The 72,089-nt window shown below is 40.9% G+C and overlaps 2 protein-coding genes across 5 annotated transcripts; one reads left to right on the plus strand and one right to left on the minus strand.

The window, feature by feature from the left end:
• Window positions 1–16,449: 16,449 nt before the first annotated feature.
• On the minus strand, window positions 16,450–29,776 carry LOC121395185 (uncharacterized protein YBL113C-like). Its single transcript, XM_041568049.1, has 4 exons — window positions 29,645–29,776; window positions 22,770–24,566; window positions 22,283–22,368; window positions 16,450–17,631 (listed from the first exon to the last, which is right to left on the minus strand). Exons 1-4 carry the CDS (start codon window positions 29,703–29,705, stop codon window positions 17,524–17,526), a joined length of 2,052 nt encoding a protein of 683 aa, XP_041423983.1. The 5' UTR covers window positions 29,706–29,776; the 3' UTR covers window positions 16,450–17,523.
• A 7,369-nt stretch (window positions 29,777–37,145) lies between these two features.
• Window positions 37,146–59,013, plus strand: fucolectinloc100491211.S (fucolectin uncharacterized LOC100491211 S homeolog). 4 transcript variants are annotated; one of them, XM_018268536.2, is made up of 17 exons: window positions 37,146–37,233; window positions 39,160–39,230; window positions 41,283–41,559; window positions 42,469–42,623; window positions 42,775–43,051; window positions 44,122–44,276; window positions 45,656–45,944; window positions 47,023–47,177; window positions 47,775–48,063; window positions 49,142–49,296; window positions 49,894–50,182; window positions 51,351–51,505; window positions 51,790–52,078; window positions 52,316–52,470; window positions 54,910–55,198; window positions 56,467–56,621; window positions 58,837–59,013. In XM_018268536.2, exons 2-17 carry the CDS (start codon window positions 39,161–39,163, stop codon window positions 58,890–58,892), a joined length of 3,210 nt encoding a protein of 1,069 aa, XP_018124025.2. In that variant the 5' UTR covers window positions 37,146–37,233; window position 39,160; the 3' UTR covers window positions 58,893–59,013.
• The last annotated feature ends 13,076 nt before the right edge of the window (window positions 59,014–72,089 follow it).

A 72,089-nucleotide genomic window follows, 5' to 3' on the forward strand; every position in this document is an offset into this window, starting at 1 on the left:
CAGCCCAAAAAAAGTCTCCAAGAAGGGAAGAAGTCGGTTCTTTTAGGGACAGTCCATAGTTTGTTAAAAAAAAGGTGGTGGTTCTTCCTGTGCTGATCTTCCTGAGGTAAAGGGTTCCGGATGCTTCAGGCGATGGCTCTTTATGGAATCATCACATGGTCCTCTGCACGGCTCTTTGCAACTTGGTTCACCAAACAACAGGTCATTCTCGCCGTCACATAGAGGAGGAAAAGAAAGAGCAGCATCAGGACATACACTCCAACTTCTTTAAGCCATGATCCAATAGAAAACAACATATCACGAAGCCCCCTAAACCTTTAAAGGGGTTCCAACTCTCCTCTGCAATAGCGCGTGCTTGTCCCTGTAATGCTTTCACCTTGTCAAGATGGGCCTGAACCTTGTCCCCAGTATCTTCCACCCAGGTACAGCAATCCTCCCCGATGAACTCACAGAAACCCCCCTTTGATGCTAAAAGATAGTCGAGAGCCATTTTCTCCTGAAGCATAATGGTCTTCAGCTGTCGTTGTTCAGAAGAAATTTCTCTCATGGCTTCGACTGTCTCATTAAACATCTCGTCCATTATGATGGAAAAATTATTTAGCCGCTTCATAAGTTCTATACCCCATCCGGTCCATGCCGGAAACCATGCCCATGCACGGTCCCCTGCGGAGAATAGCTCTCTCCTGGTCCTTCTTCCCACACTCACCCTCCTCTGCACCATTAGGTCCTTGTGAACGTCGGCAATGTAGGAGGCAGGGACTAACCTGACTAAGGAGCATGACCCTCTAGTATTAGGGGGAACGACTCTATAGGCAGCCTGGCCGCACAAAAAGTAATAGGGCCCAGTTAATGAGACACAAATGTCATTGGGGTTACGGTTACGGGCATTGCGCAACAACTGGATGGATAATGGGATTGCTGCACCCTCCTGAATGTCACACCCTCCCCCCCAGCAGACATAATCATGTCTGGTGGTTAGGTTGTTACCGTCAGGGATTCTATGGTCGATCTGGATGGTTATCCCAGATGGGCATTCGGTCCTCCCCAGGGACTTGGCTCCAAAACCAGAGCTGATATTAAAACAAATCCCGGGCTGGCCTAATTGACCGGATACCCACACGGGTCTGCTAAGTCTAGTACAAGCCTCGGGGCTGACATCAAGACCATAGGTGACATTACCATCTAAGAATGTCTGATTAAATTCTATGGACAGATGGCGTTCCGCTGAACTACCTGAAGGACTAAACTTTCTCATGCCCACCCTGATGTCATAAAGGGCATGTACTGCCGCCATCGCCGGGATGCTCTGGCTCGGAGGGGGTTTGGAGCACACCCAGCAGTTGGACCTATTTGCTGTCTTTGCTAATTGTAAATGCATCTTGAACAGTAAATTCGGATGTGACTCCTCATAACAGTATCCAAAATACATTAAACAACAAGTGTATATAGAAACAATGCACCTGATCATTGCACTTGATAGTCCAGCAGCTTCTTGCAGTGGCTGGCGTGGATCCGCCCGTCACGGAGGTGGATGTTGTACTGCTTCTGTCTCGGGTTCCATGAGTTCAAGACAGTTGTGATTGTCTGTTGGTTCTGTCATGGTTGGGTTAGAGTCAGTCACAATCCCTTCGTCCCCCCCTCTTCTTCCGAGTCAGAATGGGTCGGGAGAAGAGATGCGGGATTGAGGATTGTACATCGTCTCAGTGTGAGGTTAGTAGGGGTAAGGAGAGTCACTTCAGATTTGGTCAGACGTGCTGCTGAAAGATGTTTGGTTTGGACTTGGTTGAGAATCTCTTGGGCAGAGTGTGGGATGAGAAAGGTTAGAGGGGAATCTAAAACTATGTCACCAACTTTCTGTAATAACACAGAAAGTATAGAGAGGACCCATTCTGAATGAAATATTAGGGATCCAATCTCTGCTGTAATTGATCAGACCTAGAAGGGCTCTCAACTGTCGGGCATTACGAGGTCGGGTGAAGTCTTTGAGAGTCTGTATCTGTTGTGTTGTCAGGTGTTGGGTCCCTTTTGAGATACAGAGGCCTAGAAAAATAACCTTCTCCTTACAAAACTGCAATTTTTCCTTGCTAGCCTTATTCCCAGTGGATGCCAGATGGTTCAGTAGCAAGATAGTGTGTCTATAGCATGAATCCTTGTCCGGCAACAAACTAATAGATCGCCCACATATTGTAACAGTGCGACCTCCGGATCCTCTGGCACCCACTGGTCTAATACCACCTTTAGCTTGCAACTATATTCCGATGGGTTAGTCATGGAAACGGGTCCATGTCAGCTGTCTACCCTGGAACGAAAAAGCAAAGATGTATTGACACTGTGGATCTAGTGGAACAGAAAAGAAGGCATTAGACAAGTTGATAACACTAAAGTACGAAGCTTTAGGAGGAATGGACGCAAGTAATGTGTAAGGATTAGGCACTAACGAGGCATCACTGACTATGATTTTGTTATCATGGACCAGTCGGTAAGTGACTTCCTGACCCTTGGCTGATTTTTTTGCCACTGGAAATAAAGGTGTATTACAGGGTGATTGTGTTGGGGTGAAGACCTCGATTTGGAGATATCTATCAATCTGGATCTTGAGACTGTCCATCTGCGCTATACTCAGAGGATACTGTGGCAATTTTGGTAGCACGCAACCGGGGGCAATCCGTATAGTGGCTGGAGGTACTGGCAGCAAGCCGACATCATATTTGTCAACCGCCCAAACCTTAGGGTCTATCTCAGCTAGTACATCCAGGGACAAATGTGTACCAGGTTCTCCAGTATACGGGACTGCCACCACTGCACACAGCAACTCGTCTGTGAGTGCACTAGTTACCACAACACCCTCTGGGGTATAAGTGATGTTGGCCTGAATCTCCGACAGAATGTCTGCTCCCAATAGGTTGATAGGGACATCATCTGAAACTAATAGAGATCTGACTGCTTCGGTGTGTTGACCTAACCTGCAGTACAATGGTTTCGTCTCCCTAAGAGTCACTGGATGACCTGTAAGCCCAATGGTGGGGGTTGTGTTGCCAGAGAGTGGACTCCTGCCTTTTGGATCTTGTGTTTTTAGAACAATCCTGGCTGTGCCGGTGTCGATGAGGCAGGACAGAGGATATGGCAATTCCTCAAGAAATAGATTGAAATGGGCCGACACCGGTTTGCCTTTCCCCTAGTGGGCGAAGCTATGGGACTGTGTAGCAGTTCCGAAGGTTTTAACTGTTTCAGGGTCTGGTATGAAATGGTAGGTTCCCGGGGGGCCCTCCGTACTACAGTAAGATTTCCCCGGGTTTGGGTTATGTGCATGAGGCCGGTCAGGAACAACTTTATAAGGACTAGGAGAATTTTGTTCTTTCTTGTCCTCATTTTCTGGACAGTGGCGCGCTAAATGTCCTTTTTGATAGCAATTAAAACAAGTTATATTAGTACGTTTGGTGAGTTTCTTTTTCCTAGTATAGGGAAGGTGGTCCTGGGCTATTAGCTCAAGAGCTGCCATGATTTTGGCCGACTTGGCCTCTTTTCTGGCATGCAGGTCCAGTTCTATGGCCTGGATTGTTGCCATAAGGGAGTGGAAACTCATAGAATGGGCCTCTGGTCGTGCAACCATTAGCCTATCTCTTAGCTTAGGCACCAATCCAGCCAGAAATGTAGCCTTTAACATTAGATGGATGGGCGATACTGACTGGGTGTTCTCTGGGGCATCTGGACCTGGCTCAAACCCTGTATCTGTTACCCCTTGTTTTAACCTCTGCCAATAGACAGAGGCGTCCTCATCTGGGCCCTGGATCGCTGTCATAAACTGGAATGGGGACACAACACTATACATAGTGGGCATTTTGTCTGTCAGTTGCTTACAGAATTCCTTGCCCCCCGTAGCGCCTGTAATCCCCCTCAGGGCCCTGTTGGAAGTCATCCCTTTCCAAGGCCTCTATGCATTCTAATTTGGATTTGTCTATTATAGAGATACCTCTGGCTTCACATAAGGTGACCAAATCGGATTTTCCAAGGCGGCAGTAATCCGTTTTGTCAGAGGCATCTTTTGCGGATTCTGGATGTGGGGATGGTGATGGAGACAGATGAGCTGAGGCTGTTGAGATGACCTGTGTTGCTAGCAAATTTAAACCTGTTTGCAGCTCTGTCTTGTCCTTATCATTATTGCTTTCTGCAGTTCTGGCTGGAAGGAAGTACATGATTATGTTTGACCTTACTGTCTGACTTTTGAATGCCCTGCTGCTAAGGCTTGGTGGATTCCTGTAACCACAAATTGGCCTTCTCTAAAGACCCATGTGTTTGGAGTCTGGAGTGGAACTCACGGACGAACTTTTCCCAGATCCAGACCTCAAACGTCCCCTCCTTAGGGATGGACCATTCTAAACCTGAAGACCATTTGTGCCAATCTTTGAGGGGCTTAACAGTCCCTCCTCCATATGTGGATTTCATGTGCTGCTGAGCCGTCCTGAACTCTAGATTTCCCTAGATTTCCCTACACCAATACTCGAGTCTCGAGCTTTTTCCAAGTAGATGCGTCCACCTACAGTGTCTACGTCCACCGCGCAGACCGCCGTCGATCCTTACCTGTTCGTCCTCTGAGTAGCTCTAGGGCTTCAAATACGAACCACGGACATTATCCACCGTAGCCCACTCAGAGAGAAGGATCAGCGGCCGAGGGATCCGGACAGGTACGAACCACGGACACCTTCCTTATCCCTCGTGCTAAATTGGCTCAAAATAGTGCCCTGACTGCAGGATAAGAGTCCCCAATGCCTGGAGTGTTGACAGCAAGTGAGAGGGAGCTACAGGAAGTGAGAACAAGGGAGATATAGTTGAACCTTCCTAGGGATTCCGGTACGAACCACGGACACCTGGTCACCCCAGTCAGGCCAATAGGTTTTGAGAGAAAGTGTCTAGAAAAACAGATAGAAACAGAGAAACCCCTCCCCAGTTCACCTCCCCAAGTTCCGTCCCCCAAGCTTCCGGTACGAACCGCGGACACCTGGTCACTCAGTGACGGAAAGTCAAGAAAGCGAACAAGAAAGGGAACAGTCCTCAATAATTTCCCCACAAACTCCACCCCCGGGCTTTGGTATGAACCACGGACACCTTCCACCCTTAGGATGGACCTCGAGGGGAAGAGAAAAGAGAACAAAGCTCACGCGACAATTGATGAACCCGAGTAGGCTTGGCCCTCTTTTTCTCCTCACAAAAAGCTAACCAGTTCACTGTTTTTTCGCCCTATACAGTCCGACTTCGCATGGTCGTAACTAACAGGAATTTCCTTCCTAACAGCAACTTTCATAAGCAGACAGCAGCTATCCTACACTAGCAGACTTCCAATGACAGAAAAGATGTCTTCCAACCAAACCTACAGAGAATGTGTTGGTTTGAGAATAGATTAAAACAGAAAAGAGGGCTAGCCAAAAGCAAGGTAAAGAGTTAGTGTGGTAGTTATAGACAGAGAGAGAGAGAGGGTAAGCAAAAGTGTTTTAAAAGAGAGAAATGGAGAAAAGTGAGAGAGATGGGGATAATAAAGGACGGGAGGAAGGATAAAGAGTGGAAAATAAAGAGAGAAAGAGCAGGAAAACAAGGAGTATAAAAAGAGAAACAGCTAGTTAACATATAGCCTTATGTTGTAAACCATGCAACACTCTACCTTCACTCACACAAAAGGACAATTACAATTACAACACCATGGTGATGGTCTCTTCCTTAGGAAAACCCCCTATCCTGGAGGAAGTAGGAGTCAATAGACTGCAGGGAACAGCAGAGAGGTATAACAAAAATGTAAAAAATGAGAGAGAGAGAAGAAAAAGAAAACTTTGCTGTTATGAAATGTAAAGATGAAAATCTATTATATACAATAGAACAACTGTTAGGGTTATATGCAGGGGATGTGCCTCCCACCAATAGCCCAATATACCTTTTCAAAAACTAAGACAACATGGCCGCTGGCACATGTGCTTAAAGACAAAGACAAAATGGCCACTGGCACATGTGCTTAAAGACAAAATGGCGTAGGCTCCCCCTGTTCAGCGCTCAGCAAGGGCTAGAAACTTGGTTTGTAATTCAGATTGGTCGGATTGTTACCCAACCTCCAATATTGAAACTTATAATAATAAAAGCAATACAATCCTCCCAAACAAAAGATTTTCTCAAGGATGAAACCTATAGAGTCGCAATTTTAAAACAAACACCACTTAGTAGACAGACAGAAAACAAACACAAATGAAAAAAAACAATGATTCTAAATCCCCTCTAGATACTGTTGGCCATATCTGCCTGCTACAAGATTATCCTACAACCACCCGACATACACAGAAACTCCCTCCACTGGTCTGAATCACTCACAGATCCTCCAGCAGCGGCAATAACAGTCCCTTATGGTTAAAAAATAAACGAATAAACCCCACAGCAGTTATGCAGATATGCCCCAACCAGTACCTGGGCAGTTAATACTGAAAAACACCACACATACACCCAAAAGGTTCTTTTGGTAGATTTTTACCTGATTCCAGCAGCCTAGAGACCACAAATCAATTTGCAGACAGCAAAAACTTTCTCAAATATGAGAGTATCAAAACAAAAAGGTCTTACCTCAATGCCGGCCTTTTTGCTGCCCGAAATAAAATATGGCTCCTTTTAATTCTGCTGAAATGAAGGGAAAAATTGAACCTCCTGCCATTGACTCGCCATCTGTTGTGGTAGACTACTGCTGTAGTAGAATTAAATGATCTTTTGCCTTAATGGACAATCGATCCGGAAACCTTGATGTATCGTGTGGTGATGTTGCGCAATCCCCCGGAAATAACGTCACAGCAGTCGTTCTTAGCTGGGGTCCAGTATTCTGCCTCCCTCTACAATGGCCAGTGGTTTATTATACACCAAGACAAAAGGTGGTCTTACAATATATCCAATCAATGAGCATGTTATGCTATGAATCAATTGGTGGAACCAGCACACAGACACATGTCCATAGAAGAGGGGGGGGAAAGGTAGACTGCCCTAGGCAAGACACCAGGACAAAAGGCACTTCCCCCGGTAATATACATATACACAGACACAGTGATCTTAGCATGGCTTGTACTGATCTTGTAAAAGTACACCTTTGTTCAGTGGTCCGTATTCCTCAATCCCAACCGGTGCCACACCCGGCATGCTGCAGTCATGCCTGATGAACACAAATCGGATGGGAATCGGAATGATCGGGCGACTGTGCAAATGTCGGTCGTTAAGACACTTTTCCCGCATCGGTGGCAGCCATATGGCGAAATATGAAAAATTTCCACGTCAGCTTCCAAAGACGTCTTGTGCATCTGAGACACAGGAGAAATAGAACTCAGATTCAGGACGAGTGGAACATTTATCAAGTGTGCCTAATGGTTTGTGGAAAGGAGAATAAGGAAGAAATCCCACTGCTTAACCAGATGGAAGGCTCAATGCTGGCCGAGCTGTGCCGATACAGTCATAACATGGAATGTATTTTACTAGTGATCTGGTTAAACATCTTAAACTATCCTACATAATAGCCCCATGGGGAATTGACACCACGCAAATGTGGTAACTACCCTCAAGTTATGGAGTTTGTTAATCAATCCCATGCTAGGTCTCATATGCCAACAACGGGGGGCAAAACTACAAAAATGACTGTATAGCACTCGTGTGAGGGATTGGTCCTTTGGGCCGTTGGGATTAGCCTTTGCAGGTCCAGGTAATTAATGTCTGCCCTAAGCAGGTGCTAACTACAAGGTTCCAAAGACCCTTGCCTCCCTTAGTGCTCCATGGATGATCTACAAGTAAGGGGTGTACATGGAGGACTCATACACCTACATGGTGCCCTTTTTATATGCTGAGTTGGCATAAAGAGACTTTTTGCACAAAGAGTTGCACTTTTTAGAGGCAGGAGCAACTCCCAAGGAGGTACATGTGTTTTAGGGATACATCATGGCATGGAATCATGGTGTATGGGGGGGGGTTTGTATTGTGCACCTTGCTCCCAATATCAAATAAGCCCTTTTGGCTCAGCTCAGTCTAGTTTTGGAATTGGAAAGAGGTTGAATTTGATGTCCCGACAGAGAATTGCCTTGGCAAGGAAATACTCATAGCAGAATGGAAATTGGTGTAAAACTGTATAACTATGTCCTTGTCTGAGAATGATCTTACCTGTAAAACAATGGCCGGTATATCTGACACTCTGTTTAGCACAAGGAGGGATAAGACTCAAGCAGTCATCATTAAATTTCACGTGTATGCAGATATGTAAAGGAAAATAAAGGACAGGCACATTTGTATGTAGACATTTGCTTGAAATATATAATCTGGGGAGGAAGAACTTTAACTGTACAACATGGTCAGACCTACCCTCATGTGTCCCCATTGTATTTCTTCCATTTTATTAGATGGGCGATACATTTGTCTCTTTTCTATACAAAGTTTATCATTGTTGCTGTATGTTGTAATATTTTATTTCCTACAGGTGTACTGTATCTCTTAGCGCCACTCGAAGGAGGCACCATGTTTTTAACGCTCAAGGTTTCAAGGTCCACCACCAATTCCAGATTTGTATTTGGGTTTCCAGATTTGCAGGTAGGTGCCCTTTAATGGGTTGTGACCCTGTCCTGTGCCAATAAAGGATGACAGTTATCTGTACAGTATATCATCTTCAAGAGTCGAATACCTGGAGATGGCAATTTTTATTTTTAATCTGCCATATTGTCAGTGGGACAGTCATATGTCCCAGGTCTGTAATGGGCACTGCTAGTTGAGTTGCTGCTTTTTAGTAAGTTTGGGCAAAAATGTCAAGCAAAATGTGCCACCAAAATGTCTATGAACTTCAGTGGGGCAAGGAGTGATGTGCCTGATATATAATCTCTGTTTAAACACAGCGTCAGAGTGGGGTGGCGAGGGTCTGCAGGGCTGCAACCTTATGGGCCCCCCTCAGAATCTCCACGCAGACACACACCCCAGGGCAACAGGTCCCCCAGTTTCCAGAGTCCAGGGGGATTTGGCTTGGGTCAAAGAGGCCCATGAGGGGACATGAGATATGGTTAAAAAAAATGCAGACATGCAATTCAGTCATCCATTGAAGCTGAAATGTTGTTCTCACTGAAATGCCTGAATTAACAGAAACAAACCATTACAATTCAGTAATGCATAAAAAGTCCATGTCACCATAACCTGCACTGCTTATTATATTCCCCTGAAACAGTTGATTGATGATAGGTACAACAGTTCACTGATGATATGCAGCACAGTTCATTGATGGTGGGCACATCAGTTTATTTATGGTAGACACGAGAGTTCATTGATTATATGCACCCTAGTTCATTGATGATAGGTACAACAGTGCATTAATGGTAGGTACAATAGTTCACTTATGATACGAAACACAGTTCATTGATGATAGGTACAACAGTTCACTGATTATATGCACCACAGTTCATTGATGGTAGGCACAGCAGTTTATTAATGGTGGACACCAGAGTTCACTGATGATATGCACCACAATTCATTGATAATATGTACAACAGTTCATTGATGGTAGATACAATAGTCCATTGATTACAGATACAACAGTTGACTGATGATATGCTCCGCAGTTCAATGATAGTAGGTACAACATTTCATTGATGTTAGACACAACAGTTCAAGATAAGAACAACAATTCATTGATGATAGATCACTGATGACACACATCACAGTTCATTGATGATAGATATAACAGATCATTGATGGTAGGCTCAACAGTCCATTGATAAAAGATATAACAATTTAATGACCTGCCCGCTTGATCCAATTCCCTCAAAACTTCTCCGCAATACCAATCCTTGTCTAATCAAAGCCTTAACTCACCTATTTAATATTTCGTCTCTACTGGACTGTTCCTTCTCAACTAAAACATGCTCTTGTCACACCCTCTCTTGATCCCTCCAATCTTGATAACCTCCGAACTATCTCTCTGCTACCTTTCATCTCTAAACTACTTGAGTGCCCAGTCTACAACTGACTAACCTCATTCCTCTCTGACAATAACCTGCTGGACCCCCTACAACCTGGTTTTAAGCCACAACACTCCACGGAAACTGCCCTGACTCGACTAACTAATGACCTTTTAACCGCTAAAGCCAACAATCATTTCTCACTACTAATACTGCTTGATCTCTCAGCTGCATTTGACATTGTAGATCACCCTCTCCTCCTCCAGTCCCTCCATTCGCTTGGCCTTCGTGACACAGCCCTGTCCTGGTTCTCTTCTTACATCACCAATCATTCCTTCAGTGTCTCCTACAATGGAGTAGCATCTTCTCTCCTACCTCTTTCTGTTTGGGTTCCTCAAGGCTCTGTCCTGGGACCATTACTATTCTCCCTCTATACTTCCTCCCTTAGCAAATTAATCAACTCGTATGGTTTCCACTATCACCTCTATGCTGACGATACTCAGATCTATCTCTCATCTCCTGATCTCAAACCAGAACTCCTAACTTGCGTCTCCTCCTGCCTGTCCGCTATCTCTACCTGGATGTCGCAACGCTACCTTAAATTAAACCTCTCTAAAACTGAAATGGTTCTCTTTCCTCCAACTAACACCAGTAACATCCCGGAAGTATCCATCATAGTTAACAATTCCACTATCATCCTCTCTCCCCAGGCCCGGTGCCTTGGGGTTATCCTAGATTCTGCCCTGTCATTCACTCCTCATATCCAGTCACTTATTAAATCATGTCACTTCTACCTAAGGAACATATCCAAAATATGATTATTTATCACCCAAGATGGTGCCAAAATTCTTATTCACTCTCTCATCATATCATGTCTAGACTACTGTAACTCTTTTAATTGGCCTCCCCCTCCAGAGACTGTCAGCTCTCCAGTCCATAATGAACACTGCTGCGAGGCTCATACACCTCAGCAACCGCTCCTCCTCTGCCTCGCCATTCTGTCAATCCCTGCACAGGCTTCCGTTACCTTTCAGAATCAAATTCAAATTAATGATACTGACATTCAAAGCACTTCATAACTCTGCCCCACCCTACATCTCTGAACTCATCTCTATATACTCACTCAACTGCTTACTACGCTCCTCTACTGACCTGCTACTCAACTCTTCTCTCATTACCTCCTCACATGCTCACATTCAAGACTTTGCAAGGGCTGCACCCCTCCTCTGGAACTCTCTCCCACGGTCTGACTTTTAAACATAAAGTGCCATCGCATGACATGCACATTTATACATTGTATATACCCCAGAGACTAATCTGATCTCTAACCCTAAATATTTACCAAAAAAATAAAGAGAAAACATTTGCACCAACAGCATTAAGAATAAGAGCTGAACCCGAAACCTCTCCGAGCACAATATTAATAAGTCTGTCAGGGATAATGGAAATATTATCTTCGCACTCTAACTTGTATACCATAGATTTTGCCATTGATTTTGATTGGTTTTGCCCTGGTGCTACAGCTGAAGGGACAGTAAATGGACTGTTGTCCCTCCCCCCACACTAAAAGGTACAACTGTATCTGAGTGTATCTGAGCGCACGGCCAAACACAGTCGCTCACTGATTGTACTAATACACACGGCTGTTGTACTGCACTCCAACTGCAGCAGCATTTTAAAGGGACACTGACATCAAACTGGCAAATTAAATACATGAACTTCAGAAAACATGGCTACTTGCGGATGATAATTTGCTAAACGAGCCCCTGTCTTAACAGCACAGAATGATTAATGGCTAAAAGAGCTTCATTGCAATTACTGTGTTTAGACACTAGATGGCAGTGACTGAAATACCCCACAGGATGGAATGTTCTGTACAGAGAGATCCCATAAAACTATGGCAGCATAGGTATTCCCTGTACTAAGCACAATTCAGCAGGAACAGTCCCTAAGTTTGCTCATAGTCTGTACAGAGAGATCCCATAAAACTATGGCAGCATAGGTATTCCCTGTACTAAGCACAATTCAGCAGGAACAGTCCCCTAAATTTGCTCATAGTCTGTACAGAGAGATCCCATAAAACTATGGCAGCATAGGTATTCCCCTGTACTAAGCACAATTCAGCAGGAACAGTCCCCTAAATTTGCTCATAGTCTGTACAGAGAGATCCCATAAAACTATGGCAGCATAGGTATCCCCTGTACTAAGCACAATTCAGCAGGAACAGTCCCCTAAGTTTGCTCAAAGTCTGTACAGAGAGATCTCATAAAACTATGGCAGCATAGGTATCCCCTGTACTAAGCACAATTCAGCAGGAACAGTCCCTAAGTTTGCTCAAAGTCTGTACAGAGAGATCCCATAAAACTATGGTACATAGGTATTCCCTGTACTAAGCACAATTCAGCAGGAACAGTCCCTAAGTTTGCTCATAGTCTGTACAGAGAGATCCCATAAAACTATGGCAGCATAGGTATTCCCTGTACTAAGCACAATTCAGCAGGAACAGTCCCTAAGTTTGCTCATAGTCTGTACAGAGAGATCCCATAAAACTATGGCAGCATAGGTATTCCCTGTACTAAGCACAATTCAGCAGGAACAGTCCCTAAGTTTGCTCATAGTCTGTACAGAGAGATCCCATAAAACTATGGCAGCATAGGTATTCCCCTGTACTAAGCACAATTCAGCAGGAACAGTCCCCTAAATTTGCTCATAGTCTGTACAGAGAGATCCCATAAAACTATGGCAGCATAGGTATTCCCCTGTACTAAGCACAATTCAGCAGGAACAGTCCCCTAAATTTGCTCATAGTCTGTACAGAGAGATCCCATAAAACTATGGCAGCATAGGTATCCCCTGTACTAAGCACAATTCAGCAGGAACAGTCCCCTAAGTTTGCTCAAAGTCTGTACAGAGAGATCTCATAAAACTATGGCAGCATAGGTATCCCCTGTACTAAGCACAATTCAGCAGGAACAGTCCCTAAGTTTGCTCAAAGTCTGTACAGAGAGATCCCATAAAACTATGGTACATAGGTATTCCCTGTACTAAGCACAATTCAGCAGGAACAGTCCCCTAACTTTGCTCATAGTCTGTACAGAGAGATCCCATAAAACTATGGCAGCTCTGTACTAAGCACAATTCAGCAGGAACAGTCCCTAAGTTTGCTCATAGTCTGTATAGAGAGATCCTATAATCATTTCTCACTTCCCTGATAGCTATGAGCATCGCCTGGCTGCAGCCGGGGAAAAATCAGACCCAAACCGCCAGCTGCTGATTATCAGACAATGACATTTTTGCTTTAATTAAAATTAAATATAAATATCTCCAGTGTAAAATGAAATCTCAGTTTGAATTTTCGCAGCCAGCACTGAGGGATTCTGCAGCCTAAAAACCCCCAAATAAAAGCCAGTGGCCAGGGAACAGACTTGTTGTGGTCTCGCCATTTTAACCTCTGTGGGGGGGGGCTGATTAAAAAGAAACGAGTGAATTCGGGACACTCGCACTTCGGCAGCCGCAGCCCACACACCATGTAACACAAGGGAGAATGTTCTGCAATTAGCAGAGTGACAAAAAGAATGGCAAATACATTTCTGAGCCTTCGGAGGTGTGCGGAGTTTAGATAAACAGTTTAATGGGGAGGCTGAAAGCACAGGGACTGATGAGCTTGCAATCTACAGTGCAACAGCGCCACCTACAGCTCATGCACAGAAACACCTGGGAATTGCTGGAAAGGTTGAAATAAACAGACTTCTGTTGTTATAGTGGAAAATATTTCACTCAGATTGGCCCAACTCTCTGTCTCACCCGGAATTCTCTATACAGACTTATCTGGGTAAAGACTCAAATTAACTATTTACTGATAAAGGGCTAAAATATCATGACCAAGAAAATGCCAGGATCTTGTTATTTTGCTTTATATCTGTAAAAAAGGAGAATCTTTGCTGGGGACTGAGAAAGTACAGAGAGGAGCGACTAAGCTCATAAAGGGAATGGAAGGGATCAGTTATGGGGAAAAACAAGTTGGGATTGGTTACATTGGAGAAGAGACAGTTAAGGGGATATGATCACTATATATAAGGGGGATATGATCACTATATATAAATATATAAGGGGATATGATCACTATATATAAATATATAAGGGGATATGATCACTATATATAAATATATAAGGGGGATATGATCACTATATATAAATATATAAGGGGATATGATCACTATATATAAATATATAAGGGAATATGATCACTATATATAAATATATAAGGGGATATGATCACTATATATAAATATATAAGGGGATATGATCACTATATATAAATATATAAGGGGGTATGATCACTATATATAAATATATAAGGGGTATGATCACTATATATAAATATATAAGTGGGATATGATCACTATATATAAATATATAAGGGGATATGATCACTATATATAAATATATAAGGGGATATGATCACTATATATAAATATATAAGGGGGATATGATCACTATATATAAATATATAAGTGGGATATGATCACTATATATAAATAAATAAGGGGATATGATCACTATATATAAATATATAAGGGATAATATGATCACTATATATAAATATATAAGGGGATATGATCACTATATATAAATATATAAGGAGATATGATCACTATATATAAATATATAAGGGGGATATGATCACTATATATAAATATATAAGGGGATATGATCACTATATATAAATATATAAGGGGATATGATCACTATATATAAATATATAAGGGGATATGATCACTATATATAAATATATAAGGGGATATGATCACTATATATAAATATATAAGGGGATATGATCACTATATATAAATATATAAGGGGATATGATCACTATATATAAATATATAAGGGAATATGATCACTATATATAAATATATAAGGGGATATGATCACTATATATAAATATATAAGGGGATATGATCACTATATATAAATATATAAGGAGATATGATCACTATATATAAATATATAAGGGGGATATGATCACTATATATAAGTATATAAGGGGATATGATCACTATATATAAATATATAAGGGGGATATGATCACTATATATAAATATATAAGGGGATATGATCACTATATATAAATATATAAGGGGGGATATGATCACTATACTTACTTTAAGACAAGAATTGTAGATTAGGAACAGAACAAGAATTGCATAAAGTTCTAGATTAGTACTTCTGTATAGGTTGGTTAGTATATATATATATATATATATATATATATATATATATATATATATATATATATATATATATATATATATATATATATATATATATATATATATATACATGAGAACCTCTGCACTCAACCCATTATCAATATATTTAAGACAGAGACATTTTGTGCATACTGCTACTGAAAAATGCCTTACCCTTTAAGGCATCTCTTGTATTTGACTAGTATAGGTCTATTGCAGTTGACATCAGGAGTAGGAAAATGTCCTTCATCAATTGGAGCTTCTCCAAAGTCATATCTAACAGGAGCAAGACGACTTGCATTCCATATGCGTCCATCAGACAGTTCATATGTGTATGGTCTCACTTCAAGTGGTGTAGTAAATTTAGATTGTCCTTGTTTCAGTATTCCTGGTTTCTTAATTCTGACTAAAGATCCAGGCTGAAAGTGCACTTCTCTTGCACCACATTTTCTGTCAGTATTAGTCTTGCATTTGGCTTGTTGATGTTTCACCATAGATACGGCAGGAGGAGAAGGACACATCCTCTGCCATTTTAAAGCCTTAGTGATATTGGTGGCACACAATTATCCAGAAATATAGCCAATCAGGAAAGAGAAGTGAATGAAATGACCCCTGAATGTGGCTACTGTATCTTCCCCCCTACCCTTCACCTGCCCCTTGGCATTCGGCTCCGTATCAAGCCCTTAGTTTGTTCTGTTTTTACGCAGAAAGTAATTGTGAGGGAGAGAGATAGGGACAGAGATACGGCAGATTCCTTCCTATAAGAAAGTGCAGGGAAATGAAGATATTCCAGCATCAATGCTGCACATTAGGGATAACTCCCCAGTTAAAGGGAAAGTATGATGTACATGCTGGAAATATTTTGGGCTATTTAGACCAACAGGATTAATGTCCAGCTAGTGTATTAGAGCATGGGTTACATTTGACTACAACAATCAAGGCAGGGCCTTTGCTAAATGGAAGAAATGAAGGTGTGGTGTAGTGCAACTACAACTCCCACAGGCTACTGTGAAATAAAATGATAAAATAAGAGGGCGCATGAGGTTATTGTGATCAAACAAAACAGGAATAGTTTATTTGCAGAGTAAAAATCAGTGGCTATGACAGTTGGATGAGACTCCCCTGAGGATGTAGTCAAAACAGTGCAGCACCTCCAGGCAGAAATACCTCACACGTGGTCTGATTCTCACCCAGTAAAGGGGTCAGGGAGGAGAAGCTAAAGCCTGACACCCTGTCCACTGTGTCCCTTCACTGTAGGCAAATCTTACAGCCTGGGAAGCTCCTCCCTGTTACACCTCCTTGATGGAGCACAAAGCTGCTCTTTCTCTCTTCCCTTACTGTCTTATTCTCCTACAGAGTTTATAACAATTATATTCCTGCCACTCACTAGCCTCAGTCATGGGACCCTGATCCCTGACTTAACACTAGAGGTTCAGGTCCCTGTAGGGCAAATTGGCTTTAGGGCCACTTGTGGAGCCAAAGAGGAAGCTCCACCCATAACTGAGCACTATGTTACAGTGCTGCAGGAAGTGGTCATAAAGCCTCTTAGCCAATAACTACAACTAGATACATGGGCATCTGCCCAGCAACTAGAGAGATCAGGAAGTGTAGGGATATAAAGCCATAGGGAGATTAGTAAACATATGGGTCCCTACATATGACTTTATTTCTATTTGCATTTTGGAATAATTTGCATTTCTTTTTCATAACCAAAAATTATTAAATGCTGGTTGCTAGTGGCATCTACTCTCAACAACCAGAAAGCAGATTCAACAAGAGGCTTCTTCATTGTTCATTTTGATTACATTTCCCAGCTCCTCACTTCACCTTCCGTTCTGTCATTCATCCCACCACCTAGTTGCTAGGGGGTTGCTAGGGTAAGTATATTTTACACTTCCAAGCTGGAGTGACACAGGACAAAGCATTAAATAACTCAAAATTCTAAATAATTAGAAAAATAAACAAGTAGTTACAATAGTATTAGCTATACCCAACCTTTAAAATAAATGTTGCCTTTAAACGGAGGAGACAAAGACTATCATGTACAAGCCACTCTTGATCTCCTCACGCCTGATCTAGAAAATAAAGATCTTCTGGATGAAGAAGATGTTGAAGTTCTTTATAAACAGTTAAAAAAAAGTAGATTCATTTAAAGAAAAAATTTAATAACCTTATGCGTTTTGTGCCTTATGGGCAGTTAATAATGGCAGTTGACTTCTCCTGCACCAGGGTGGTACTCTAGTTTGCAAGAAGCATTGACATGCACGGTGATCTTGAAATAAGTCTCTTTAGGCGTCACATCATGACAATTGCACAATTTCCCGTATTCTGTCCCCTTACTGTTGGCTGAATAAAACAGACGAGCAGGAAACAGATTTTGTGTTGCCACGAAACGTCAGTGTGACGGCTTTGATGCCAAATCTGTGACTGAATATGGAACAAGTCTAGGGAACAAAAGAAGGAAAGAATCAGCAAAAAATTAGAGCATTTGTTACTCACACATGTAAGGGATTTATGGTGAAATAAGATTTTTGTTACTATTTTGTATTAGGAATGTATTAGTGACTGTTGCCATTCTGTCACCTTCTTTGTTCTCTTTGTAAGTTTTTTCTCATGTTGATGGGTCATCTCCATTTTGTCTTACTGTCTCCATCTTGTTCTACTGTCTCCATCTTGCCCTACTCTCTACATCTTGCCCTACTGTGTCCACCTTACCCTACTGTCTCCACCTTACCCTACTGTCTCCATCTTGTCCTACTGTCTCCATTTTGTCCTACTGTCTCCATCTTGCCTTCTGTCTCCATCTTACCCTACTGTCTCCATCTTGTCCTACTGTCTCTATTTTGTCCTACTGTGTTCATCTTGTCCTACTGTCTCCATCCTGCCCTATTATCTCCATTTTGTTTTACTGCCTCCATCTTGTCCTACTGTCTCCATCTTGTCCTACTGTCTCCATCTTGGTTCCTGTCTCCATTTTACCCTACTTTCTCCATCTTGCCCTACTGTCTCCATCGTGTCCTACTCTCTCCACCTTGTCCTACTGTCTCCATCTTGGCCTACTGTCTCCATCTTGTCCTACTCTCTCCACCTTGTCCTACTGTCTCCATCTTGCCCTACAGTCAACATCTTTCCTTCTGTCTCCATCTTACCCTTCTGTCACCATCTTTCATTTTGTCTCCATCTTGCCCTACAACCACCATTTTGATATGCTGTCACAATCTTGCCCTACTGTCACAATATTGTCCTACTCTCTCTATCTTGCCCTACTGCCTCCATCTTACCCTACAATCAGCATCTTTCCTCACTACCTCTAATTTGTTCTCCTTCCATCACCTTGCTGTACTTTCTCCATCTTGCCATAATATATCTGCTATCCCACCACTTCCCCTACATACAGATACTCTGCAGAGATGCCACCATAGAGTGGGTCCTCAGTGGTTACATCTATTGAGTCTCTTCAAAGGAAAACTATATGCCCAGAATCAATCCAGGGGACATAGTTTTCCTTTAAATACAGCTCTAGCTATAGGGGCCCAGTGGGAGGGTCATCCTTTTTTGCAACTTCTTAAAAGGGTGGTTCACCTTTAAGTGCAATTCTAAGCAACATTTCAGTTGGTCTTTATATTTTTTATAGCTTTTTAATTATTTAAGCACATGCTCTGTAAGGCTACAAATGTATTGTTATTGCTATTTTTTATTACTCCTCTTTCTTTTTAGGCCTCTCCTATTCATATTCCAGTCTCTTATGCAAATCAGTGCATGGTTGCTAGGGGAATTTGAACCCTAGCAACCAGACGGCTGAAACTGCAAACTGGAGAGCTGCTGAATAAAAAGCTAAATGACTAAAAAACCTCAAATAATAAAAAATGAAAACCAATTGCAAATTGTGTCAGAATATCCCTCTCTACATCATACTAACAGATAACACAGAGTTCAGTGTTCAGTGGTCAGTTGTGTACAATGTAGTAGTTGATAAAATGAAATTGATGCACAGCTATAGGTATCATTATACACAGTTGGGTAGACTTACACCATATGCACCATATACAGAGGAAAGGTACCTAGTGTATAGGGCTATCAACTTTTAGTAGAGATAATGCTGGTATAGGGGCAGGCTTGTTAGGGGCGGGGCCATGGCTTAAAGGGAAAGGATGTGTTGTGAGGGGGAGGAGTCATTATAAGAAAGGGCAAATAGTAGGGCAGATGTCTGTGAGATAAAAGGGGTAGCCATTAAAAATTATGCGTAATTACAATGTTATTAAGATGGAACAATTATAGAAATGGAGGTTTTTCGAGAAAAGGTGGCAACCCTAGCAACCCCCCCAATTTAGATCTATCTGTTCCTTCCAAAAGTTTTTCCTGTAAAAAAGTAAAGTACCATGGGCCTTGCAATATGTATTGTGAACACTGAGTGTCTGTATTGTAGCAGCAGAGAAAATCTAAGTGACCCCTGGCAGACCAGAAATGGTGTGATGATAAGAATCCTAAGCAACTCAAGAGAAAACCAAACAATGGTCATTTAATAATTGTATCATTTTATGTACATCAGCACAGAACTAATACTAATTTTATTTAAAAAGCAGAAGAAAGAATGGGAGGAAGTTTCATGTTTTTGTGCATAAAAGGAAGGGTCTGGTTACCGTAGCACAGAAACTTTAGCTCAGACCTACTACATATATGACTTGTTTGTTCAGATGTCTCCGTGGGAAAATGTCTTGTAACGGAGGCGTCTGAGCTTTAGGGTAGGTGAGCGGTTACAGTTCCATTCTGCAAACAAGGTCACACTTGATTGGTTTACAATGAGGAGGCTTAAACTATGTGCGTATCGAAAGCACTGGCAATTCCTGTTCAGCTGATAGACGAGAGCACTCACACTGCCCATTATCTTATACTTGTTGGTTTCTTGTTTTTTTTGACTCAGTAGGAGAATCTAGGGGCTTTAGTAAATGAGTCCTTGTGACTTGTTTTCTCAACAATTAGACTAAATATTCTGAATCTCTTTGGCGAGGGAACAAATCAGGTAATGAACAAAAACAAATAAAAACAAAATATGAGGCTGCCCATAAAGGAACCAGTGGGTTGACGTCACAAGTGATACACATGGTGGAGACAGCCAATAGAGCAATGATAAAGAGCACTGCAGAAGGGAGGTGGAAGTCCTAGAGATGGGTTCCCCAACATTTTTGTACCGGGAGCCACATTCAAATGTTGGGGAGAAACACAAGCATGAAAATAGTCCTTGGGGTTGTCAAATAAGGGCTGTGATTAGCCATTCAGTAGACCCTATGAGGACTGGCAGCCTACAGGAGGCTCTTTTTGGCATTAAACTTTGTTTTTATGCAGCAAAAACTTGCCTTCAACCCAGGAATTCGAAAATAAGCACCTGCTTTGAAGCCAATGAGAGAACCAGCCAATGGCTTGGCGAGCAACATGTTGCTCACGAGCCGCGGGTTGGGGATTACTGGTCTAAGATGACATAAATGAGGAGACAATTTATCTTGCTGGATATTTTTAGAACGTGGGAGGAAACAAGAGCAGACGGAGAACACCCACGCAATCAATCCTATGTTTCAGGTAGTGCTCTGGCTGGTATTAATCCTACAACTCCAGCAATCCAGGCAGAAATGTCTATCATTGTACCACCAAGTTGCCTTATCACTGGTCAGAAACTGGCAATTGTGAAGCAGGGCAGCTGGGTAGTTACTGGGAACAAATTAATATCAATATGTGAATAAGAGGGGTAAGAAGGAGTGCCAGGTACAGTGTAGAAGTACCTGGTCTGGGTCCCCTTCCATTGTAAGGCTGGCATACACAAATTCCTGAAGGTCTCCTGGTGGGCTTAGGTACTTGTGGGACAGCCAAGGTACCACCACCGGTAAAAGAATAGACGCACCAATTAAAACTTATTTATGGTAAGATTTAGCTTACACCTATTTACCGTAATGTTTTAATTGGTGCGTCTATTCTTTTACCGGTGGTGGTTATAAATGTGCTCTTTGAAGGGAGGTGCTTAAGCTTCTGATGAAGTGACGTATTGGTCACGAAACGCGTCAAGCTACTCTCCCTGCCCGCTTGTACACATCGTTTTAACATGGACTAATAAAGTTGAACTTTTATTGTATATCTGGTTCCACCATCCTTGGATGACTTTTACCCGGTTGCCACCCTTCTGCTTGAGCTTTATGAGATGTTTGTCTAATGCCGCACCAGACCGGCACATTGCTTTGGCGTCAGGAAGCTTCATCTTCCCCTCTGTAATGGTGTTCACCACTTTTATTCAAAAATAAGCACCTGCTGTGAGGGAGCAACATTCAATGGGTTGGTGAGCAACATGTTGTTCATGAGCCACTAGTTGGGGATCACTGTCCTTGTATGACAGCAGAGAATGAGGGCAGAGTGAAACTGACAGACTGCGTGAAGGTTGGAATTAAGGGGAAAGTTGGAGATATACAGAAGCATGAACAGACAAGTGAGGATTACATGTGATTCTGGGGGGTATGTAGAGGTATTGGGGATATGCGAAGATATTTGGGGTATGGGGGGACAGTGGTGGGGCTGGCAAAGAGGAGGAAGAGAAAAAGCTGGTGAAGAAGAAGAAGAGCATCTGTTTGAGGAGAAGATCTTGCTCCAACCTCATAAACCTGTGCTGGGGGGGGGGGGGGCATCAGTCTAGTTCAGTGATTTCTGAACTCTGAGACTGCCATGTCTTGGTTGGGCCACTGCATTATTCTCATACTGTCTTGAATATTACTGCATCTACAAAAGGATGTCAATAAAAAAACAGATCTGCAACCCCGTTGGGACTACAATGGTGGGCCCTAATACAAAAAGCAATGTAATGATCCAGTCCTTGGTTTTGTTGAGTCTAAAGTTTTCTTTACACTAAATGGTACCAAAAAATAAAGTCTCAAAAAGACCCATAGTGTATGACTATCTCCGTTATGACCTGAGATTGAGTGCCATCTCTGCAAAGGGGAGACAAAGTTGCTCATTTGCCTCCCCCCTGGAGTTTTTCCCTCAAAAAGAGCCACAGTTTCCCATTCAGCTCCACACACACTGACTGTATTCCATTGTAAATCTACTTCAGAAATGTACCTTTTCAATAATGGCATCAATGGTCTTTACAGTGTTGTTATCAACTGGAGTGCAGCTGTTCATCCTTAGCATTAGCACAGCTGAATCTGGGAGGAGAAGGAAACTCTGATCAAAATATGTTCTGGATCTACTTCCCAAAAACATGTTATTATGTTAATATAAGGAGCCATGGGATTTCATTCTTCAACTGAAGTTTGCAATGCACTAGTGGCGGGACTAAAATCCCTGGAATTGGTGCAGCTACATCTCGTACGCTTCAAGATAGCTAAGTGATTCCTTCACCAAATTATACCATAAGGCTTATTCCCATTAGCTAAGGGGGCACTGGGAAAATTAATAATAATACTAAAATTACACTTGTTAGTGAAGTCTTGAGACGTCTCAGGGCTCATTAAGTCCAAGCCCATTATGTAGACACACAGTTGTTTTAATGGACCTAAAGTAATATTTGGTCAAAATCAATACAAAGACAGAGTTGGGTACTCACCGACTGTTCTGTAATTTTCACCGGGAGAGGTTACTTTCACATCCAAGCTTGTTGGGTTAGTTGTATTAATTGGGAACCTGGTAGCTTCTTTGGCTGTTGTGTTCATCGTCAGAATTGTAACAGGATTTTGCATATTATCAGGTGGAAGGTCTGTGGCTAATGTAAAGTTATTTGTCCGATGAGCAGCATAGGAACTGGTTATGGGACTGGTAGTGGGAGAAGTTGAAGGATAGGTTGTAAGACTGCTGATGCCTGTAGCTGTTGTGTTGTTTTGAGAACTATTATTTGGTGAAGTTACATTGAAGTTGATAAAAGTTGGTTTAGTTGCTGCAGTGGTTATTGTGCTGTTGGCTGGCAAAGTGGTAGTAAACGTTGAAACACTGCTGGTACCATTAGATGTTGTATTGGTTATGAGACTTGTTGCTGAAGTGGCATTAGAGTTATTGGAGCTGATAAATTGATTTGTTGCATTGGTTACCAGACTGCTCGTTGGCAAAGATGTTGTATAAGCTACAAGACTAATGGTGCTTTTAGGTGTGGTATTGTTTATCATACTGCTAGTTGGGCTTCTAGTGGTATAGGTGAAAAGGCTGTTGGTAACATTACTGGTAGTATTGGTTACATGGTTCATCTGTGACACTCTTGTAGTATCACCTGTTACTCTGGTAGTAGTGGTTATGTGACTACTAGTTTCCGTACTGCTTTGTAGACTACTAGTATGGGAAGATGTGGTGTAGGTTATACGACTGATGGTGCTAGTTGGCTTTGCTTTGGTTTTGGTCAAAAAGTTGCTAGTAGCATTACCTAAAGGACTGGTAATAAAGGTACTGGTTGACTCGTTTGCACTAACAGTTGCCAGGCTAGTATAATTGTTTGTAGTAGTATTAGTAATCAGACTGGGCACCAGGCCGCTTGCTGAAGTAGTGGAATTGGTTTTAGTGTTGGTAGTGTTGGTAATGGACATATTTGCTGTGCCCATTGTAGTACCCATTATCTGAATGGAAGTTTGGTTGGGGGTGGTTTCCACTTTGTTACTGGTTGAATACTGCGTTGCAGAACTGTTAGTAATAGGCTCAGAATTTATATGGGTTTGTAATGTAACAGCTGTGGTGGTGCTGGTACCAACAGTAGAAGAAGTAGCATCAGAGGCTTTAGTAGTAGTGATGGTAGTAGTAGGAGTAGTAGCAGTAGTAATATTAATGGCAGTAGTAGTTGCCATAGTAGTAAATGCTTGGTTTTCCGATCCCCCTGAATGCTTTTTTGTACTAGTTTCTTTGTTGAGACCAGGAGGAGTTATTACATTTGATACTTTATCATTTTGATCTTCGATCTTAGGTGGTGCCGTAATTACAGGCTTAGTAGCTGTTGTAGTGACTCCAGTAAAGCCACGTCCAGTTATCACTCTTTGTTTGCTGTCGTTAGCAAGCCTAGTTGCTGTAGCAGCTGCCACATTGGTACCAGCCTTGGGGTTGGCGGTAGATATCACACGGATTCCAGTCTTATTTGCCACAAGAATATCAGTTTCAATCTGAGCTCCTGCAGTTGTTACTCCAAGAACGCCAGACACAGACCGAGATGGTGCCATGGAAATGCCAGTCTTAGTCTCAGCTGCCAGTCTTGCCACAGTGGTCGATTCTGCAGGAGGTTTCCGCATGATATCAGTCGCATTGGAATGCACATTTGCATGAGTGTCAAGAGGTGCAGCTGTTTTACCGAACAGAGAGACAATTGTGTTGACGCTTTGGTTGGATGTGTAGCTCTCTGGGGTTGTAGGTTCTGTATAACTGGACACAGAAGCTGAAAGACAGAGTAAGAGATCCAATAGTAACATTACACAGTGAGGTTAATCAGTCAGCAATTCTATCCTTTTCTGGTACACGAGGCCTAAAACGAACTAAATAAAAAGCAAAAAGACATTGAAAAAAATATATAAGGAAGCTTACCGCTTTCCATATGGGGTCCGGGTGCTCATGCTCCAAACCCTCAGCAAGGGGGGAAAATACATACAAAACACGAAAAATAGAGCTGGCACTGCTCCGGTACCCCAAAAATATGATCAGATCAAATAGAATCCAGGAGTCACGAAATATTAATAAAGAAGTACAAAAAGTTTTATTGCATCTTGTATAAAAAATAAAAGCCTGACGCGTTTCGTGTCCACACAGGACACTTAATCATAAGATTATTAAGTGTCCTGTGTGGACACGAAACGCGTCAGGCTTTTATTTTTTATACAAGATGCAATAAAACTTTTTGAACTACTTTATTAATATTTTGTGACTCCTGGATTCTATTTGATCTGATCATATTTTTGGGGTACCGGAGCGGTACACGAGGCCTAGCCTACTGTCTCCTACTAGTAACTCCAGCTCCAGAACTAGTTGTGTTGATATTAATATTTCTAACAAAAGACTTATTTATTAGACAAAGCCTGCATCACTGATTTGTATGTATTTTGCTCAGTGTATTCATTGGGGGCCTAAAGCATATAAATATGGCCAATATCTCCTACCTGCCCCACATGCTGCTCCATTTAACTCTAGAAACGTTCTTATTTGTAATAGTGATACATGATTTAGTTAAGCTTTTATAGATATGACATATACACTGAGGATGTGTTTAGGATAATGCATCTGGGGTGTTTTTTATAGAAATTGATTATTGAATTGGATCACTTTTGATGTCACTTTCCTCCATTGACATTTGGGAGATATTTGAAGCACCGAACTACTGTGTCACTCAATGATCAGTGTCTTTACTCACTGCCCCTCACCCAACTACATGTCCCCTGCACCAGTCACCTCTAACTCTGCCTGAGGAATTTACTGTGAGGCCCCATCTTCATTTTCTCACACAATGTTAAAGGAAAACTATACCCCCCAAACAATGTAGGTCTCTATTAAAAGATACTGAGTACAACAGCTCATGTGTAAAACCCTGCTTCATATAAATGAACCATTATCATAATAATATTCTTTTTTAGTAGTATGTGCAATTGGGTAATCATAAATAGAAAATTACCATTTTAAAAAATAAGGGCCGCCCCCTGAGATCGTAGGATTCACTGTGCACACATACAAACCACATGTAAGGTCACATGAGCCAATTAACAGACAGAGTTCTGCCTTTTGCTTCCTCACTTCTTCCTGTTACAGTTAGTGTTGTAGTATTTCTGGTCAGGTGATCTCTGAGGCAGCACAGATAGAGTCACGAAATTGTGGTTCAAGGCAAGAGATGTAAAAGGGCAATATTTATGTAAATATATATTCCAGTTTGGTAAGATTCTTTAATATGTCATTCAATTTGATATAAACTATCTGTTGCTTAAGTATTCATTTTGGGGGTATAGTTTTCCTTTAAATAGCAAAATAGCTACTGAGAAAAGATTCCAATTTCCCTGTCCTCTAAGGAGCCTAACTGCAACTTGTAACAGCAGCCAGGCCTCATATCCCACAATGCACTTCTCCAACCATGTGACTAATGGCAGAGAGATTCTCCTCAGTAGCCAGGCCTCATATCCCACAATGCACTTCTCCAACCATGTGACTAATGACAGAGAGATTCTCCTCAGTAGCCAGACCTCATATCCCACAATGCACTTCTCCAACCATGTGACTAATGGCAGAGAGATTCTCCTCAGTAGCCAGGCCTCATATCCCACAATGCACTTCTCCAACCATGTGACTAATGGCAGAGAGATTCTCCTCAGCAGCCAGGCCTCATATCCCACAATGCACTTCTCCAACCATGTGACTAATGACAGAGAGATTCTCCTCAGCAGCCAGGCCTCGTATCCCACAATGCACTTTGTGTAGGTACCACTCACCGAGGTGATAACAAGGTATATTTATTACAATTTATTTACAATTTATTACAAAATGACATATTTATTGTGTTACAAATGATATGCATAATACAAAGAGACAGTCAAACATACTCTTGTAAGCCTACAGCAAATAAGTAAAGCAAATGCATTGTGTAAGTATAATATTTAAGTGAGGATATGAAGATTGTGTCAGGTGTCTGTCTCTCAGCGAGAGAGATCCGTCTGTCCCTCCAGGGAGGACAAGTAAGACATACATGATGCTGTGTGAGTACTGCTCTAATACTGTATCAATGAATTCTACAGTGACATAAGTAACGGTGAAGTGTGTAAAACGAATTTGCAAATGGTCTTCTCTCTGGTACTGAGTCCTTTTCTCGTTCTTGTCCAACTTGGACTTTGGCAGATGCAATAGACGTGTTACATTGGACTCCTTCTCTCAGGTTTGCCCTCACTGTACTGGTGGCAGAAGGGTTAACCACACACACACATTGCCTGTCACAATAACTTTAATAATATAATAATAATATTTACAGAAAAGGCAAGCACTTCACCACTTCTTGCTGTGCAATAAATCCCTTATTTGAAGCCAGTTTTGCCACTTCTAGTGCAGAACAACGTTTCGGGTGGTTTGCACCTCCCTTTGTCAGGTTACACAAGTGAGTCAAATTAGTCCTTAAATTCACCTTGGCACCCCACCCCTATGCCATCATTCATGTAGGTGTGTCCCATTGTTGTCCATTTAAAGTCCACACTTGTGTAACCTGACAAAGGGAGGTGTAAACCCAAACTCCCCCCAAACGTTGTTCTGCACTTGAAGTGACAAAACTGTCTTAAAATAAAGGATTTCTTACACAGCAAGAAGTGGTGAAGTGCTTGCCTTTTCTGCGAATATTTTGCTAAGTGTTGATGTGGCCATACGTCTAAAGCAGGGTTCCCCAACCTTTTGAACCCGTGAGCAACATTCAAAAGAAAAAGGAGTTGGTGAGCAACACAAGCATGAAAAATGTTATTGGGGTGGCAAATAAGTGCTGTGATTGGCCATTTGGTAGCCCTTATGTGGATTGTCAGCCTACATTGAGACTCTGTTTGGCAGTACATCTGGTTTGTATACAACTAAAACTTGCCTCCAAGCCTGGAATTCAAAAATAATCACCTGCTTTGAGACCACTGGGAGCAACATCCAAGGGGTTGGAGAGCAACATGTTACTCATGAGCTACTGGTTGGGGATCACTGGTCTAAAGAATAGCACCACAGTATCCAACAACACCTGAAGAGTGTATGTATTGCTCCCCATATCCATCATTTGACAATAACTTGGTAGCCAGTGGTTCTTGTGGAAAAAAAAAATAGCTCATTGTTTGTTGGATTTCACACAATCTCTCTCTGCTCAGATTTTACAAGCCCCAATTGCTTTACAGATACTTCAGATAATATCATTGTCTTCTCATTGGAGCCTCTGGCTGCTCTGCTAACTAGCCTGGTCCTTACACCTAGAGCAACCTCACACTGTCTTCATCTAATAATCAGATCTACCTCTACTCCAGGCTTTTTGGCACAACCATTCAATCCAGCAAGTGGAGTTCCACATAAGAGGCCAACATGGGGTGCTGCTGCCATGAGGCAAGTTGAGAAACAGCATTAGAAAGGCCACCTCAGGGAGGTAAGGAGCCTTGAAACACCCCTGAGGCTAACCACTGACACCCCTGACCAACTAGAGAAATGCCAGAGAAATACTTTGACCTTGACAAGAAAACTTCCCCTCTCAATTGCAAAATAGGACTAGCTATTTCTGTAATTCGTAGCTTTCTGGATAACGGGTTTCCATATGATAAATCCCATACCTGTATTACTTTCTTCTTGCTTCCCCTCCAACGGTGGATTTTGATTTCCCCCCCTGATAACCATATATTGTAAGTAACTCTCCTAGTAATCTATTTACTTCTTTTTATGCTTCTAGCTTAAAAATATATCAGTTCAAATGAATGAAAAATACATTAATGTAGTTGAATTACAGACTTTATAAGGTAATAAGGTGCCACACACGGTATTCTGTAATATTAGATAAAGAGATTTTAGAATCCGGCGATATCATTTATGTTTTCTTATATCCAAATAACATCACCGGCTAATCCTGAAAATATAAAGTTAAGAACAAAACAAGAAATACAACACTTTCCAAAAAGAACAGAAAGCAAACAGAAAATGTAATAAAAATGTGAAAACTCTACATCATTATATTTTATATATTCTAATTCACTAAAATAAACTTTAAACCTTTTTAAGACGAAACTTTCTTAAAGGGGTCGTTCACCTTTAAATGAACTTTTAGTACAGGTATGGGATCCATTATCCAGAAACCCATTATCCACAAAGCTCACAATTACAGAAAGCCCATCTCACATAGACTCCATTTTAACGAAATAATCTAAATTTTTTAAAACAATTTCCTTTTTCTGTGTAATAATAAAACAGTCGCTTGTACTTGATCCCAACTAAGATATAATTAATCCTTATTGGAGGCAAAACCAGCCTATTGGCTTTATTTAATGTTTATATGATTTCCTAGTAGACTTAAGGTATGAAGATCTAAATTATGGAGAGATCCATTATCCAGAAATCCCCAGGTCCTGAGCATTCTGGATAACAGGTCCCGTATCAGTATGATGTAGAGGGACATTCTGAGACAATTTACAATCGGTTTTCGTTTTTTATCAGTTTTAGTAATCTGTTGCTAGGTTCAAAATTCCCCTAGCAACCATGCATTGATTCAAATGAGAGACTGGAATATGAACAGGCAGTAACAATAAATGTGTAGTCTTATAGGTCATTTGTTTTTAGATGGGGTCAGCAATCCCCATTTGAAAGCTGGAAAGAGTCAGAAGAAGAAGAAGGTATTAAAAAATGTGAAAAGAAAAAATGAAGGCCAATCGAAAAGTTGCTGAGAATGAGCCATTCTTTAACGTACGTTTACTCAAAGGTAAATCGCCCCTTTGAGTCAGAATAAAAATGTCTTGAAAGTGTTGTCTCTAAATGATCCCAGTCACTTACCGTAGAGCCACAAAAAGATGAATAAGAGTCGATAGTAAATAGTACCAGTCTTGTGAGCCATGGCTTGTCACTCGTAGAAACTTTATCCCAAAATTCCCATGACTTTCCCTGGGTCACACACACCAGACAAGCAACAGACCAACAACACGAGAGTTTGACTTGTAATAATTGTGTCTCGCTGCAGAATGAGTGGGCGGGACTTAACGCTGAGTATCATTTCAGTTGTTACTACAAAAGCTGCACTGAGTAAAGTTATACAGATACAGTGATGTGAGCCCGGAGCTAAATCTGCTTCATTGTCCAGTCTTAGCCCTGTCATTCCACATTCTCAGGGAAATAAGAGATTTGTGCTAAATCCTTCTCTTCGTTTGGACTCATCTTCACAATACAAAAGTAATAGGAACTGTGTAATTCTAGTGCAGTGTTTCCACCCAGAGACTGTTCATATGTGTCCTGGGTACCCCTGGAACTATAGCAGGGTGACACCCCAATGTTTCTATATATCTGTAACCTTGTTATGAGCTAAGGGGGCCCAGTCTGAAGGTCAGTTAGGGGGAGATTTGGGGTGAGTGTTTATTTGTACCCTGGGTACCCCTGGAACTATAGCAGGGTGACACCCCAATGTTTCTATATATCTGTAACCTTGTTATGAGCTAAGGGGGCCCAGTCTGAAGGTCAGTTAGGGGGAGATTTGGGGTGAGTGCTTATTTGTACCCTGGGTACCCCTGGAACTATAGCAGGGTGACTGTTACCCCAATGTTTCTATATATCTGTAACCTTGTTATGAGCTAAGGGGGCCCAGTCTGAAGGTCAGTTAGGGGGAGATTTGGGGTGAGTGTTTATTTGTACCCTGGGTACCCCTGGAACTATAGCAGGGTGACACCCCAATGTTTCTATATATCTGAAACCTTGTTATGAGCTAAGGGGTCCCAGTCTGAAGGTCAGTTAGGGGGAGATTTGGGGTGAGTGCTTATTTGTACACTGGGTACCCCTGGAACTATAGCAGGGTGACACCCCAATGTTTCTATATATCTGAAACCTTGTTATGAGCTAAGGGGTCCCAGTCTGAAGGTCAGTTAGGGGGAGATTTGGGGTGAGTGCTTATTTGTACACTGGGTACCCCTGGAACTATAGCAGGGTGACACCCCAATGTTTCTATATATCTGAAACCTTGTTATGAGCTAAGGGGGCCCAGTCTGAAGGTCAGTTAGGGGGAGATTTGGGGTGAGTGTTTATTTGTACCCTGGGTACCCCTGGAACTATAGCAGGGTGACACCCCAATGTTTCTATATATCTGTAACCTTGTTATGAGCTAAGGGGGCCCAGTCTGAAGGTCAGTTAGGGGGAGATTTGGGGTGAGTGTTTATTTGTACCCTGGGTACCCCTGGAACTATAGCAGGGTGACTGTTACCCCAATGTTTCTATATATATGTAACCTTGTTATGAGCTAAGGAGGGCCAGTCTGAAGGTCAGTTAGGGGGAGATTTGGGGTGAGTGTTTATTTGTACCCTGGGTTCCCCTGGAACTATAGCAGGGTGACTGTTACCCCAATGTTTCTATATATCTGTAACCTTGTTATGAGCTAAGGGGGCCCAGTCTGAAGGTCAGTTAGGGGAAGATTTGGGGTGAGTGTTTATTTGTACCCTGGGTACCCCTGGAACTATAGCAGGGTGACACCCCAATGTTTCTATATATCTGTAACCTTGTTATGAGCTAAGGGGCCCAGTCTGAAGGACAGTTAGGGGGTGATTTGGGGTGAGTTCTTATTTGTGGGTTCCCCTGGAACTATAGTATTCTCCCTCTAGCACTCAAACATAACAACACTCTGTGTTTATCTTATAATTATACTGCCACCTAGAGGTTAACCATAATTAATTTTAGTTTCATGCAGTGTTTTGGTGCCCACTGGTATCCAGAATGCTCAGGACCTGAAGCTTTCTAGATAACGGATCTTTCTGTAATTGGGATCTTCATACCTTAAGTCTGTTTAAAACATTGGACTGTTTGGATAAAATTGAGTCTATGGGAGATATTAATCTCCCTCCCCCCTGCAGCTGGATCAGGTATTTCGGCTGTTTCTCATCACCCTTATATCTTCCCTCATATAATAACTTCCTATGTGTGTTCCATTCTCCCTCTAGTGGCCAAACCTCACAACACTCTGTGTACATGTTACAGGCCATAAACATTAGATTTTAAGTCTCACTCTGTAACAAACAGCACATTTAAAGGGTTTAAAGGGAAACTGTACCCTGAACAATGTCGGTCTAAAAATATATTGCAGAAAACAGTTTATATGGAAAATCCTCTGCAAACCTATGAAAATATAACGTTTATTGAAATGTTTGTATCAGGCAATGATGGGGGCAGGTATGTAGGGTTTAGATTTAGGGTAAACTAAACTGACCCCCAATGGATTAAAAACTGACTGCCCCCTTACCTCACTGCTTTTCATTTAAATCATTTGTGGGTTTGTACCATAGTAACTGTGGTTAGAATAATCACATCCATCAGGCTCAACCTTCTGTCCTAACAAAACCTACTGTAACTGCCAGCTGATTTCAGGGTCAGACAGGCCCACCAGGATACCAGGGAAAATCCTAATGGGTCCAGATGGAATTGGGCCCTGTAAGTCAGTCACCAGCATCAAATTTGGAAATATTTGTATAAAATCAAAGATTTCTGTGAATTTCACAGTGGAACATATTTCATTTTTTGTCTGGAGCTGTAACAGGTCGATGGGGGGAGAGAAGCCTAAACACTGGGGTGGAGGCAGCTGTGTGATGGGTCCTTGATATGGGTACCGTTGGGCCCCAGTATCTCAGTCTAGTTTTTCTGCTCTAGGAGCACATTTAAAAAATAAAATCAGAATTTGGCTCTTCAAGGATAAGCACAAGTCACATGACTGGGGGCACCTGGAAAACTGACAATATGTCTAGCCCCAGATTTCAAAATGTTTTCCCATGACAGAATCTTTTTAAAAGATACATGTACTGTTAACATGAATGAATTTTGTTACAACAGCGCCACCTGCTGGTCAGTTTCCCACCAGTCTGACCAGCAAGTAGTCAAGGAAGTTGTCAGGAGAAAGAAATAGGCTGAAAATATCTCACATCTTTCCTAAGCAGAAGAACATCAGAAACACATTTTTGTATTATATTCGGTGCATGTATGGTGGGAAACGAGCCTACCCATATTGGCAGAAGACTTGGATATCGGTCAGTTCCTTGATTGGGCTAGACAGAAGATTTGGATCGGGTGCAATATCCAGGAGTAGGGCTACATTTAACTGTACAGGACAAAATAAAGCAGTGGTTACTTCTTTAGTTTAAACCAAGTATTAATTCATATATTATCATTCATATCTTATATTCACTTCCTTTCATAGTTTAGTGGTTTTAAAAGTATTTATACTCGTGTGCTCTATACTTAGTGTGTAAGTGTGTTTGTCAACCTTTTCAAAAAAATCTGTCTACTCCATTATATGGCTTTTTCTGCTTCTTCATGCTGAATTGAATATTTGATGTGAGCCCCAGCTTATTTTTAATGCTCCCCCAAAAAGTACCATAATAAACTCGATTGAGCTCAAACAAGCACCCAACCCCCCAAACCATCTTTGGTCAGTTTTTATGACCCCATCCAGGGAGATACAATGCTGTGGGCTTCAATCTTCCTGAAGCCATTGTGAATTGTATAATTTGTATAATATATATCAGCATTAAGCTCCTTGAAGATGAACATGTAGCCTTCACATTGCCCATTCATTCTTCCAATTTTCTCTCTCACTGTAAAGACGTGACAATATCACAGGTGGGCGCTATAGCAATGGCTGCATCAAGCTGGTGCCACAACATCACTATGTCAACCCTGAGTTCACTTCAGTGCCTGATTCCTGAGTGCACTCTCTATTTCTTAGAATTTCTGGAAGGTTCCATTATCATTGCCCAGTCCATTGTAACTGCTGAAAATGTAATATTTAATGGTGCATATGTTGGTGACCAGTGCAGGGCCATATGAATCTCCTATTTGAGGAATCCAGACAGGTGGACTTTTCTCTTCTTGTACCTTGTTCAAAATAGAAAAAAAAACAAAGTTCATTACAAGCTCCCCTTGGTTTCATTAAGCCTCTTGTATTGACTCAAGGCTTAAAATGAAATCAGCCCATAACTATTTAGCTAATGTAAGGACTCACCCTGGTGGTCTAGTGGCCGGCGAGGATGCCCACCATGTGATTCTTGTCTCCTCCGGTGCTGGTTCTCCTATGGCGCGAGTGATGTGCACTTCCAGGTTTTACGCGCCAGCGTGATGACGTTGTTGTGCATTGCCGCAAAATTCAAATGTTTTGAAATCGGCTTTTGAATGAAACTCATGGCCGTTGTTAGGTCTACCTTGTTTAGTTCCTGGGTGATAATTGTGAATCCTGCTTGTTTATACTGGTTTTGACCCTTGCCTGCCTGACTATTCCAAACTCTCCAATCCTGACCCTTTCCTGCCTGCTTGATTATTCTGTACTCTCCAATCCTGATCCTTGCCTGTCTGGCCTTGCTTGAACTCTGCCTGTACTGACCAGGCCTGTCTGACCACGCTCTTCCGTTTGGTTCTTCCTGAGTTGTGACCATCCATCCAAAATCCTTAGGAAACAATTGTGCACCTTTGCTCATCCACAACTCTTGCTAGGCTCCTCTCTGATTAAGACCAGGCGGCATCCGATTAGCGGAGGGCTCCTCCCCAAGTGATTGTGATTGTGTAACTCCAAGACTGAAGGAAACAAAATTTAAAAAAATAAATATAGTGTAAGTAAAGTTTACTCAACTAACATGATGAAAATAATTTGGAATTATTTTTTAGGGTGACAGGTCCCCTTTAAGGAGAGTTTGAGTTTAAGTGCATTTTGGTGGTTCGCAACACAATAATAATTCTCATCAGCAAAAGTGAAAACAACTTCCATATTATTCCACATAATGGAGAGAACTGAAACCACAAGGACTGGGAGAGAAATGAAACTTAATGAAACCACAAAACATAGAGATTGCAACAGGTTTCCTAAGAAAATATAATGACAAATATTTTTGTCAGGCTCAGCAGTTTTTAGCAATGCAATACAAATATGGAGAATGCATCTGAACACTGGGAACGAAACATCAACAACCTGAAATATTCAGTGCAGAGAAGGAGAGGGATTTACCTAAATTAAAAGCTGAACAAACATGTTCATATTCCCAACAGGTTCCTCTGTCCGTAATCTCCACCCTCACAGGGTCCCTGAGCTACATCTGACGCCCACAGACATTATTTCCCAGCAGCAGGTTACCAAGACACTAACTGTAGTTTTCCTTATTTGTGCAGGAAAAGCTACAACCTTAATAATCGCTCAACACAAGAATGTTCCAAGGATATGATGGTTTCAATGCAATACTTCCTGTGTTCATCCAAAGACCTCACAATTGACCTCAAGCTTAGGTATCAGGTGGAGTCCCTGGAGACACCCATTAAGGAGCACCATAAACATTTCCACAGTGATTGTGATGAAGCACCATTTGCTCTCTGTGCATTGGGGACTATGGACTGGGCATCAGAAAGGGAACCAACAGGCATGATAAATAGCACTGTCACCATTTGTGGTAGAACCTTGTACTCCACTTGCACAACAGGTGCTCTGGAAGCTTTGTTCCTGACCTCAGTTGATGTCTGGTCATGGAATAGAAAAGCATTTTCCATGGTACCCAGACAATTGTCTTTTAGCCCTCAAGTGCCCACTCTTTTGTGAGAGTTTGAAATAGGAAACAGCAGTGTACAGCCAAGTTTTTGTGCACATGTCTGTACTTATTAGGGGCAGGTGGGGTGAAGCACTTCTCCTTGTTGCCCTGGGTATATCTGGTGGATGGTTTAGCTCTTACTATAGATGCTCAGTATTATTATCTTAAGTAGTAGTAGTAGTAGTAGTAGTAGTAGTAGTAGTAGTAGTAGTAGTAGTAGTAGTAGTAGTAGTAGTAGTAGTAGTAGTATTAATGGAGAAGAAAATACCTCTAATACAAATAGTGCCCAACCCTGAATTGAACTCAAGATGTCAGCACTGCCAGGCAAAATTGTCACTCACAACTAATTGAACATCTGTCCAGGATGCAATAGAGACAAAGTCCCTGGGATATGTCTCTCACCAAGAATCCACTCATACTTACCTGAGGAGTGGTCATGATTATTCATGGAAGTCACTGGTCCTGGCTTTGTGGAGATATGTTACCATGTTTACAAGGTTCCATTGGTTTCACCTGCAATATAGGATTAAAGATCTTTGAGAGTCTTTGTCTTGGTTCCAACCAAAATCCAGTAGACAAGAGATAGGCATTGCCAGAATTACCCATTGTCTTTTTTCCTTGTGAGTAAAGCAGTCATGATATGCATCACAGAGTGAAAAAAAAATCTGGTGCCCATTTGTCAAGGTCTGAGGTGAAACTCAGGATTGGCCTTACAGGTGAAGGGATATCATTTGTCTAATTCATGGGGTACACGTATCCACAGAGACTTATTCACTCCAGTCCCCTCCAGATGATTAAAGGCTATTAAAACAGAATTAAATTTCATTGTATAATATTTCCCATCCTTGCAATACTGATTATGTAGATGATTCTCTATTTATTCTCTAAATGCTTCTCTATGTGGTCAATTCCCACGTATAGGTTGATGTGTTTTATTAATGTAATTTTTGCAATAATTTTGATTTGCCAGAGATTCCAAAACAAAACCAGCAGCTGAATAACAGAAGGATATAATGAGTTTCCTAGTTAATTTGGTTTCTGAAAATTCCATCATGTTCAACCTCTTCTCTCTCTCTCCTTTCTTCTTTTCAATTTGAACAAATCCCCTATTATCTGTCCTCTGTTTTAGTCTTTCTTAATAGTTTAAATCTTGCAAAGACAGCAACCCCAAACTTGACAGCCTATCCTCATAATTTAAATCTTCCATCCCTATTTACATGTCTCTGCACTCTCTCCAGTTTACTATATCCTTCTTAAGGGCTGGGGCCCATAACTGCCCCCCAAACTCAAGCTGAGGCCTTACCAGGGATCTATAAAGATGGAAAACTATGTTTCTTTGTAATTGTTTATGCAAGACAGAACTTTATTTGCTTTGCTTGTGACTGACCCTGCCTAGAGTTGCACAGTCTGTTATCCACAAATTACTCAAAACCTTTCTCAATTAAGGAGGTCCCCAACACACTCCCAGGCGCTCTTGCAGTTGGGTTTGAAATTGAGCCATACGGGGAGCTCCAACAGGGTTGACATTTTAAAGTTAATGATTGCTTCCAGTTCAAATTTTAGTCTTATACTATAAATCATGGCTGTTTAATGAAGTGATTATAATTGAAGCTGCACATCACTATTATGAGCAACTTGATGTTTTGATGTTGTGTTTGCTGACAGTTACAAAATGTGAAAACCACAAAAGAGGAACATTGCCTTTAAAAAAAGATAGATACGCCAAGGGTGAATCATAAATTTATTAGGGGGGTTATACCAGCACATCATAACAAGTATTTATACCCAGCACTGGGTCCTATCTGAGAGGCAGATACATACTGGACCCGCAAGGTGAGATCTCTGCACTCTTTATTTCTAATTGAAATAATTTATTATTAATCCTAATGTCTATTATTATTGTTATTTATTAGTAGAAAACCTTTGAATTGACTGGAACATATTCCTATAAATGGTGTTTAGTCTTGTCATCATCTTTAATTGTTACTTATTGGTGTCATTTGTGTACTAGAAGAAATAAAAGAAATTAAAAAAAATAATAATGAATGTAAATTGCTTAGAATAGCCCCCTTATCCATCTTATATTAACATATTTTAAAGGATTACTTGTCTTTTCATTAAGTGCATTTTAGGGCTAATTCAGATCAACATTAGGAGAACTGACCGGGACTCTCAGATTCTGTAGGGCCCATAGAGGACCATTATTAAAATAAATACCTAAAAACATTAATCCAACTGTCCATCTGATGAATTTGAAGTCTAATTCATACTGAAATGTACCTTGAATAAGCCAACACAGGGTTTATGGTATCGGTAAAGGATAAGTAAACTTTAAAAATAAGTAAATGTAAAATGAATGAGGGTTCTATTCTAAGCACTTAAATGTAATTTATATTTAGTATATATTTTGTTTTTATTCCAAGATATTAAGGGATACATGTACTGTTAATATGAATGAATTTTGTTACAACAGCGCCACCTGCTGGTCAGTTTCCCACCAGTCTGACCAGCAAGTAGTCAAGGAAGTTGTCAGGAGAAAGAAAGAGGCTGATGTTCTTCTGCTTAGGAATAAAATTAGAAACCTTTCTCACATCTTTCCTAAGCAGAAGAACATCAGCCTCTTTCTTTCTCCTGACAACTTCCTTGACTACTTGCTGGTCAGACTGGTGGGAAACTGACCAGCAGGTGGCGCTGTTGTAACAAAATTCATTCATATTAACAGCACATGTATCCCTTAATATCTTGGAATAAAAACAAAATAAATAATGAAAGAACAATACAAAAGTGCTTGGAATAGCCCCCTCATCCATTATACATTCACTTAATTTAAAGGTTTACTTATCATTTAATTTATTAATGAGTGGTTCACCTTTACGTTAATTTTTAATATGTTATAGAATGGTCAATTCGAAGCAACTTTTACAACGGCCTTTTTTATAGTTTTTGAATTATTTGGATTTTTCTTCTTCTTTCCAGCTTTCAAATGGGGGTCACTGGTTAATGACCATCATTAGTGATGGGCGAATTTGCGCCGTTTCGCTTCGCCGAAAAATTCGCGAATTTCGTGCGAAATTCGCGAAACGGTGAAAAATTCGCGAAACGGCGCCGGCGTCTCGTTTTTGACGTCCGTTTTTTTGAAAAAAAAAATTTTTTGGCGCCGGCAAATTTTTTCGGCAAATTTTCGCGGGCGTTTCACGAATTTATTCGCCTGCCGCGAATCGCGCAAATTCGCCGCGAATTCGCGCCTGGCGAATAAATTCGCCCATCACTAACCATCATCTAAAAAAACAAAACAAATGCTCTGTAAAGCTACAAATGTATTGTTATTGCTACTTTTTATTGCTCATCTTTCTATTCAGGCCTCTCCTATTCATGTTCCAGTATCTTTTCAAATCAATGCATGGTTGCTAGGGGAATTTGGACTTTAGCAACCAGATTGCAGAAATTACAAGCTGGAGAGCTGCTGAATAAAAAGCTAAATAACTCAAAAACCACAAATAATAAAAAATGAAAATCAATTGCAAATTTTATCAGAATATCATTCTCTGCATCATACTAAAAGTTAATTTAAAGGTGAACAACTCCTTTAAGCACCTCTTCTCCAATAAAAACAACCAAACCTGGCCAGTCTTTTTTTTTTTCTCAATTGACATATTTCTGTTGTCTATATTTTTGTACTTCTATAATGTTTTTTTTTTGCATATCAGGGAACAGAACTCTTGATATCCATTCATGACTGCGCTGTTTCTATTTCATTAGGATGACGTGTATCAGGCTTTTGTTGACCTTTGCGCTCATGGGATGGGTTCAGACCATCAGTTGTCTACAAGGTAATGAAGTCTTTTAGGAGGGCACGGACCATCAAAAACATGTTAGCCCCATCTAGGATTTGGAGATATAGGAGACATGAGGACACCACTTTGGTTTAAAAGGCACCTTCAAATGTCAAAAGAATAGATGTGGTGCTTAGTCATATGTTATGCCCAAAAATATATATAAGCAATGAGCTTCCTAGAATAGACATTTTTACTAATTGTTCCTCTATTTATGTTGTATATTTGATTTTATATCCTTGCAAAAATATGTACATGGGTAGAACCAAAATAACTGTAGGAAGGAGAATCGGTGAGAACATCCGCAATATAACTAAAACGAAACAAAGTGTTTCCAGACAATATAAAGAGAGCCACAATAGTGATCCTAAGGGTACAATGTTTTTAGTTCTTGAATAAATACCTGCCAGTTTTAAAGGAGGAGACAGATTAATTAGGCAAAGAGAGACTGTTTGGATTTTTGAACTGAATAGTTTACAACCTCATAGTTTAAACATAGACTTGACAGCTTTTTAACTTTCTTCAACTTTTGTGTTTTTGGGACTTGGGTGTGCCCCTCGTTTGGGGCGTGTGCATGGGGGACCCTTGCCTTATTGTAAAATGGTTTCAAAATAGGTAGGTCCATAGTTTAAGGTAACATTAGGGAGAGCTTATGATTGGCCATATAATTGAATATGCAAATTCTGCCACAAATTGTTCACCATAAGTAAATGAAACCTGAATTTTTCTTTGGTTGGAGTGAGGGTGGGGTTAGTAATTTTCCTTCTGAAGAAGCGTGGCTCTCCATGTGAAACACCTTTAACAATTTTAATTGTACAACGTTCTCAATTTCATGTTATTTTGTCAGTTAGCACACTGTGATATCTTTACCCTTGAGACTCCACTTCAAGTAGCTCAATACCCTGATTCCATCCACAGCAATCAATCCGTAAATCTAATGTATAGATATGGGTACAAATAAGGCCAGAAGTACTGCTGCAAAAAGTGTCTCTATTCACAAACATGACATGTTTCGAGCGTCACCGCTCTTTTTTTTGTGCTAATTTGTACTCATACATATACATTGTATTTACGGATCTTGTGAGTATACCCAGTTACTGGAGCACATTAATTTTTAATAAATATGTCTGCACTATCATATGTTTCTTCTTTTCATGAACATTGTGTGAATACTGGAGGACACCTTTGAGTCAGCACCAGTTTGCATGATGTGTACAAACTTTGAAAATCTGGTGAGTAGGCAATTTACCATCCTTGGTCTAACTTACCTGAAGGGTCTGCAGCACATGACACTTTTTAACCAAGTTTCATGTAATTAACACAGCACAGTGTGTTGCACTTGGCACTTTAATATACAAATTTAAGGGTACTGCACAATAGTATCCGTTTTTGCACTTCCCTACAGAGATTTGTTTTGCAATGTAGTCCAATTGGTTGGATTCATTTGGTTGGAAGTTGACGACTTGACTAAGAAAATTCCAACTGCTATAACACCCACAATGTTACAGTTTAATCACTAAACTTTGCAGGCTTTCACCCATATGTTCTGCTTTGTAGTTCTGGGTGGTATCTTTTTGGTTGGTGGCGTTAGAAGGGTGCCAATCCCTCAATGAAAAAACATCAGGATTATGGTGTTTTGAAAGGTTATTTTGGTTTAATTCCTTTTGACCTTGTTCAGCCCAGGTCCAAAAACTAAAGATGCAAACCACTGAATGTCAGGAGTCCCAAACCTTCACTTACATGGTACTTAGTGTACTGTTCTGCTCCCAAAGAGCCATTGCAAAACTCACAACCCTCTCACTTTTCTTGATCTAATGAAGACAGAACTGTTTTTATACCACTTTTGGGGTTAGTCTGATCCTATGAAATTCTGTGATATTCTGCATTAAGAGATGCCAAGTACAATGCATTCCACTACCTGCTGTGAAAGGGTTGGATATGACATTCCAATGAGCAGCATTATTATTATTTAAAGTGCAGCCACTATCTTACTGTATAACTTTCAGCAGAGACAGCTGTCAGTCTAAAATTGCTTTTCAGTTCCTTTAGATTGGAAGCAGACATACTCAATAGGAAATGAGCAAAGATCCAAATTTAGATCTCGACACGGTACTGGAATTTCCATGGATGACAATAAGGAGATAAACATTTTTGCACACCCATGCACCAACAGGAGTAATGGCAATTCTAGTTGGTGTCACCTCGACCTGAATAAGAGGTTCAAGGTTGAGTCGTTGACCATACTGAACAGAGGGGACTGTTGCTTGGAGTGTCTGATTGGAACCAAGATTCATGTTGGAGATTCAGCAGACAGTAGCAACCCAGTGTGAGTTTTCCTCGTCTTCTTTTACCTTTGTCTCTGTATTGTCTGTGAGTAGGACATAACCTTCCAAAAGCATATATTATTGGGTCAGACCCAATTTCATGGGATAGACATCTATTCAATTCCATATTTTCCAATAGACTTGCGCTGAAGATATGTTTTTTTCATCAATTTAATTTTGATAGTCCAGTTTTAAAACACCAGCTAAAATACTCTTTTTGGGTATCATTAGTGTTCTATGTTGTCTTCATTTATTAATTTATTCAGTGGGAATCTAGGCCTTTGTAAGGTGGCCTAGAATTTGTACATTATTGGTCCTTCAGGTAAAACTCAATTCCAGGAAAGACGCTTCCAGCATGCAGTGAATTGTGGTGAAGAAAAGGCTTAAGTACATGTTTATAGTTGTTTTTAGGGCCCTTTAAGTCTAGTGTGAGGTAAGACAAGACTAAATCTTCCAAATGTTTGTTAGGATACTGGTTATGGCCAACAGATATCTGTCCAGCCTACACAGTTAGATGCAAGTGACAAGAGATAGAAAGGAAATCCATTACCCTGTCTTACTTGGACAAACATGGCTGATCTGCTTCCAATATTCATCTCTCCTATGTATGTCACTATCTATAATCTTTTTGCTTGTATTCCATAGGTGTAGGTTATAAAAACTATGTCTGTTTCAGTTTAAAGAACGACTGAAACTTAATCTGTCTAATCTTTCATTATAAAGAACTTCTGGTACCCACATATCTATCATCTTACAATACATGGCCACCGCTTTTCCACTTCTCCAAAAGCCTTGTGTTAAGTCATTATTGGCCCTAGTCTAGGCATCCATTGCTGAGTTTGTTGTAAATTCAGATTAAAGGTTTCCCTTTATTCTACTGCCATTTACCAGGCCAGATGTTCTTTTTTTAGATGCGGCAACATCACTGACGTCTCACAAACCACAGTCACTCTACCCTGTAAGGGGATGGTGGGTCGGTATGTGAGTGTGAGTATTCCTGAGCAGCTTGAATATACTCAACTCTGCGAAATAGATGTATCTGGAGAAGAAGTTAAGAATCAAAATGGTAGGTGCCAGAAACCCAATATTGGGCAGATTTTCATATTTTTAAAGCAATGAGGTCACAGCAGATCCATTGTCCTGGTCTCAGTCTGTCTGTTTTGTTCCTGGTTCAGAAGGAGCAGTTTATTAATGTCATGTTATTTGAACAATCACAGAAATAAATCTGGCAAGAAGAGGAGAAGTCAAACAGAGCTCAAACTTCCTCCCAAAGACTATTGCTAATAAAGCTGTTGATGGCATTAAAGAGACAAATTACCATGAAAGGCTGTGTACTCACACCAAGCAGGACAATCCAGCATGGTGGCAGCTGGACCTGAAGAAGGGGTACAAGATTGAGAAGGTGGTCATAGTGAACAGAATGGACTGTTGCAGTGAACGCCTGAGAGGAGCTGAGATTCGCATTGGAAAATACCCACAAAACAACAACCCAGTGTGAGTCCCAGATACCTTCTACATGATCTTTCTCTTAACTTTCTTTGCCATAAGGAGAGCCCTACAGAAAAGGTCCCACAAGTTACTTTCTCTGCATATCAGCCTGTATATCTTCTAACTCTAATCTCAATAATTTCTCCAAAACATGCTATTCAATAAAAAAATATATTTTATTCACATCAGTAGTTAAAAAACATGTATAGTAATCCCTCTAACGCCTAACGCGTTTCATGCTTACCCAGCACTTAGTCATAGGCAGAATCTACTCTACTCTCTTTGTTTGAGGTTTCAAATCCTCTCTGAATTTCAGCTTAAATTACTGTCCCCTGTTAGAGATGAGAACCTTAGTTTAGGCGTGTCTCCCAATGCCGGTGCACTGTCTATGGAATAAGGCTATAAAGCTGGGGCATTGGAATTCATTGGACAAGGCCTTAAACGGATGGTTCACCTTTGAATTAACTTTTAGTTATAGAATAACCAATTTTTAGCAACGTTTCAATTCTTTCACAGTTTTTGAAATATTTGCTTTCCTCTTCTGACTCATTCCAGTTTTTAATAGGCAGCCAAAAAACTATTACTTTTTGAGGATACAATTATTGTTACTTTTTATTATTTATCTTTCTATTAAGACCCTCCCCTATTCATAGTTCAATTTCTCATTCAAATCACAGACTGGAAGCTGGAGTAATGTTGACCCTAAAACCACATTGCTGAAACTGTAAACTGCTGAACAAAAAGATAATTTTAAAAACCACTAATAATAAAAAAAACATCACTCTCTACAACATTCTAAAAAATAGTTCAAAAGTGAACAACCCCTCTAAGTAAGGATAGGATTACTATGGACGTTTTGATCCTGGTCCTAAAGATTTACATTTTAAAAAGAGGCACAACATTTTTATAGTGCTACATTCTTTGAACTGAGTGGCAGCCAGAACATTTTGTAGGGAGTGCAACAACACTGGATTTTGGAAAACGCAAATTTGCACTTGGTAATAGACTTCAAACAAATTAATATAATTTTGTGTTCTGTTGTTTAGATTCTGTTTTTTACTCTTTCTAATCTTCAGGTGTGGCACCATCACTGATATCTCCCAAGCCACCATCAATCTGTTCTGCGGGGGGATGGAGGGTCGTTATGTGAGTGTGGTGATTCCTGGGAGGGCAGAATATCTCACACTCTGTGAAGTGGAGGTTTATGGAGAGGAATCTCCAAGGCAGGAAGGTAAGGTCTACTGGAAGTCACTTTGGTTGAATTTGTTGAGTAGATGCCACCCTGGCCCTCAATTTAGTTGACATGAAATGCATTTACAGATGTTCCTACAGATGCTAGGATGGGAATCTATCTAACCAAAGACTCCATAATCCCAAAAATGAACCTGAACCTACAAATCTGAAATAAGAATTAGGGATGCACCAAACACCTTTTATGTTTTGTTTCTGTAATTTGGCCAAATCCTCCACAAAGTGTTAAACCAAATCACAAACCAAATACAACCCCTAATTTATATTCATATTCAAATTAGCTAAATTACAGGGGAAACATTTTTAAAAAGTTTAAAAAAAATAGGCATCCTCAGTCGATCAATGGTCTGAATCTAGTCACAGGATCTGAATCCTGCCAAAAAAAAAGCTCAGATTCATTCAAATCCATGATATCGTGAATCCGAAATATGAATGCCTAATTTTCAGTGGGCTGACAGAGGGACTTAATATTACATAGCACATATAGGGACCTAATTATGATAACCAAAATAGAAAATCTAATAGAAAAAACTATTTTTGGCATGTTTCAGATTAATACCTTCATACCTTTTAAGAATCCTGAGATGCAGTACTTTTTAACAGAACTTTTGAGGAAAAGAAAATCCAAAAAATCCAAAAATTTGATTTCTGGCAAAAATAGAATAAAAATAAATATATAATTTGTTTTAAATGTAAAAGGTGTAGCATACAGTATATTGATCAAGACATGTTTGTGATTAACAACAAAATCTACTACATGTAGTTTTGCTACCCAGTGAGCAATCACAAATATATTGAAATTGGGTGTCAGTCCAAGCACCTAATTGACCCTCTATTCTCCTGCACTCAGCTATTTCTCTTGTTGCTATTGAGATGATGATGATGGTGGTGCTGCTGTTTGGTTTTCAATCCAGCCAATTTGACCAGTAAACAAATGCATGGTTTCCAGGTAGGACAGTTTGTAATGTTATAATATAATATAAGTTTCAGAGATGAACCTGGCAATAAATGGAGAGGCCAGGCAAAGCTCCCTCTACCTCAATGGACCACAATTCGCCCCTGAAAGAGCTACTGATGGCAGCAACGAGACAGATATCTCTACATATCCATGTGCACACACCAATAATGACACTAGACCTTGGTGGCAGCTGGACTTGAAGAAGAGTGTTGGAGTGGGGTTTCCGGGACCCACTGGGGCTGCCATCTGGGGGCCCCCTGCTGTACACCACATACCTTATATGTACTGCTTATGTAACTGGGTTGGCGAGGACCAGGTTCTTGCCAACCCTGGTGATGCCGCAGAACAGGAGATGAAAAACCTAGAAGGGAATATTTTTTAATTTTAATTTCTAATTATAGTTTTAGAAGTGAACCTGGCAAGATCTGGGGAAGCCAAACAAAGCTCAGACTATAACCATGCTTTCGTGTTAACGGCTGGAAGAGCTATCGATGGAATTAAACTGACAGATCTCCATGAGGGTCCATGTACCCACACCAATCAAGATTATCAACCTTGGTGGCAGCTGGACCTGAAAAAACGTTACAAGGTCAAGTCTGTGATTATAGTGAACAGGGGGGATTGTTGCAGTGAGCGACTGAAAGGAGCAGAGATTCGGGTCGGAGATTCATCAGAAAACAACAATCATGTGTGAGTGCCAAGTTCTCTGTTTTTGTAAGGAGAAGTGCTGCTTCTGCTATTCCCTTAATAAACTGCCCCTGGCTAATCTGATAGTTCTGTTCTGCCCCACCTCCCCCTGCTTCAACCTCATTTATTGAAGGTACCCACTCACCACCTTAGCTCTTGTCCCCATTGGATCAGAAGCTGACTGCAGTCTCAGAGCTAAGTTCCAATAGGCCATGGCGCTGCTTACATCTGCACTCAACCAATCACAATGGTTTCCAAACTGTAAAGTGGCTCCATGGGATGCTTGGAACAGTGGCAGGGGACCCTCTGCCTGAAGGTCAGTTAAAGGGCATGTAAAGTGTAAAATAGAATAAGACTAGAAATGCTGTATTTTGTATACTAAATATAAACATGAACTTACTGCACCACAAGCCTAATCAAACAAATGATTTATGAATTCAAACTTGGCTACAGGGGGTCACCATCTTGTAACTTTGTTATACATCTTTGCAAGACCAAGACTGTGCACATGCTCAGTGTGGTCTGGGCTGCTTAGGGATCATCATAAACAAAGCTGCTTGAGTTCTGCATGGCTGGGAAGTAAGGCGGGGGCTCCCCCTGCTGTTCATAAGTATGATTGTTTCCCTGCAGAGCAGTTAGGGACCGTCTGACAATTCCTATCCACAGCAGTAAATGAAGGGAGAATTTCACTGCATACAGTCAGGTTTCTTATAAAAACGGTACACATTTTTGAATTAAAGTATATTGGAGATAGGTTTCTTTTTCATTAAAGAAAGTAAAAAATGGGATTTTATTTTTTTGCCTTTGCATGCCCTTTAAGGTGAGAACTGGGGAGTGTGACCACTTTTTGTACTATATATACCTAAAAAGTTCAGCTTGGGTCAGTTGGGTGATTTGGGTTAAATATGTTTTTGCTATCCTACCATGATACATATAGAATCAGATTCTATATTTGTACCTATTTCATGAATTAAAAGAATGGACCTTTAAGGGGGTTTGAATTGAAAAAAATCAACAACCACTGGCCTATCAGAACTAAACCATGTTGGCATATTAATGAATTTCCTTTCCTTTATGCCAGATGTGGCACCATCAAAGACGTCTCTCAAACAACAAACATCTTGTTCTGCAATGGGATGGAAGGTCGGTATGTGAGTGTGGTTATTCCAGGGCGCAAGGAATATCTCACACTCTGTGAACTTGAAGTCTATGGGGAGGAATCGACTGCTCAAGAAGGTAAGGCACAAGCTTGGAAAGAGCAGTTCTGCACCCTTATATGTCTCTTAAAAGTACATAATACATAGATACTAGTATAAAGAATATAAACATTGATGAGCTAAAGTGAGAAACGGCACCTACACTCAGTAGCCAGAGTGTATTTTATTTCTGGAATAGTCTAAGATATTGTTCTTTCATATTATGGTCAAATTTAATTACGGTACAATTGAGCAAGTAACTATAAGAGATATATAGGGGCAACCACTGACATCCTTGGGTGAATCTTGATGACGATAGTAAGAAAGATGAAAACAGCAGGGCAAGATGGAGAACTCAGAGTAGCTTGCTTAAAGGTGATGCGCAGTGTTGGAGTGGGGTTTCCGGGACCCTCTGGGGCTGCCATCGGGGGGTCCCTGCTGTACACCACATACCTTATATGTACTGCTTACTTAACTTCTTGCAAATGTGATTGCTGGGGGAGCAGCCACAGTTCCCAAAGGAAGAGGAGGTCCTGGTTTGGCGAGGGCCAGGTTCTTGCCAACCCTGGTGATGCAGTAGAACAAGAGATGAAAAACATAGAAGGGAATATTTTTTAATATTCATTTCTAATTATAGTTTTAGAAGTGAACCTGGCAAGATCTGGGGAAGCCAAACAAAGCTCAGACTATAACCATGCTTTCGTGTTAACGGCTGGAAGAGCTATTGATGGAATTAAACTGACAGATCTCCATCAGGGTCCATGTACCCACACCAATCAAGATTATCAACCTTGGTGGCAGCTGGACCTGAAAAAACGTTACAAGGTCAAGTCTGTGATTATAGTGAACAGGGGAGATTGTTGCAGTGAGCGACTGAAAGGAGCAGAGATTCGGGTCGGAGATTCATCAGAAAACAACAATCCTGTGTGAGTGCCAAGTTCTCTGTTTTTGTAAGGAGAAGTGCTGCTTCTGCTATTCCCTTAATAAACTGCCCCTGGCTAATCTGATAGTTCTGTTCTGCCCCACCTCCCCCTGCTTCAACCTCATTTATTGAAGGTACCCACTCACCACCTTAGCTCTTGTCCCCATTGGATCAGAAGCTGACTGCAGTCTCAGAGCTAAGTTCCAATAGGCCATGGCGCTGCTTACATCTGCACTCAACCAATAACAATGGTTTCCAAACTGTAAGTTGGCCCCATGGGATGCTTGGAACAGTGGCAGGGGACCCTCTGCATGAAGGTCAGTTAAAGGGCATGTAAAGTGTAAAATAGAATAAGGCTAGAAATGCTGTATTTTGTATACTAAATATAAACATGAATTTACTGCACCACAAGCCTAATCAAACAAATGATTTATGAATTCAAACTTGGCTACAGGGGGTCACCATCTTGTAACTTTGTTATACATCTTTGCAAGACCAAGACTGTGCACATGCTCAGTGTGGTCTGGGCTGCTTAGGGATCATCATAAACAAAGCTGCTTGAGTTCTGCATGGCTGGGAAGTAAGGTGGGGGCTCCCCCTGCTGTACATAAGTATGATTGTTTCCCTGCAGAGCAGTTAGGGACCGTCTGACAATTCCTATCCACAGCAGTAAATGAAGGGAGAATGTCACTGCATACAGTCAGGTTTCTTATAAAAACGGTACACATTTTTGAATTAAAGTATATTGGAGATAGGTTTCTTTTTCATTAAAGAAATTAAAAATGGGATTTTATTTTTTTTGCCGTTGCATGCCCTTTAAGGTGAGAACTGGGGGGTGTGACCACTTTTTGTACTATATATACCTAAAAAGTTCAGCTTGGGTCAGTTGGGTGATTTGGGTTAAATATGTTTTTGCTATCCTACCATGATACATATAGAAACAGATTCTACATCTGTACCTATTTCATGAATTAAAAGAATGGACCTTTAAGGGGGTTTGAATTGAAAAAAATCAACAACCACTGGCCTATCAGAACTAAACCATGTTGGCATATTAATGAATTGCCTTTCCTTTATGCCAGATGTGGCACCATCAAAGACGTCTCTCAAACAACAAACATCTTGTTCTGCAATGGGATGGAAGGTCGGTATGTGAGTGTGGTTATTCCAGGGCGCAAGGAATATCTCACACTCTGTGAACTTGAAGTCTATGGGGAGGAATCGACTGCTCAAGAAGGTAAGGCACAAGCTTGGAAAGAGCAGTTTTGCACCCTTATATGTCTCTTAAAAGTACATAATACATAGATACTAGTATAAAGAATATAAGCATTGATGAGCTAAAGTGAGAAACGGCACCTACACTCAGTAGCCAGAGTGTATTTTATTTCTGGAATAGTCTAAGATATTGTTCTTTCATATTATGGTCAAATTTAATTACGGTACAATTGAGCAAGTAACTATAAGAGATATATAGGGGCAACCACTGACATCCTTGGGTGAATCTTGATGACGATAGTAAGAAAGATGAAAACAGCAGGGCAAGATGGAGAACTCAGAGTAGCTTGCTTAAAGGTGATGCGCAGTGTTGGAGTGGGGTTTCCGGGACCCACTGGGGCTGCCATCGGGGGGTCCCTGCTGTACACCACATACCTTATATGTACTGCTTACTTAACTTCTTGCAAATGTGATTGCTGGGGGAGCAGCCACAGTTCCCAAAGGAAGAGGAGGTCCTGGGTTGGCGAGGGCCAGCTTCTTGCCAACCCTGGTGATGCAGTAGAACAAGAGATGAAAAACATAGAAGGGAATATTTTTTAATATTCATTTCTAATTATAGTTTTAGAAGTGAACCTGGCAAGATCTGGGGAAGCCAAACAAAGCTCAGACTATAACCATGCTTTTGCGTTAACGGCTGGAAGAGCTATCGATGGAATTAAACTGACAGATCTCCATCAGGGTCCATGTACCCACACCAATCAAGATTATCAACCTTGGTGGCAGCTGGACCTGAAAAAACGTTACAAGGTCAAGTCTGTGATTATAGTGAACAGGGGAGATTGTTGCAGTGAGCGACTGAAAGGAGCAGAGATTCGGGTCGGAGATTCATCAGAAAACAACAATCCTGTGTGAGTGCCAAGTTCTCTGTTTTTGTAAGGAGAAGTGCTGCTTCTGCTATTCCCTTAATAAACTGCCCCTGGCTATTCTGATAGTTCTGTTCTGCCCCACCTCCCCCTGCTTCAACCTCAATTATTGAAGGTACCCACTCACCACCTTAGCTCTTGTCCCCATTGTATCAGAAGCTGACTGCAGTCTCAGAGCTAAGTTCCAATAGGCCATGGCGCTGCTTACATCTGCACTCAACCAATCACAATGGTTTCCAAACTGTAAGTTGGCCCCATGGGATGCTTGGAACAGTGGCAATCTGGGCAGCTAAGTGGCAAATGAGATTCAATGTTGATAAATGTAAAGTCCTGCACCTGGGATGTAACAATATCCACTTATACCCTTAATGGGACTGCACTAGGCAAATCCATAATGGAAAAGGACCTGGGGGTCCAAAGAAGGGAAAATAAGCTGTCAGAGTGAATGGAAAATTTCAGATATGAAGAAAGACTGGTCAAGTTGGGTTTGTTCACGCTAGAGAAGAGTCGCTTAAGGGGTGATATGAAAACTTTGTATAAATATATAAGGAGATCGTATAATAAAAGCTCTAATGATTTATTTACCAGTAGGTCTTTCCAGCTGACACAAGGTCACCCATTCCGATTAGAAGAAAAGAGGTTCCAGCTAAATATTGGGAAGGGGTTTGTTACAGTGAGAGCTGTGAAGATGTGGAATTGTCTCCCTGAATCAGTGGTACAGGCTGATACATTAGATAGGTATAAGGAAGGGTCGGATGCTTTATTCACCAGTAGCTCCTCCCAGCAGACAGGAGGGAGCCAATGAGATTAGAGGAGGGAAAGGGGTGTTACAGGAAGAGCTGGGAAGTGAATCAGGGGCTGATACATTAGATAGGTATAAGAAGGGGTTGGATGGTGTTTAGCAAGTGAGGGAATACAGGGTTATGGGAGATAGCTCATAGTACAAGTTGATCCAGGGACTGGATTGCATCTTGGAGTCAGAAAGGAAATTTTCCCCCTCTGAGGCAAATTGGAGAGTCTTGAAACTGAGTTTTCTTCTGGATCACCTAGCAGTTAGGGAGGTTATAAATAGCTTATTAGCTTATTTATTCTTTTTTCAGCCTTAGTAACTATGTTACGATTTTTTTAATTTATGAATTATCTCATACCCCAGGTGCAGCACCATTACTGATGTCTCCCAAGCCACCATCACTTTGTTCTGTAAGAGGATGGAGGGTCGCTATTTGAGTGTGGTGATTCCCGGGAGAAAGGAATATCTCACACTCTGTGAAGTGGAAGTTTATGGGGAGGAATCTCAGAATCAGGAAGGTAAGGATTGTTAGGTACTGAATTCTTCATTTTATTTCAATAAATGAAGATAATTAGTCATGAAAGACAAGGATCATTGTGAATATAGCAGAAGAAGCTTCAGTATATTGCAGTGCAGTATTGGGGTTTTTTGCAAAAATATTATCCCCAACCAAAGGTGTGGGCTAATAGAGCCCTCACTCCAGTTGGGGGTAACAGTATATATATTTTTTTTAATTGCCATCTGAAAAGCTAGTGAACGTCACCTCCTTTTACCTGGTTTTAATGCAAAATTACAATTAAAGTTGTAGAAATGAATTGGGCGAGATCAGGAGAAGTCCAGCAAAGCTCCAACTTCATGAATGGACCCCAGTTTATTGCAGACAGAGCTGTTGATGGCATCAAAGTGACAGATCTCCATAAAAGCCCCTGTAGCCATACCAATAAGGACAATCCAGCTTGGTGGCGGCTGGACCTGAAGAAGAGGTACAATGTCCAGTCTGTGGTCATAGTGAACAGGATGGATGGACACAGTGATCGTCTGAGAGGAGCCACAATCCGTGTTGGAAATTTTGCAGTTGATGATAACCCAGTGTGAGTCAACTCATTGATTTCTTACTCTGAGGTCCCAAAAAAACAAATGTAAAATGAAATTGTTTTATAAAACAACTTTTATTAAAACATTGTGCATCACTATTTAATGAGTATATGTCCAACACTGGAGTATTTTGAATTTTTTATTCCAGAGATATCTTGTTTGGGTCCTACCACAGGCTAATAACAGGGCCAATAAACATCATTGGAATTAATGTAATTTCTTTTTCCACCCAGATGTGGCACCATCCATGATGTCTCAGAAGCCACCATCACTCTGCCCTGCAATGGGATGGAGGGTCGCTATGTGAGTGTGGTGATTCCTGGAAGGGCAGAATATCTCACACTCTGTGAAGTGGAGGTTTATGGGGAGGAATCTACTACAGAAGATGGTGAGAGCTCTTGACAGAGTCTGTTGGCAAGTTATAAGTTGCTTTATATCAAATGCATTACCTTATAGTTTTCAACACCTTCAGCTGTCAGTTAGTTGCCCAGGCTGTCACATGGCCCAGATCTATATGCAAGCAGTGCCCCAAGTCATTAAATAAAAGTGGCCCCAATACTTGACCCTGCTACACCACACTAAGAATCCTGGTCCAAGTAGAGAATCTTCCATTGAAAACCACCTACATGATCCTGTAGCCCAGGAGTGGCCATACTTTACTAATGCGGGGTCTACTTTTAGTGATGTTGTCCCATTATGATCTACATCTATAAAAGCATTGTTAGCATTCTGTTCCATGGAAAATAATACTTAAATACTGATTTATTAGAAAATGTATATTGTTATATAATTTAACAACTATTTCTAATGTTACCTTAACCCAGTAAATATCTGAATGAAAAGAATGAAACAGGAGGGTGATTTAGACAAGCTGATCGGTGACAAGATCTTGAGATCTACTGATCACCAGTTAAAAGTCTACTGGTAGATCCTAATCTAACTTTTGGGCACCCCTGCTGTAGCTGTAGCCAGTTTCCTTTCCATGTAATATTACCAATCCCAACAGCCCTCAGTTTAGAACTGTTGCATCCCCACGTTCCAGCTAATGTACTTACTTGATGAAGAACGACCTGGGGTCTTTGTGAATAATAAATTTGGTTTTAGCAAGCAATGCCTGCAGCTGCAAGGAACAGCAAGTTATTGTCCTGTATTAAAACAGATACAGACTCACAGGCAGAGAGGGTCATTCTTCTATTTTACACAGTGCGGATACAGTCCCCTCTAGAATATGCTCTGCAGTTTTGACTTCCAGTGCCTAAAAGGGATATTAATAGGGAAAGTACAAAGAGCAACTAAGCTGATAAAGTGAATGGGAGGAAAGGATGGAAAAGTTGGGACTGCTTACACTGGAAATGGGGCATATCAATCCACTGTATGTAGGAACCCATAGGTTTAATATGGCTTAATATGGTTTAATATGGATGTTTAATCCCTACCCTTCCTTATCTCCCTAGTTGCTGGACAGATGCCCATGTATCTAATGGGCATCTAATCTACTTCTTTACATCTAATCTACTTCTTTACATATTTCAAGGCCCAGTAAATTACAACATTACAATATTACAACAATATTACAACAAGGCCCAGTAAAGCCAAGTTGCCCTAGAAGGACCAGTACCCCAGTGATAATTCCCCAACAGGAACCCCATGAATGAGGCTTAAGGAGGCCATAGACTATAACATTTTTCTCTCCCTTACAAACAATTTTGGTGCAATCCAATGAATCAATCAAATTATCTTGAGTTTAGTGTTCACTGAACAATTATGCACCAAATGATTTTTCGTCCAACATCGGTCAGAAAATCGGTCGGCCAAGTTAGAAAATGTTCATCGTTCACAGTGAAATGTGTCCACAGTGAAAATTGTCCAACTGTTTGCAGGGCCAAGCAGGCAGCTAACCAGTTTCCCTGGCTTCAACGAGACAATATCGCTTGAAATGGTCTTTTTAGGTGATGGCAAATCGTATATTTAAAGATCGTTTCAAGATAATCTTAGTCTTACGATAAAAAGGATATCTTTTAAAAATCTTAACATCTATGGCCACCTTTAGTCAGTGACAGATTAGATCATTTCATAGCTCTCTTTAGAAGAGTAAGATAGAGAGGTTAAATAGAACAAGCAGCCTGTGCTCCAACTAGAATTGTAGTAGGGAGTAGCTCTCCCCTAGCCTCTTGAGTGAAGGGACTGGATAGGGAATCAGGTTTGGATCATTCTCCCTAATCATTCCACTGTATGGGATCCAGACCACGTTGGGACAGTTCATCCTACAAGTGTATCTTCAACTATCCAAATTGCTTCCACATGGTGTCACATTTTGCTGTCTCCGCCTGAATGTAGTGGCACTTTAAAATCTTAACTGCCATTTCTGGATTTGTGAGTATAACCATGTGGATCATTTGTCTTGGACAAATGAAAGTTATTTTGTTTGTTTACAAGGAACCACACAATAAACTCTCTGATACTGTACTTTGCTCACCAGCAGGTCCTTCCAGCAGACACAAAGGTTACATTCAGATTACAGGAATTGATTTATACAGTGAGAGGTGTGACGTTGGGGAACTCCTTCTCCATGGCTGCTTTACTGGCAGATACATTAGATAGCTTCAAGAAAAGATTAGGTTCCTTTTTTAGAAAGAGAGAAATAGGCAAAGTATTACTCAAATTATCTTTCATTACAAAGCTGATCCAGGAGCTGGTCCTATCACCATCAACAGCAACTGTCGAGGCTTTAGTTGGGGGTTTTTGTTCCTGATCAGCTGACAATGGTGCAGGTTTCACTTTCACTACAGTATATGAAAAACTGTCGTTCTCTGTTGGTTTATTTTAGCAAATAATTTGGCAAGATCAGAAGGTGTCAGCGTCAACCAAAGCTCAGTTTATCCGCTTGTTCCTCCACCCAATGCTCAAACAGCCGTTGATGGGAATAAAGAGACAAATTATGCTAGACATCCGTGTGCCCACACCAAAGAAGACTTTGCTCCATGGTGGCAGTTGGACCTGAAGAAGAGACACAAGATTGAGACAGTGGTCATAGTGAACAGGATGGACTGTTGCCATAAACGATTGTTGGGAGCTGAGATCCGTGTTGGAGATTCAGCACATAACAACAACCCAGTGTAAGTCTCAAGAATCTCCATTAACTTTCCTCTCCTCCTCCTCTCCTATCTGAGCAGAAAAGTGTAATACAAATGGATAGTGGAACCCAGTAAGTAATTACTCATCTTACTAGATTCCACGGTAGAGTCAATGGCCGCTCTCTTTATGTTGGGGAGGGGAATTGTCACCTTTGAATATTATTACGTTTAGAAGTTCTAGCAAATATCATTGTCCTCTGGAAGTTTCCACTGCTTCCTCCCTCTTACCTGGACTCCACAATCCTTGTCTCTCTTTGGCCATGATGTCCTCTCATGAGTTATTAGTTGCACTTCCTACCCAATGCCAGATTGCTTTTAGGGTAGGGTAGAAGGTGTATTTGGAGACACTTGGAAGGGGAAACATTGATACAGAGACCATATTACACCGTGTAACAATGATTAGATTTATTTCAATCTGTGGATATTTCATAACAAGATATTTAAAGGATAATTAAACCTTTAAAATAAGTGAATGTAAAATGTATGAGGGGGCTATTCTAAGAAATGTTGCAATATATATTCATTATTTATTTTGTTTTTGTTCCAAGATATTAAGGGATACATGTACTTTTAATATGACAACTTCCTTGAATACTTGCTGGTCAGACTGTGGGAAACTGACCAGCAGGTGGCGCTGTTGTAACAAAATTCATTCATATTAACAGCTCATGTATCCCTTAATATCTTTAATATTAATTATTATTAATAAATAATGAATGTACATTTCAAAATTTCTTAGAATAAGCCCCTCACCCATTTTGCATTCACTTACTTTAAAGTTTTACTTATCCTTTATCTTAATCCTACCCTATTTTTTTAGAAATGTTGCTATTGGTTTAAAATCTCTTATTAAATAATTATTCATTTCTAAAATGTTCTGGGTGTTTAAATGTTATTTAGTGGCCCTAAGGAATGATGAACCAAATTACAGAAAGATCAGTAGTATAGCAGTTGATCTTTGAAGTTGCCTAGATATAGGCTTTATTGCTTCCACTTGGGGCATAACAGATTGTTGCTTCTTAAAAAAAAATAATGAAACCAATGTCTAGGCAGGTAAGTCCGAATTTTGTTTCCAAAAGGCCAAATTTTGATTATTGTGCAGTATCTATTGAACTAATAAATATACAGTATACCCTTGGAGACAGAGAGTAGATACATTTAGCAGAAGAACCTCAACTGAGGTCATGTCCTCCTCCAGTGTTAGATATCTGCTGCCTTCTTCCTTATCCATTGAATGTCTTATTCCCCAGATGCGGCACTATTACTGATGTCTCCCAAGCCACCATCACTCAGTTCTGTAATGGGATGGATGGCCGGTATGTGAGTGTGGTTATTCCCGGGAGATCAGAGTTTCTCCAGCTCTGTGAAGTGGAGGTTTATGGGGAGGAATCTATTCATCAGGAGGGTAAGGATTGCTACAAGCCTCAGACAGAATCTCTTCATTTTATTTCAATAAATGTAGATCATTTGCCATTGTGAATGAGGCGGAAGAGATGCTCAGTATCTTTTCATTAAGCTGAGCAATATTTGGGTATATTATGTTCAGAAGCAGTAAAGAAAATGATGTAAATAATGACAGTGATGATATTCATGAGGATAAAAGACCTCAGGCATCTGCCCCAAGTCCCTCACCCTCCTTTCTTACTGATTGACAGCTAATCATAATACAACCCTTGCTAAGGATGGGTGCCTTGTTTTCTGTTTTTTTCATGGACAGTAGGTGGTAGAGTGAGCAGAAAATGTAGTGAGGTATAGTTGAGTCTATATTGTCTATGAAGATTCTCATTTATCCAGGTCATGATATACTGTACTGTATCTAGTAGAATTAAGTCAAAGGCAACTGGACATTTAGAGTTCTTTTCTTCTGGAAAACATTTCACCACTTATCCAAATGGCTTCAACAGTTGAACTGAAGAAACCACTCGGATGAGTGGTGAAACGTTTTCAAGAAAAACTGTAAATGTCCCGTTGCCTTTGCCTTAATTCTACTCGATACACCCAACATATTCCATGTATTTATCTCCAGCAACCTAGTCCAAGAATTTTCCCCACAAACATCAGTCACAGCTTATTTTGTATGACCCCTTACACAACTTCTCGCCAGTGTGTCCACCACTCAGCCAAGCTATCTAATTGCCCTAAACATTTCTACCCCCAACAATGTCAACTTCCACCAACAAAGTCCCTGCAGGTCTACATTCGCCATAGTTCTTCCAACAACCCTCAGGAACAGGAATGTATTGGTCTCCCAACTCAGTCCACACCTTATACATTTCAGGGAACAACTTTTTTGTTTATAGAACTGACTCATGAACCTCAACGTGCCTTGATGCACACCTTATTGTTAAAGTTGTATCAAAAGTGGTTTATTAAGCCCATATACATCAAAAAAGGGCAAAGTTTCGGTCAAGACTTGATAAACGTTGCCCTTTTTTGATGTATATGGGCTTAATAAACCACTTTTGATCATCTGGATTTTTATTTTGCAATTGCTCTACTGACCCTAATGCAAGGGAAGAGTCTTCTGGGTAATAATAAGTTTTTTTTCATTGGATTGGGTTGAGCTCTCCATCATCGCGCAACCTCAAAGTGCCTGACACCGTTGCATCAAGGTCAACGCCAGCCATATGTAATTTCGCCTTCCTATAAACGCTAATGCATTGTTGCAAAATAAGTTTTGCTAATATTTCTGCAGTTATATTGATAAAGTTATAAAAGGGAAGCAAAAGGTGGCAGTTTTGCCCATCACTATTCATAAGGCAAAAATGTGGGTTTAACGTCCCTTTCACTAGTAAATTAATAGTGAGACTAAATAAGAGTGTGTCTTAGTTCTTAGTGGAATCATCAGAACCAACATATCATTTATATAATAATGAGTTCCCTTATTAAAGAATCCAACCACATTGTCATATATCTTAGTACTAAAAAAATGGCAATTTTCTATTTAGTATTATTTAGTAGCACATACTACACATATGGAACCTATTATCCAGAATGCTCGGGACCTGGGGGTTTTCTGGATAATGGATATTTCTGTAATTTGAATATTCATACCTTAAGTCTGCTAGAAAATCGTGTAAAGATTAAATAAACCCAATAGGCTGGTTTTGCTTCCAATAAGGATTAATTATATTTTAGGTTAAAGGACCAGTAACATTAAAAAAAAATTGTTTGTACTTAACGGAAAAAAAACCACCAAGCAGTTTTTACTTTTGATTCATTAAGTCTTTATTAAGAAATTACTTAGCGATTCTCTCCTCTTCAGAAATGGCGACAGGGCGACAATCCATCGTGCGGCTCTCGATTTCTCCTCCCTGCCTTCTATAGGAGATATCCAGTGAGGAGAAATCAAGAGCCACTGTTGCCATTTCTGAAGAGGAGCACAAGAAAAGAATTGGTAAGTAAGTTCTTCATAAAGACTTAACGAATCGAAAGTTAAAACTGCCTTGGTGCCTTGAGACAATTTTTTTTTAAATTTTTCTTTATGTTACTGGTCTTCCAGATAACAGATCCCATACCTGTACTACAAAAAACTATGTACTATGAAAATAGTTTATTCGCTGAAGCAGGGCTTTAAATATTGTCTGTTTTGAGCTTGATTCTTCTTTCTCATCCTGCAGTTCTTCTGGAGAGTTCGGGGGAATCTTCTGGAGCTTTAACAGAAAGTGCATTCTAAGCCTTTCTCTTTCTTTTCAAACATAATTGTAATCAAGGTCAGACTCTTCATAATCATGTGCTCAGATATATACAAAATACTGTGTTGCTATAAAGACATAATAAAAAAAACATGTACTTTGTATTGTGTGTGATTGATGTTTTATATGCAGAGTCTTTGGCAGAAAAGCAACTGCATGGGTCCATGTGTGTATCTGTAGTGCATTGCAGCTGACCTATAAAATAATCCCTTAAAGGATACGTAAACATTTAAAATTAGTATATGTAAAATGGATGAGGGGGTTAGTCTAGGAAATGTTGCAATGTACATTCATTATTTATTTTGTTTTTATTCCAAGATATTAAGGGATACATGTGCTGTTAATAGGAATGAATTGTGTTTCAACAGCGCCACCTGCTGGTCAGTTTCCCACCAGTCTGACCAGCAAGTAGTCAAGGAAGTTGTCAGGAGAAAGAAAGAGGCTGATGTTCTTCTGCTTAGGAATAAAATTAGAAACCTTTCTCACATCTTTCCTAAGCAGAAGAACATCAGCCTCTTTCTTTCTCCTGACAAATGGTTGCCTAGGGGCACAGAATAATTTCCCAGGCATCTCCCTAGTAGTGAGGATCCCCATGTTTCACTCATTACTGGATTTGCTGATTCCTGACAGTTACAGTTGAAAAATAAATCCCTAAACCAAATGAATTATCTTTCATAAGAGGTTTGGGACAAGTGGTTAGATTAGAGAGTGTTACGTCTTCCCTGGGGAGACATCGTGGAGTACCGGGAAGTTGAGAGCCTGAAGACTAGGTAACTGGGGTGTAACCATACACAGCCAGACAGTGTCGGACACTGGGAGAAAAGCCTGGCCAGTCCCCTCTCCTGATCAGATTTGGGGGGAAAAAACAGTTTTTTTCAGGCGCCGTGCAGCGCCATCTGCACATGCGCGTGGCACCTATTGATTTAGGAGTGGGGAGCGCCGCTACGCCTTCACGCAGGAGCGCCAAGCACGATTGGCGCGTCATAGTAAGGGAGCGAGGGGCCCTGGACTTTAGTCCTGGTGGGCCCTGGGCCCCCCAGTCCGACCCTGTACACAGCTTTACTGAGATCCAAATCCATGATAAAGATGAAATAATATTTAATGAACTTAGAAGTGATTGCAACTCATGGAGTTCACAAAGTATTTACAAAGTTGTAGTAGAAAGCGGCAGGCAGGTAAACAGTCCATAAACAGGCAAAACAGTAAAGGTGCCAGACAAACAAAGTCGAGGGACAGACCAGGAGACAGAACCAGGGAGTCCACAAGCAGAGCAAGGAGGGGCACTAGGGAACAGGAACAAGGCAGGAAGGAACAAGGTGGGTCACAGGATCAGAGAATACAGAGACAACAAGGTAACGGGAAGAGCTTAATGAACAAGCACCGGGCAGAGGTCAAGGTCAGGCTTATAAAGGGTCAGGATTGGACTGTGAGAAACAGATGAGGATAATGAGATGTTTGGAGAGGTAAAGCAGAAGACTGAGGTATATCAGGAACTCAAATGAACAAAACAAGACAAAGGACCTCCAGTGGCATGAAAGGCAAGTCCAGAGTTTGATACTGAGCAGTTCCTGACAGAGACTTGCTGGATTCATTCTTTGTTTATCTGTTCTGGGAGACATGTTTGCTGAGTGGTTATTGTCATATAATGGGCAAACTATGAGCCTCTTACTTTATGGTTTATTTGCTGAATGGATTCCTTACTGCCAATATACTTGTACAATTTCCTTTTAGCTACTGGACATTCCTTGTTAAACATTCAATTATTACACAGATATATGTGGTGTTTATACAAATGACCTGTAGATGTCACTGTGCTCAAGACTTATACTGTGCATTCTTTCTATACAGCTTGTGGTGTTAGAGTTGCTTACTGTTGTGTAATGGCTGCATGAGTCTGCTAATAAAGCACTCTTAGACTCTACTCATCCTCGGCTACCCAAAACATCACAATATATCAATAGGTTTTTCTTTTACCTAAGGTCCTAGGGGGGAGGAAAGAGGTGAGGAAACAAATAGAGACAGAGAGAATTCAAAAGAAATAGAGGAGAACATAGGAGAATGGGGATGATGTTTCATTTATCATTGGGACAATGGCCCCTGATGGATAAAATTGGATCATAGATTTTGGAATATGTTATTAGGGATGTAACGAATACAGGATTTGGTTCAGTATTTGGCCAGGATTCTGCCTTTTTAAGCAGGATTCGGGTTCAGCCAAACCCTTCCCATCCCTAATTTGCATATGCAAATAAGAATTTGGTTTGGTATTCAGCCAAATCTTTTGTGAAGGATTCGGGGGTTCAGCCGAATCTAAAATAGTGGATTCAGTGCATCCCTATATGTTGTTATGGTGGGACATATTCCAAACCCCAATTTCATCCATTTGATGTACTTTTGGGTTCAATTTATCATGATTAGTGATGGGCGAATTTATTCGCCAGGCGCGAATTTGCAGTGAAATTGCACGATTCGCCGCCAGCGAATAAATTCGCAAAACGCCCGCTAAAATTCGCCGGCAAAAATTCACCGGCATAAAAAAAAAAAATTCGCCGGTGTCAAAAAACGGCTGCCGGCATCAAAAACGGGAGCCGGCATCAAAAAACGGGCGCGGCATCAAAAACGAGACACCGGCGCCATTTCGCGAAATTCACACATTTTTTGGCGAAGCGAAACGGTGCAAATTCGCCCATCACTAATCATGATCATTTGAAATTCTGTCTCCGTCAGGGTTTGAACCTTTACTCTGAATTTCTACCAGGCAGGATGTAACAAGGGGCAGGTGGGGGTGTAGGGGCGGAGATTTTGACGCACCAGGGGTGGTGATTGGGTGAAGATTGGTGGGTCAGATAAACTGACAGTCCAGGTATTTGGGGTAAAAATATATAAAGCTACAAATGTGTAACATGAGGAACTATAGGATCTCTTTTGTGTTGCTCTTACTATTTAATTTACTCTCTATAGGTAGGGATGTAGCGAACTGTTCGCCGGCGAACTAGTTCGCGCGAACTTCGACTGTTCGCGTCCGCCGCAAGTTCGCGAACGTCGCGCGACGTTCGCCAATAGGCGTTCGCGTCAAAATCGTTCGACCATTCGACCATTCGGCCGCTAAAATCGAATGATTTTTGTTCGATTCGAACGAAAATCGTTCGATCGAACGATTAAAATCCTTCGATCGTTTGAATCGAACGATTTTCGGATGTTCGAAGTTCGCGAACAGTTCACGAACTGTTCGCATTTTTTGCCGGTGTTCGCGATATCAGCGGAATTACTGCCCCCAGACATCTTTATTACCCCTAGAGAAGGACATGGTACTTTCTGACAAGCAAAAATGTGCCCCCGAGTCTAATTTCTTTGGACCCCCCTCAGTGCCCATAAAAACATGTAGATGAATGCAGAACACCCCCTGCAAAGAGCAATAAAAAGTAAACCTTTATTTAAGGAGCTTGAAAGTTTGGAAAGAAGGAGAAAGTCTGACGGCTGGAGGCAGAGAGTTCCAGAGAAAAGCAGAAGCCTGAGAGAGTCTTGTAGGTGAGAATGGGCAGAAGTGATCAGAGAAGAAGAGAGGCGAAGATCAGAAGCAGAGCGTAGGTTTCGTGAAGGAGAGTATTTGGAGATTAGAGATGAAATATAGGGAGGGGTTTCATTATTAAGGGCCTTGAATGTGAGTGTAAGTAATTTGAATTTGATTCTAGAAGAGATTGGGAGCCAGTGAAGGGACATACATATGGGAGCAGCTGATGTTGAGCGGTGAGATAGATGAATGAGTCTAGCGGCCGCGTTTAGATCAGATTGGAGTTGTGAAAGGTGACTTGTTGGAATACCTGTGAGGAGTAAGTTGCAGTAATCAAGGCGGGAGATGATGAGAGACTGAATCAGTGTTTTAGTTGATTCTGAACTGAGATAGGGTCGTATTCGAGCAATGTTGCGCAATGTTGCGCAAGTGTTTGAATGTGAGGTGAAAAAGACAGATGTGAGTCTAAGATAACTCCTAGGCAGCCTGTGTGGTGGAATGAAAGGTGGTGTTGTTTACTGTGAGTGATATCTGAGGGACAGGGGAAGATCTTGGAGGAAATATAATGAGTTCGGTTTAGATTCAGTTTCAGGTGTGACATCCAGGAGGAGACAGCAGAGAGACAGTCTGTGACTTGGGAAAGGGCAGAATTAGAAAGATCATATATAATACCGTATATACATATATCAGTCACTTCTGTAGGATTGTTCTTCTATAACATTAGTACATCACTTTCCTCCTGACATCTCAGTAACTGCCAGGGCTGGAATTAGGGGTCTGCAGAGGAGACACCTGCATAGGGGGCAATGATAGGGGGGACACTTTTTAACTTTCCCTCTGTTACATCTCATGCCAGCGGGGGTGGCCCAGGGTGCCCAGTCAGCTTGACCAGCTCTGGTTCAGTTGGACATGAGTACATTTTGGCTAATGAGAGGCGACAGAATTTATTTAGGGCGTTGCTGTGTAATTATAAGGGCCCGAAGGCTCAGTTGGAAGTGCGGACCAAGGAGGAAGCAAATAGTTCAATAGAGTTTGGGGTATCAGTAGGGTTGCCATCTGGCCACTATTTTACTGGCCTGGCCAGTAAAAATGATCGTTGATCCCACCGACCGTTCCTACAAGACTGGGCAAATAGATTTACTTCCTTGGAGCAGTTTCTACTCTGTGTTTTAGAAATAATTTGCCATTATAGACATTACTCTCAGTGCAACACTAGGGGGCACCATTGCTTCATCCAAACTGCACATTCCTCCCAGTATTAATAGTTTCTTTTTTCTTTTAAAGGGGAACTGTCCTGCCGATTTCATATTTCTATTGCATTAATATTTCTACCCTTTTTACATGTATTTTACTGATTCGTTCTCAGTTCAGCCTCCGTGTGCGTTTAATGTTTAATGTTTAGTGCATATGGGGCCTCCAATTAAATTTTTTCTGGGGTGTCTAAAGGCGCCTAAATACGTCCAAAGCTCTCACTCACATTCACTCGCCTTCTTCTGAAGCTCCGATTAAACCTATTGGCCGCGAAAAGACCCGAAAATACGAAAGGAGCCAAAGGAAACCAAAAAGCTGAAAGAAAGTTCTACTGGCCACAAATGTTTTTTTATTCTATTGAACCTCTCGCCATCATGTTTTTAAAAAATTTTCTACGGGTGCCCAGACCAGCAATATTTTTTTTTTAAAAAAAATTATGTTGGACCCTGGCCGCCATTTTTTTTATTAATTATAAGGGGGCCCAGAACACCAATTGCTTTTTATAATGTGTGAGTGAGGGGGTCTCTATGTGGACTTTTTACTGTGCGTTGGGATCTGTGTTGGGGTTGGGGGCGGTGACCAGGGGGACCAGAAATTGTTTCTTTATGGGGCCCCATGATTTCTGATGGCGGCCCGGACTACATGTATTATTGAAGCGCCACATATTCTGTATCGCTGTACAATAAACCACTTTATGCATTAAACTAGGGATGCACCAAATCCACTATTTGGGATTTTGCTGAATCCCCGAATCCTTTGTGAAAGATTCGGGCAAATACCGAACCAAATCCTAATTTGCATATGCAAATTAGGATTTGAATTCAGTTCGGCCAGGCACAAGGTTTCATCCGAATCCGAATCCTGCTGAAAAAGGCCGAATCCCGAAACCGAATCCTGGATTTGGTGCATCCCTACAATTACATACAAGGCGACCAATAACTGATACAAGAGGTGAAAGGATCCCTGCCCAAAAGAGCTTACATTCTAATAGGTAACCGCATTGCTGGGACACATGTAGGTTTATATGTGGGGGGTCGGCAGCTGTAAATAAGAACTGACCCGTCTGGTTTGGTACCTTAAATTCTATATCATCTGATCCCCCCTCAAAACAATTCAGAGGTGCTGAGTTGTGCAGGACACATTGTGACTAATACAGGGGTGTCTGTGCCCAGCTGGGATCCCCTTGCTACAAGTCTGTACCCACTTCATAGAGACGGACGCAGAGGAGTCCCCTATAGCTGCACCCTAACCCTTTATTTAGTATAATATGTATGGCAGCCCCCCAATCACAGGAGAGACCCCATAGGAACTGTCGACTCTCTGCAGCCTCCCTGTCCTGGGGTGCAACGTGGCAGCTCCCGCATCTGAGAACCTAAACCTCCTTATTGTGAATGTGTCGCCTCCAGGGGATTCTGGGAGACCAATCATCAGTTGGGGTCACTATTGGGGTCAGACATGGGATCCCCCCTGCTGTCTGTGCATCTACCTGCCTCCATACAAGGCTTTTCTTTAAAGGGGAACTATCGTGAAAATGAAAAATGTATTATCAGCTTCCTCATCCTGAAATAAGGAACTTTCTAAATACAATCAATTAAATATTCTCCATTGTTTCTGAAATAATCAAGTTTATCTTCACTATCCCTCTCTCTGTCTTTCCTCATTCTGTCTTCATGCAGCGGTTGGGTGTCAGGTATAGTGATGGGCGAATTTGGCGCGTTTCGCTTCACCGAAAAATTCACGAATTTCCCGTGAGATTCGTGAAACGCCAAAAAAATTGTGAAATGGCCACGGTGTCCATTTTTTTTTGCCGCCGGTGAATTTTCGCGGAATAAATTCTAAATCTAATAAAAATCGAAATAAGATCGAAATAAAATCGAAATAAAATCGAAATAAAATCGAAATAAAATCGAAATAAAATCGAAATAAAATCGAAATAAAATCGAAATAAAATCTAACAAAATAACTGCCTTCTGCACAAATCCTGCATGTAGAGAGACATGATGTCTGGTGAGTTTAATAGAGTGACCTCTAATACATCTTCTAGGCAAAAGGAGCCCCCCTATAAGATATATTGGATCTAACTGTCAGTGAATATCTGACACCCAACTGCTGCATGAAGAGAGAATGAAGAGAAACAGATGCTGAGAGAGAGGAATAGTGAACATAAACTTGATTATTTTAGAAACAATGCAGAATATTTAATTGACTGTATTTAGAAAACTTCTTATTTCAGTATGAGGAACCTTATATTACATTTTCATTTTTTGCGATAGTTCCCCTTTAATTCTGGCCACTTATAATGAAGATGCATGCCGCAGACTGCACTGGTTGTTTTTATAAACTAACAGCCAATCAGTGACCCCCTTTATAAGGTGTCTGGTTCCCAGGAATGTCTGTGCAGATATTATTCCCTCTCTGGACCTGGCAGTACTACTATCACTGTTATAATTATTTGAGTCCAGAAAGGGTTAAAGTGCTTCTGTGCAGTTCCACTAATACACAGTAGGTGGCAGTGTTGCAGCACATGTGAGGGAGGTGGTTGAGCAGTGGGAGTAGTAGAGACAGTATCTGTTGGCTCAGCAGTTTTGCAGGAGCCTCAGGAAGGGAATATGTTTGGTTTTTGCTGCGCAGGGTGCGGGGAGTTTCTACAAGGTGGCACCAGCCGGGGGCACAGATTGTGATATATTGTCTGTAAGGCTGGAGTGGGATATACTCATTTTAAAGGGCAACTCCACCCCAAAACTGTAGAAAAGAAAGAAAATGTCATTCTAAGCGACTTTCCAATATCCATTGTTCCTCATTCACCGGCTTTATAGTTCTGTACATATGTCATTGCTACTGACAGCAGTGTCTGTCTGGCTGTTCCTATTCACAGCACTGCTGGTTCTGACTGCTGAAACAATATGACTGAAGCCAGTGCCGTGACAGATCTGCAGCAGAACTTCTCCTATATTGTTTCACCAGTCAGAACCAGAGAACAGAAAGGGACAGATTCACTTTTGGTATCGGTGACATTTACACAGAATTCGGGAAACCGACAAACATTGGAATTTCTTTTGTGATGGACACAATGAATTATACTGATCTCTTGTGGCTGTTGCTGGAGAATTGATTAATACTTTATAAATTATCATTTTCCATTGGAATGTTATTGCCGTGCTGCCAGGAATGACCAGGAAACACTGAGAAATACCAGGATACCGATGTTTCTACTTAAAGGTAGTGATGGGCGAATTTGCGCCATTTCGCTTTGGCGAAAAAAGCTTGAATTTCTCACAAAATTCGCAAAACGACGCAAAATTTGCGAAACTGGGCCTGCATCTCGTTTTTGACGACGTCCTCCGTTTTTGACGCTGGCGAAAATGCGCCGGCGTCCAAAAAACAGACGCCGGCCTCAATATCTTTTTTTTTACGCCCATCACAACTTAAAGGATAAGTAAACTAGGGATGCACCGAATCCACTATTATGGATTAGGCCAAATCCTTCAGGAAAGATTCGGCCGAATATCGAACTGAATCCGAACCCTTATTTGCATATGGTGCTGCAAATTAGGGGTGGGAAGGGGAAAACATTTTTTACTTCCTTGTTTTGTGGCAAAAAGTCACGTGATTTCCCTCCCACCCCTAATTTGCATCTGCAATTTAGGATTCGGATTCAGTTCGGCCGGGCAGGAGGATTTGGCCGAATCAGAATCCTGCTGAAAAAAGCCAAATCCTGGCCGAATTCTGGATTCTGTGCATCCCTAAAGTAAACCTTTAAAATAAGTGAATGTAAAATGAATGAGGGGCTATTCTAAGCACTTTTGTCATTTACATTCCTTATTTATTTTGTTTTGATTCCAAGATATTAAGGGATATACGTACTGTTAATATGAATGAATTGTGTTCCAACAGCTCCACCTGCTGGTCAGTTTCCCACCAGTCTGACCAGCAAGTAGTCAAGGAAGTTGTCAGGAGAAAGAAAGAGGCTGATGTTCTTCTGCTTAGGAAAGATGTGAGAAAGGTTTCTAATTTTATTCCTAAGCAGAAGAACATCAGCCTAATTCTTTCTTTTTACTTATCCTTTAATGGTACAATTGAGTTCAGGAGGTTGAACATGATTGACACTTTTTCAACCTTAGTACGTTGTGGAATGGCCAATTCTAAGCAACTTTTCAACTGGTTTTCAATATTTATTTTCTATAGTTTTTGAATTATTTACCTTTGCCTTCTGATTCTTTCCAGCTTTCAAATGGGGGTCACTGACCCCATCTAAAAACAAATGCTCTGTAAGGCTACACATGTTATTGTTACTTTTTATTAGTCGTCCTTTATTCAGGCCTCTCCTATTCATATACAGGTATGGGATCCGTTATCCAGAAACCATTTATCCAGAAAGCTCAGAATTACAGAAAGGCCGTCTCCCATAGACTCCATTTTATACAAATAATCCAAAATTTTTAAACTGATTTCCTTTTTCTGTGTAATAATAAAACAGTCGCTTGTAATTGATCCCAACTAAGATATAATTAATCCTTATTAGAACCAAAAACCAGCCTATTGGGTTTATTTAATGTTTATATGATTTTCTAGTAGAATTAGGGACAGATTTATCAAGGGTCAACTTTTGAATTGAAAAAACTTCGAAATTCAAAAAGACCAACCAAAATAAATTCAAAGTTTTTTTGGGTCGGATAAGTCAGTTTTTGGTCGAATAGGTCTGTATCCGGCCGAATTTGAATCATTCGGATAGAAGGAATAGCGCATTAGACCGAAGTCCATTAATTGACTCCAAATAGTTTCTAGGAGGTCTCCCATAGGCTGAAACAGCAATTCGGCAGGTTTTAGATGGCGAATGGGCAAAGTCTAATTTTTATAGAGACAGTACATGATAAATTTCGATATTTGAATTTTCGAATTTTTTGCGAATTTGGACTATTCCCTAGTTGAAGTACACAAAAATAGCTAGAAATTTGAATTTTTTCAATTCGAAAATTCACCTCAATCTGCCCCTTAGAGGCACATTTATCAAAGGTCGAATTTCGAATTCATGTGAGTTTTTAAAAACTCCCTTAAACTTACATGAACTCGAATCGAAATTTGTTAAAAAAATAAATAAAATTTGCTAAACTCGAATTGAAATGTCTCGAATTTCAGGAAGGCTGCAAACAACTCTATATTGATCCTAGGACGTCCCCCATTAACTAAAACAGAAATTCGGCAGGTTTAAGGTAACGAATGGTCGAATTCGAGTTCTTAAAGGGAAAGAGTATGAAACATCTCGAAAATCGAATTCAAATTTTTAAAAAAACTTGAATCGAATTTGAACAATTCCCTAGTCGAATTTGACAGTTTAAAAAAGCTCTAACATTTGAATTTGAATTTTCAATTTGACCCTTGATAAATCTGCCCCTTCATGTATGAAGATCCAAATTATGAGAAAGATCCAGAAAACCCCAGGTCCCATACCTGTACCAGTCTCTTATTCAAATCAGTGCATGGTTGCTAGGTTCATTTGGATCCTAGCAACCAGACTGCTGAATTTGCAAACTGGAGAGCTGCTGAATAAAAAGCTAAATAAACCACGAATAATAAAAAATAAAAGCCGATAGTGAATTGTCTCAGAATGTCCCTCTCTACATCATACTAACAGTTAACTCAAAGGTTCCACCTTATCTGCCCCTAAATACACACAGGCTGTTTGTCAGTGTATGTGAAGGTTAAAGGGAAAGTACAGGAAGGAAAAAGTATTTTAAAGTGGTTGTTGACCTTTAAATTAACTGTTCGTATAATACAGAGAGGGATATTCTGAGACAAGTTACAATTGGTTTTCATTTTTTATTATTTGAGGTTTTGGGGTTATTTAGCTTTTTATTCAGCAGCTCTCCACTTTGCAATTTCAGCCATCTGGTTGCTATGGTCCAAATTCACCTAGCAACCATGCACTGATTTGAATAAGAGACTGGAATATGACTAGGAGAGGTGCAGCGAGTAGTACAGAGGGAAAGCTACATTCACCCACATGTCCAAGAGAACAAATAAATACCTGGAGATTCATTACTGACCCCTGAGTTTTGTTTTACGAAAACGTTGCCCTTGTTGCAAACGTAATGACCCAATCAGTGAATAATTAGCCAAACCGGTAGATCATGTGATGCAAAGTAGCTCTTTTACTAACGCTATCGTATAGTCAGAAATACACCGCCTGTCTAAAGCGCGGAGTTCAGTTGCAGCCAATCAGCAGTTTCGTTTCATTAAACCTGATAGGATTTAGAAATGAAGCCAAAGATCTGATTGGTTGCTACGGGTAACTTCACTGGTACAGTTAAGCAATCTTAATAAAATAATGCCAAAAAATACCTGATTGGCCAGAGACACTAATTATATTCAACCTATCAGGTCTTTGCTCCTCCCCCAAGAACATGAACCCAGCCTATTGGGGGGCTGTTTAAAGAGATGTAACTTAAAGGGGTGGTTCACTTTTAGTAACTTTTAGTATGTTATAAAATGACCAATTCTAATCAACTTTTTAAAGGGGACCCGTCACCCAAAAAAAATGGCCTGGCTGCGACCGGGCGGGGGCGGGTCTGTGATGTCAGTGGGTGTGTCTGTGACATCAGTGGGCGGGCTTTGGCGTGGTGATCAGCGATTGGCCGATTGGCAACCTTACTCCCCGCCCACAACTTTCCAAATGCCAGCTGCCAACTTCCAGGTTGAGTTTTTCTAGATTTGCACCTCTCGCCCCGCCCCTTTTGTGACATCATTGGCGCGGGTCTATAAAAGAGAAAAGAGAGGGCGCGGGTGTTGGGAGCGCGAGTATGTGGGCGGGTGTGGATTGGGAAAAGCCCGACCCGCACATTACTACTACTAGGAAGTGCTGAATGGAAAGTGAAAGTAATTGCCTAAGGCATAGAGGATGGGCAGACTATATTTGATTGACAGCTGAGATTTTAAATGAGTTTACAACAGCTATGAATGCTTTATTTAAAAAAATAATTTGTATTTCATGTTTAATTTGTAAAGGACTTTTATTATACAGTTTTTTATGTCTGGGTGACAGGTCCACTTTAATTGGTCTTCATTATTTTTTTTTGTTATAGTTTTTTTTTTGCCTTTTTCGACTCCTTCCAGTTTTCAAATGGGGGTCACTGACCCCATCTGAACAACAAATGCCCAGATTTATTGTTATTGCTACTTTTTTATTACTCATCTTTCTATTCAACCCTCTCCTATTTATATTCGTGTCTGTTATTTAAATCAGTGCATGGTCGGTAGTAGCGATGGGCGAATTTATTCGCCAGGCACGAATTTGCGGTGAATTCCTGCAATTCGTGAAACCAGAGCAAAAATTCACAGGCGTCAAAAAAAATTGTACGCCGGCTTCTGTTTTTTTGACGCCAGCGCATTTTCTAAAGTGAATGTGCGCCGGCATCCAAAAAAAGGGACGCTGGCATTAAAAAACGGACGCCGGTGTCAAAAACAAGACATCGACACTGTTTCACAAATTTTTCACAGTTTCGTGAATTTCACTGGAAATTCGCAAATTTCCCGGCGAAGCGAAAAGGTCCAAATTCGCCCATCGCTAGTCGCTAGGGTGATTTGGACCCTAGCAACCAGATGGCTGAAATTGGAGAGCTGCTGAATAAAAAGCAAACAAATAAAAAATGAAAACCAATTGCAAACTGTCTAAGAATATCACTTTTTACATCATACTAACAGTTAATTTAAAGTTGAACCACCCTTAAGCACTGCTGTTAAACTACAATTCCCAGAACCCCCTGTCGCATGTGCGGCTCTACACTAACCGAGGAGGCAACGAGCTGGGTATCCCTCCGGCAGTGAAAGGGTGGCACAAATCTGTGACGGTTTTACAGTAAAGGAACAGTCTAATTCCCAATAGGAAAGCAAACGAGATTCCCACAGTCATTACTGTTGCCTCGCGCTCCGTCTAGTCTTTAATGGACAGGCCAGAAGGAAATGGTTCTGAATGTTTAATAGACAAAACATCGTCTCCAGCATAAACATATGATGACAACAGCAGCCTCTTAAGCTTATTACCCCCGGCTCTTCTTTACTTAACTCTACAATAACGGCCTTAATAGCCCGAGAGGGAACTGAGGTGAAAGTCCTATTAAAAAATGTATTTCCGAATGTAATTGAAGTTGCGTCTACGGGGAGAGACGCGGGAGACAATAAGGTCACCCCACTAGAGACTCGTGAAAGCTTTTCTCTCCTGCGGCCGCGTCTCGGGGAAGGAATGAGAACAAACTGTCGTTTATGGGGGAGTGGAGCCCATCGCCGTCCCTATTGTGCCTGGAAACCAGCCTGGGGGGTTAATTACACATGTGAAAACTGGCCCTAAACTCATCAACTTCCCCAGACGGGAGGCTCGTCTTTCCACAAAGTGTTCAAAATTGGTTTTCGGGTAAAGTCACAC

The sequence above is a fragment of the Xenopus laevis genome, chromosome 6S (genome assembly GCF_017654675.1).
Source record: "Xenopus laevis strain J_2021 chromosome 6S, Xenopus_laevis_v10.1, whole genome shotgun sequence".
In the NCBI taxonomy this organism is placed as follows: domain Eukaryota; kingdom Metazoa; phylum Chordata; class Amphibia; order Anura; family Pipidae; genus Xenopus; species Xenopus laevis.

Excerpts from the sequence above, each read along its gene's own strand:
- LOC121395185 (XM_041568049.1), bottom strand. The coding sequence starts at position 29,705 with ATGGCTCACAAGACTGGTACTATTTACTATCGACTCTTATTCATCTTT. Across the intron at positions 24,567-29,644 it reads CATCTTTTTGTGGCTCTACG|CTTCTGTGTCCAGTTATACA; the intron begins GTAAGTGACTGG and ends TCTGTCTTTCAG. Across the intron at positions 22,369-22,769 it reads TGAAAATTACAGAACAGTCG|ATTCAGCTGTGCTAATGCTA; the intron begins GTGAGTACCCAA and ends TTCTCCTCCCAG.
- fucolectinloc100491211.S (XM_018268536.2), top strand. The coding sequence starts at position 39,161 with ATGACGTGTATCAGGCTTTTGTTGACCTTTGCGCTCATGGGATGGGTT. Across the intron at positions 48,064-49,141 it reads TCAGAAAACAACAATCCTGT|ATGTGGCACCATCAAAGACG; the intron begins GTGAGTGCCAAG and ends CCTTTATGCCAG. Across the intron at positions 52,471-54,909 it reads GGAATCTACTACAGAAGATG|CAAATAATTTGGCAAGATCA; the intron begins GTGAGAGCTCTT and ends GGTTTATTTTAG.